At 33.6% G+C, this 60,948-nt stretch overlaps 2 protein-coding genes across 2 annotated transcripts in view; both read left to right on the top strand.

Annotated features, from left to right (window-relative positions):
• The first annotated feature begins 252 nt into the window (after nt 1-252).
• LOC128547074 (cell migration-inducing and hyaluronan-binding protein-like) lies at nt 253-50,810 on the top strand. The gene is made up of 25 exons (XM_053518797.1): nt 253-380; nt 11,173-11,316; nt 21,382-21,598; nt 24,099-24,259; nt 27,172-27,313; nt 29,108-29,293; nt 29,493-29,702; nt 32,358-32,462; nt 33,922-34,106; nt 34,264-34,467; nt 35,367-35,503; nt 36,534-36,738; nt 37,034-37,163; nt 37,389-37,452; nt 38,236-38,271; nt 39,180-39,287; nt 40,155-40,338; nt 41,233-41,451; nt 44,202-44,413; nt 45,179-45,355; nt 45,560-45,725; nt 46,199-46,258; nt 48,185-48,287; nt 48,987-49,097; nt 50,699-50,810. Exons 2-25 carry the CDS (start codon nt 11,191-11,193, stop codon nt 50,701-50,703), a joined length of 3,453 nt encoding a protein of 1,150 aa, XP_053374772.1. The 5' UTR covers nt 253-380; nt 11,173-11,190; the 3' UTR covers nt 50,704-50,810.
• Nucleotides 50,811-59,643: 8,833 nt separating this feature from the next.
• Nucleotides 59,644-60,948, top strand: part of LOC123530842 (uncharacterized) — a 1,913-nt gene continuing 608 nt past the window's right edge. The window contains exon 1 of the mRNA XM_045311619.2: nt 59,644-60,589. Within this exon, the coding sequence (XP_045167554.2) occupies nt 59,644-60,589 (946 nt within the window). The remainder of the gene's footprint in view (nt 60,590-60,948) is intronic.

The following is a 60,948-nucleotide window of genomic DNA, read 5'->3' as shown; positions in this document are numbered from 1 at the left end:
TGATATATCATTTAGTGAACAAAGATCATTGTTTGTGGTTTAGATGTGTATTATCATATCAGTCGGGCTGTGCCCATTTGATATAATTCATTCGCATCTGAACTCCTTTTTATACAACGACCAGTCACAAAATGAGATATATTGTTCCTTAAATAACATTTCACCTTACTAACATTAGCACCAGTACCTTGTACAATTTCTTTATTTTAACGCACCGTTTTTTTCTGAAAAATGAAAAGATACACGAAAATATGATACTTTTTTAAACTAGATGACAAGCCTGCTTGCGACTATAAAACTAAGACACCAGAAGCGTGAATTACATTACAGATTTTCCTACTGGTGTGTAAACATAAGGGGAGGTATAACACATAGTCGAGGTAAGAGATTACTTAACAGTTTGATAAAATAAAGAGTAAATTGGGAGGTAATCATAAGTATAAGGAAATATTTAATTAATGTAGATAGTGAGAGCTAAAGGACTTTGTTACAATAGTTTATAATTCAGTTTAGCAACGATTAAAAAAAAAAGAAAAAAGAAAAAGAGAATTATCACTGGTGAGAAGGCTATGGTTTACGCAATTCGTCATGTCTTTTCTGCCAAATTAGTATGAATAACGTTATCATGTATGTCTTTTTGTAATATTTTTACATTATGTGATTTTCCTTAATTCAATGATATGATAGTTCTAAAAGAAGAGACAATTATAACACTAACTGAAATTGTTAAAAAGTGGATATCGAGGGTTTGGTGCAAAACTATTGTAAGTGTATATAAATAAAGAACAATAGTTTTGCGCCAAGCCCTCGATATGAATTTCAAATTTTGTTAAAGTTTTCAAACATGAAAACTAAATTTCTAAAAATAAAAATTATATATATATATATATATATATATATATATAGCTGAGAATTTGCCTTTTGTATAGAAAGTAATAAGATAAATAAACACATATGTGCGTTCGAGTGATAAAAATTATTACAAAAAAAAACTAATGAGTATACATTATTTCTTCATGTACCAATGCATTATTTAGTAAAGGTAAGTGCGACATCATTTGGTAGTAAAGGAAGTTGGTATACAATTGTATCTGAAATCTTTATAAAATCATAAAAATGTCAATTTCCTACAATATATCTAGTTATCATTCAGCTATTTCAAAACAATTTCAATGATTAATGCTTTGAAACCTTTAAGCTCTGCGGTCGTAATGTCGTATATCAGAAAGCTGGGAGCCGGTTGCAAAACTCCAGTATCCTACCGGTTGTTCTTGAGCGCAGTCCTGGATAAGCTGAATGCCACATTCTGGATATTTGGCATCATTTTTAAGCACGTTTTTTTTACTGCTTGTTTATGGTTGAAGTCTTGGAATAAGCCAGTCCATTAAATGACAGATTCTCATGATAGTTCGTCTTCTATAAGCAAACGCAGTTGAACTGGTTTTTTTTATGATCGTAAGTGTAAAAGGACTCTCTCAAAGCGAAGCTGCTATTATTTTGCTTGTTTGCGCTGTATCTTTCAAAGTTATTTACCTACAGGTTTTATAAAAATAAACTGATTCCGACTGGTCTAAAATTCAATATTGTTGGGACCTGCATGAAGTTTATTTGACAATTTAGATGATAATTGTGTTTTATATATTTGAAACTTATTTTTTTCAAATATCTCAACTTTAATTTAGCAGGGAGAACTTTAAAAAAAACTCGCAATTGAGCATGTAATATCATGTAATAGTGGTAAATTGACTGACATGTACTTTGAAGACTTTGAAATATATAGGACATGAAACAAGCTTTAGTATTTTGAATGCTTAAAACACTCTATAATTGAGGATAATGTGAATTTGGGCATATTTATGATTCTGATAAACGTTCAAAGTAGTCTTTTAAATATCAAAAGTGACGATTGCGAAAGTGATGATTCAAAAAATTTTGGATGCCTTAGGAGAAGAAATTACTAAAACATCTACTGAAGTATTGCAATAATTGCTGTAATTTACTTCATTCAACACAGATACTTTCCTACAAAACTTAATGTTCAAAATCATGAAGCTCATTATTTAGATTTTGCTATGGACCGCCTCAGCTGCCTCTTCATGATACAAATTATAATATGTAACGTGGGTACATAAATGTTGTTAATCAGTTCAATGACACACAGACGCATGCGCACACATACGCACATGTATATTTGGCAGCAATAAGTGATGTTCATTTTACAATTTATTACGTCGATAATATCAGTGTGGTATGTGCAACGGCTGTAAATATATTGAAGAAATTAGAATTTAAAAACGAAATAAGAAACTGTACTTAATCACCTCTACATGTACCGAAAGGCTTCTTGTATCTACATTACAAATTAAAAAAAATTCACAAAGTGTTTAAGTAAGAACAAAATGTTCTTTTTACAAAAACAGGTATTTGTTTGTACATGCTATTATTGTAAGTTCATGTTACAATTTAATGTGTGGTAATAACTCAAAGAGACAGGTAAGGTGTTCTATACTTCCCTGGTATGAATTTCTGTTGTGTTACACTTTAATTTATAATAACATTTTAATAGCAGAAACAAAACAATACATTCAGAACGCTGCCCCGTTCTTACGTAATAAGTAATTTATAAACTAATTAACCCCCATTTAAAAACTTTGAATTTCTAATATCTGTTTGTTTAGGAAATAACAGTATAAGTTTCTACTTTTAATCTGAATAAGTTTTCCAAGAATTTATGTTTAAGTTAGACACTCGGAGTTTCAGCCTGCATGACTATCAAATCTTCCATTATTAATATAAGTGAGTTTTTGACATAATTTCAATCTGCGCATTTAAGACTTATAAACCTGAAAAAAGTTTGTAAACAACAGATTACTGTTTAGTCTACATACATTTTTTCCGGTTTTCGGTTCAGTGTACAAATTATGCGATGAAATCCAGTCAAGTAATATATCCATCAATTCTAATATATAACGTTTTATATCTGTGGTTTGGGCAAAAATATAATCTCTTAAAACATTGTAATGACGCCATTCCTTTGTACTCGCAATACTGTAATTTTAATATTGGCTTTCAATGGGACTCAGTACTGTATTGTCCACGTGAAGTCCAATATTTGTTTAACATTGGGCAGTTTATTTAATATTGAACTGCACGTGGAAAACGAATAATGTACACATTCACTTTACTCGTGTAGTCCAATATATAGCAACAGTTGGATTCCATACAAATGCATGACTGTAGCCCACTGAATGCAGTCCAATATTATAACATAGTACTGATAATAAAAAGAAAATTAATAAAAAAACAATGTTTTATATATAGATGCCTATTCAATATAGAAGTAATTGCAAAATGTTTAAAATCACATTACAGAATTTGTTGCATGCATTGACGTAGTCTTACTCCCTAAAGACACCTTCCCAGAGCAACAACTTCCTTTGAAAAATACTTTTTTACGTTTCCAGTTTTCAGATTTGTGCAAGAATTTGACCCCTCTCTGCAAAATTCTGTTTTATAAGATTATTGATGATAGTTCTGAGAGGCTGTACTGTAGTAAATTCCTGGATTTCGCGACGAGGTTCTGAGAGGCTGTACTGTAGTAAATTCCTGGATTTCGCGACGAGGGAGGGCCTACTAGGCTACCAGACATACAGGTCCAGGTCCTCTATACTGAGAACTTACAGCATTTCTTGTGTCTGAAGCCAATGTGAAGCATTTGCTCACATTTGTTCAGACTACCTATTTTGAAAAAAAAAATCTGCAAATAAGGCGCACCAGTTTTAAAAACAGTCACTCGGGGTCAGGACACCCCACCCTCCCCACTCTCCTCCGCCCCTGCCTAAGTTTAGCGAATAGAGCGTAGGTGGCGATCATCAAACTCATTTTGTAACAATGGCAGCGTATTTTAAAAATGCGGTGGGGTGCCCTGACCCCAAGTGTCTGTTGTTTTAAACACATGCACTTACATGAACCTTAGTTGCGTCGCAATATATTTGAATTTTGTACTCCATATTCTATTACTTTATATGCTTTCGGATGAAATACTGAGATTAAAAGTGAATGATATCAAATATATTTTACAGTTGGGACCTGTCACCCGTTGCGATAATAACTTAAATAAAAGTAGTTTCAGGTGCACAAATATAATTCATATTGAAACCAAGATTTTAGCTTCCGCCTCGCTATTCCCTGTGTATTAACCAGTTAAGAGAAACGAAAATAATATCATTTAGTATGGTTTGGACTTAAGAGTAGCTGTTTCAGATATTATATTGAAAGCGTATGTTCTGTAAGTCTTCTTGCACTAAATTTGAAGATTTTCGGGAATATTCATGTACAACCTAGCAAAAACTAAGTGAACTAATAATCACAACAACAGTATATTGCCGGGCAGGTGAACAAATAACCCATTTTCCCATTCAGTGCATATGTCTGCAGCAGTTAATTTTCTCCAGCTGTCCGATTCCAACTACGCTATCCGCATCCACTATACTCTTGTTAATTTTAACACCAGGAAAGTGTTTCCTTGTATACGCTTAAAGAGGCACCACAAAATAACTGTTGTTTTGTATTTTCATGATGGTAATTATACATGATTTGCATGAGATATACAAGTATTTAGTTACAAACTGCATTGACATATATTAGGCCAAGACAATGTGTTTAAAGTCTTAACATTTTATTGAATTACTGTAGCAATATGTACAAAAATCAGTGTATATAGTTAAATTTCAATCACATTTTGTTTCTACAGTGTAAGATAATTATTCATCTATATTTTTGAAACTATGCTGAAAAGAGATTGTCTGAATAAGTTTGCAGATGAGGTTGTCAAAACATATTTATTCAGGAAGGGCCTAAATTGTTCACCTGAAAACTTGTAGTATAGCTGTATATTACCTGTATAATAAGAATGATTTTCAAGTTTTTGCGGGAAATAAAGTAGGTCACTAGGTTTAGGCAGGTCTTTAGATGGATAAAACGAACAAAAGCACTCCATCCTTGCCATGAATTAAAAATAAATCCAGTATTTGTTCCGAAATGTCACAAAATTTCTTTCCTCGCTCCGCCAATCGTGAGAATTCTACTTTCGAAGCCCACTCGATGAAATATAATTGTTTATTCCGTACATGAGTTAAAGACACACCACAAAATAACTGTATTCTTTTGTATTTCAATGATGGTAATTATACATGATTGCATGGAAAAAATGAGATATACAAGTATTTAGTTATAAATTGACAGCCAAGACTAAGTGTTTAATGTCTTAACATTTTATTGAATTAATGTAGCAATATGTACAGAAATCAGTGTATTAAGGTAAATTCAGATCACATTTTGTTTATACAGTGTAAGATAGTTATTCATCTATGTTCATAAAATTATGATGAAAAGAGATTGCAGATTAAGTTGTGAAAACACATTTATTCAGGAAGTGCCTAAATTGCCCATCATATCTGTATATTACCTGTATTTTAAAAATGATTTTCATGAAGTATTTGCGGGTGATAAAAGTAGGTCACTAGGTCATGGTGGGTCTTTTAACACAACTTATAGCAACACGGGATTCTCGTGATGCTATTAGTTGTGTTAACTCATGTACGGAATAAGCAGTATTCTCGCGAGTGGCGGTGCGAGGAAAGAAGTTTTGTGACATTTTGGAAACAAATACTGGATTTATTTTAAATCATGGCAAGGATAAATTGCTTTTGTTCTTTTTTAAGCGTGTACAAGGAAACATTTTCTTGGTGTTAAAATTTACAAGAGTATAGCGGATGCGGATAATGTTTCATTGAAAGCAGAGTTGGAATCGGACAGCTGCTGCAGACATGTGCACTACATGAGAAAATGGGTTATTTGTTTACCTGCCTGGCAAAATACTGTTGTTGTGATTTATAAGTTCAATGACAGTTTTTGCTTGGTTGTACATGAATTTGCCCGAACATCTTCAAATTTAGTACAAGAAGACTTACAGAACAGACACTTTTAATGTATTATCGGATACTGGTACAGGTAAGTCGAAACCACACTACACTTGTGATATCATTTTCGTTTCTGTTAACTGGTTAACACCTAGCAAGACGGAAGCTGAAAACTAACTAAGGATAAATTGCTTTCAATATGAATTTTATTTGTGCAGCCGAAACTACTTTTATGACTGAAATACTGTTGAAAACGGCGTTAAAACCAAAACAAAAAAAAAAAGAAAGGAAAAGAAACTACTCTTATTTAAGTTATAATCGCAATGGGTGACAGTGCCTGAGACACCCTAAGGGGAAATATATTTGATGTAGTACCAACTTGAGTACTGAAAATATATTTGATATCATTCACTGTGAATTTATTAGATGTTTTTTTTTTCAACCTCAGTATTTCACTCGAAAGCATAAAATGAAATAGAATATACGAGTACAAAATTAAAAGACATTGCGACAAAACTAAGGTTCATGTAAGTACATGTGTTTAAAACTGGGGCACCTTATTTGCTTTTTTTTTCTTTTCAAATAGGCAGTCTATCTCACAGACTTAAAGGTACTGGCCTCCAGATTGTTCGACACCAAAAAGAAATATATTTTTATAGATATCTGGAAATGAATACAATATTTCTTGTGAAGGCTTTAAAACTAAATTACTGACACACTATATGTTGCGGAAACACATAAGAACTTACTGTTTTTACTACTTTTTACGATAAAAATCGAAAAGCGTTCGTAACGCTTTACTCCAGGTAAACTGTCTCTATTATGAATATATATATTTTAAAGTCATATTTCACTAATTCCGCTATAGCGCTATTGGTTACGACGACGGGAAAATGACTTTATTGCCGCGGCGGTCCGGGGTTCGAATTTTTAAAATATTTAAGAAACAAAAACTCATATTCTAATGTTCATAATATGATTAAACTTCAATTTGAAAGAAGGATTATTTTAGCCAAATCTGGAGGTCAGTGCCTTTAACAAATGTGAGCAAATGCTTCGCACCGGCTTAGACATAAGAAATGAAAGCATTTTGTTATACGTAGGGTGCTATAAACGTTTATATTTTGAAAGGAACACCTTGTTGTGTTTTTTTTCTTTTTTTTTCAATACGGATACCGCCAAGGTTTTCAACGGAAAATTTAGGGTATTGGATAAAATGTGTTAGGAGGATCTAGAAAAGTAACTGAAATTAATAAACATTTATCGTTTTGAATGGTGTATTTAGAAATTAGCCTGACATTCCATAGGAAAACCACAATCCACAGTATTTTGCTTGAAGGTACACTGAATGTTATACTCAAATAAACATAAAATCTGAACATAACTGTAGATTCTTATGGTTAATGCTAAACATTCTCTCAATACCCGCAACAAAAATATAATTTGCAGGCGTTTACATGAACATTCAGAAACGTGTAAGCATTAGTTTAGTTTTTTTCTATGTACAGATGTACGGATAAATTCGGAAAATGTGGATTGTGACCTAACAGAAAATGATTATGTATGAGGATGCAATTATTCACTCAACTTCCGTAAATTATTACTATTATTTTTGTGTGTGAAATACTGTTAAAAAGATAGTTAAACGTAAAACAAGCATTACCGAATTATTATGGTTGATTTGTTTTCAATTAGCGGTAGTACTGTAGTTAATCTTTTACTTTCAAAGTTAATGCAAGCAGTAGAGCAGTAGATAACCGTTTCGTTCAATTTAGAGATGACTAGTAGGCCCTCCCTCGTCTCGAACTCCAGGAATTTACTACAGTACAGCCTCAAAGAACTATCATCATTGGTATTATAAAACTGTTTTTTATGCAAAGAGGAATCAAATTCTTGCACAATTCTTAAAACTGTAAACGTAAACAATATTTTTCCAAGGAAATTGTTGCTCTAGGAATGTGTCGTTACGTCGACGCATGCAAAGAATTGTATGTTATTTTAAACATTTTGTGATTACGTCCATATTTATTAGGCATCTGTTCATACAACTTAGTTTTTATATCAGTTTTCTTTTATATTATCAGTACTGTGTTATTATATTGAACTGCTTTCAGTTGGTTACAGAAATAATTATTTTTTTGTATGGAATTGAACTATTGCTAAATATTGGACTACACGAGTAAATTGAATCTGTATATTAATCGTTTTCCTCGTGCAGTCCAGTATTAAATAAACAGTCCAATATTAAACAAATATTAGACTCCTCGTGGAAAATACTGTAATGCGTCCAATTGAAAGCAATCCAATATTAAAATTACAGTACTGCGAGTACAAAGGAGTGACGTCATGACAATGTTTTAATTTATGAATATTTTAAGTCAATGGTTTAAACGTACTTCTTTATTTGTTATATCATGAAAACGCGATTCGGACAGTCCAGTATTTAACTACAAGTTATCTTATATTTTGATTTAAACCAGTATAACTATATGTTATTAGCTTTGTATCGGGAAATATGCACGAGTTCTTCAGCGTAAATATTGCGCGACTTTAGGAACGCAATATTTTCCCCCTAAAGAACGAATGCATATTTCCCGATGCCAAGATAATAACCTTTTTATTACATACGCATCTACACGTATAAATATTATATAAATATCATAAATATGTTCAATAGCCTGAATAGGATTGACAATACTGAACTAAATAGAAAAAATATAGTGCAACAACACACACTGAATTACGTCACGCACCCGATATGAAATTCAGGCGTCAGTGTATGGAAAAATATTGACGTTTCCGGTGCCAGTGTAACTTAACGGGGAATAGAAACGAGTATTTAATAACATCATTTGTTGTATTTCGCAGTTCCGATGCGTAAAAATAGGTTTAAACGCTCATGAACACTTACAAAAACAGAAGAATTGATCATTTACAAAACGGCGAGATATTTGGACATGCACAACAAGCTTAACAATACAATTGTTGCCCAGTATATTATTTCGAACGGGTATGAATCCAAGAATGTATCTAAGGTTCGAGAGACTGATAATGAAGTGGACTGAAGAACAATGCGGTAAATAAACGTTAATGCGGATACTGTATCCAGTCAACGGCACATATCGATTAATTGATCAATATAGCTATTCGCCCAATAATACTGTTCATATGGACATGCATAATACCTTATACCGCTCATTATTCAAAATAATGGCAATGTATCCCAAGGTGTTTGCCGCGTAAATTGTCCTGGTATTGAATCATTAATGCAGATAAACGCTTTCTAGCACATTTTCGAGAACGGGTCTTCTATCATTTTTCATCGCAGGCCATTTGTTTGAATTTAGGATTGGCAGGCCATGCACCTTGAATACTGTCTAGGTTAGTTAAGCATTTTTTAACTCCATATCTTTCGCATTTTGTCGTGAAGTCTAATGAAGTCTAATGAAATCACTTTGTCTATTATTTTATTTCTGTATGTTCATGCTTTAACAATTTGTCTGTGTCGGTACTTTTTACACATATTCTTGCATAAAAACTACTTTTTTCATTTGATCCGCCCATGTATTAACAGGAGAAAAATCGTGTGCAAAAAAGGCAATTCACGTGATTTTAATACATGGTGTTTTTTTAAATGCTTTCCCAGGGACGAAGTACCAGAATGTAATTTAGAGACATCCGTAGATGTATTCATACGGCAGTACACATAGAACCTTCAGTGATGCACAGAGTGCAATTCCATGAAAAGCGGCATATGGTCCCCATACAAAATAATGGTTGTGCCCTAAACGAGAGAACAATGGGCAGAACTAAACAAACTGGAATTTAGTTCTGTGGTTATGGAGCCTGCATATCACAGAAACTGTCAAAAGACAAAATTAAAAAGCAGGCACCATATCGAGGGGTGATTTAACAATACCAAAAGCTTTTAAAGCCGAAATTACCAGGCTGAAAAATAAACAGTGCACAAACACAACATAAATGTCGTGCTGAACGATCTGAAGAGATCGAAATATAACAGCTCTAATTGAAGGTACGGGGAGACTTTTTACGGCCGCCACACGGCACAAACCACACTGCTCTGATAATAGAATAAAAAAGTGGAAAACCACAGGTCGCCCAACACGACATAAACGAAAATGTTGCAGGCTCTGTTTGATTGAGCTTGTTCATGGATGGTAGTGGAAGTGCAAGCTAACGTGTATGCCCTCTAGCCCCGGTTTGAACAGAACTCAACATTTACACATGTTATAAGTACCAGAATGTAATTTAGAGACATCCGCATGTATTCATACGGTCTTCAATGCTGCACAGTGTGCAATTCCATGAAAAGCGGCGTTTGGTCCCAAGACCACCAAAGAACAACAGAATGGTAATTAAAAATGTACCGGAATTGCTAAGACATTACATATGAAAAAAAAATCATTTAGTCGTCATGCAATGATTTTTGTGCAAGAAAAGCGACAATACACGTTCGTTTAATGTATTAACGTGGGAATGTTTGCGACTAAGACTGAAACAACGTGGGTCAGTCATAAACATTCCCGCGAGCTTCTGCAGACGTTAATACTTGAAACAAACGTGTATCCTCCCTACTTTCCAATAACATCTTGGCACTTCTCAAACCACATTGCGGAGTGTTTGACATAAATCTCCTTTTAGGTCGAAATAAAGCGGAATCAAAAGGGTCGTTTTATAGTCTAATAGAGCTCTTTCTTGTCCGGGTCATTATCTTTATTACCAGTATATCGATTTGGTAACTTAGTAAGTATACACAGTATTACTGTGATGTGCTGCGCACGGCATCTCTGTTGAAATACCCTCAATGTTTAGAAGTGTAAAAAAATCCCATCTTATTTCAGTTTCTTGTCCGAGTCGTAATTCAGTAACTAGAATTCCGATTTTGAAGTAACGCAAATGCATTTTCCTTATCTAAATATAAAGTTCACGTGTGGCCAAGCGAAAGAAAGGTTAGAAAGCATCACACTATTGCTCTCTGCTCGCCCGACACCGTTTTTGTTCATATGATGATGCATTTAACTGCTGTACTGTAGCTACTGTTTTTATTCAGCAGAGTCGAATGTAGATTTTGTCATAAAATTTGTATTTCCTCATGTAAGGAAGCTTTGAATGAGGTCCTAGTATCAGCATATATTCTGTTCTTTTTCTGGATAAAGTTAGTTTATATTTTATGTATTCATATGCAACACAGAAAACACATTAGAAAACACATGTGTGCAATATTCTACAGATAAAACGCAAAAGTAAAATGCATGTCCTGTATATGCTGGTCAGCATGTTGCTGTTGCTAGGCAATATTTGTGCTGAGTGTCCCCATGAACGCATTGGTCTACAGAAATGGTCAAACACTGAAACTTGGGGAAATGGCGGAAAGGTAAGCTTTACAAACTAGTCTTTCATTTTTCATTGATAAAAATATTTGTACTGACTTAATGCTCTCTCTACAACATGTTAAAACACAAATCATTGTAATAGGTCATATTTACCAAATGATTTTGCAGCTAATTGAACATTAAAGGAGAATACGGTGTTTCGCATTTATCATTTGCTTGAGTTTGTTTTGTACTTTGTCACGTTTTATTTACTTACATAGATATTACAGAATTGAACCCTAGCCGAGGAAAGTGTTACAGATTATATGTTGTGCCTTATAATCTGTCAAGGCATAAATGTTAAAACAATTTAGTAAAGTAAGAACTGACTCTTAAGTTCAGTTTTGTAGTGATATCCGTTACCATGGCAACAGCTGATGAAACTGGTCAAGTTCGATTTTTAAAAATGATTTTAAACTAAAACGGTAGAATATTTTTCAGTTAAACTTAACATACGGTATAATTACATATGTACCTAACATACACGTTAACATAACGAAGAATACTATCTAAATTACCAAACTTTGGTGCGCACTGTTGACAGGTGCATAACTATTATTTTGTATTATAATTATTTCTTCTTAACAATAGTATTATAGCTTCATTTGATGTTAATGCTAATTTTTATTAGTCCATGATGTTCTTTTTTCACATTTGATCACAGCATATTTAGAAGATATTAACCGACCATGTATTAAAATATTTATTTCAATTGTATTGAGCAGTTGTATTTGTGTATGATGATGGATGCGGCAAAATGATCACTTTCAGGCTAAGATCATTTTACCTGTGATAGTATAGAACGTAAATCGCGTGCCTATTATATCATAGCACAGTTTCAACAGAAATAAATTTTATTGGAAACACATAGCAATTCTGTTACAAAGGCATTTTACTGGAGCATTTTGAACTATACAACTGGTATACCAAAAACTGCATGTGATAAGTTAGTTTATAGTCCGGATGAGGAATAAGTTTTTATGATAAAATAAAAGTAAAGGGTTTGTCTGTTTTCATAGCTTTTCTGATATATCTTTCATACGGTAGCAGTATCATCCTCTGCATGAGGCTATATTCTTTATAGTCTACGAAGAAAAATTATATTTGAGCCGCGCCATGAGAAAACCAACATAGTGGGTTTGCGACCAGCATGGATCCAGACCAGCCTGCGCATCCGCGCAGTCTGGTCAGGATCCGTGATGTACGCTTTCAAAGCCTTTAGCAATTATAGAAACCGTTAGCGAACAGCATGGATCCTGACCAGACTGCGCGGATGCGCAGTCTGGTCTGGATCCATGCTGGTCGCAAACCCACTATGTTGGTTTTCTCATGGCGCGGCTCAAATTTTGTTAATGTACGAGTTTAGGTGTAGTTCAAGTATAAGGGTCAGTTTGCAAAAGTATGTCTAGTTGCGTATGTTGTAATGCAAGTCAGTAAATTTTATCTTTATGCGTTCATTCTAGCTATGTTATTTACAATAATTTTCAATTTTTAGGTATTTTGATATATAAAACACTTTATGTAGACAAATTAAAAAAAAAACGAAATATAAATGATCGTTTTTTCACGACAACTTATATTTTAAAAATTGAAAAGTACATATATACCAAAATCTCGTTTTAAGAAGCATACAGAAAGTATGTTTAAGACTACGAGTAATGGCGAATTTCCTGTGTTAATGAATAACTTAGGGAACCCCAAGTCCGGACAACCTCATTCCCTACTCTGTCCTTTCCCCTTACTGTAAGCACCTTGAACAGATCCTAGACTATGAAAGGCTATGAAAGGCCGGTGCTTCATGCTAAACGCCAAATACCATATATCGAATGCAAAATGCTAATTACTTAATGCTAAGTACCAATTATTTAATGCCAAATGGCTAACTTGAAACAATAACATGATCTACCGGCCATAAGAACATTGGACCCAATTTTTTATTCTTTAAATGTTTAGAAAAAAGTGTTCTAATTGAGACAAAGGTATGTAACAAAGGCCAATTACTATTTAAAGGATGCATTCATACAGTGATATATTCAGCTCTATTTTAAGAAGCACTTAGCAATAAGAATTCGGCATTTATTGTTTTGCGTTAATTTTGTCTATTAACAATTAGCATTTGACCTTTGAAATATATCTCCTTTTCCTTAACATTTTAGAGTAAACAGTTTCAGTCTCATGTTCCTTTGACTGGTAGAACATCTTATTGCTATGAATCAGACATATAAAACATCACATGTTTTCGAATAGTTAAAAGTAACATTTATTAGTTTAAAGATACAAATCATTAAGTCATTAAGTTAAATACTTTGACGATAATCATTTATCATTTAGCAATTTGACAATACCATTTGACATCTAGAATTTGGCTTTTAGCATTTGGTATTTAGCATTAAATATATGGGATATAACATTTTGTGTGTAGCATTTAGCATTAAGTGTTTGGCATTTAGAATTAAGTTATTGGCATTTAGCATTCAATATCTTTTATTTAGCATTTTGCAATTAAAAATGCGCACAGGCCTTCCAAAGACAATTACCGTTTGACAGTCACTATTTGACATTGAGCATCTAGCAACTAGCATTTTCCATTAACTATTTCTATAGAAGGTCGGTTTCACATGCTAACTGCCAAATGCTAAATGACAAATATTAAACTTTTAATGCCAATTAATTAATAGGCTGAATGCAATTTACCAAATGCTATATGACATGTACTTAATACTAAACGCCAAATGCCAAATATCAAATAGCTTACGCTTATTGCCAAATAATAAATGATAATCATCATTTTTTTCTAACTTTATGAGTAAATGACCTCTATCTCTTAAATTAATGAATGTAACTTTTAAATATTCAAAAAACATATTATCATCTACCTGTATGAATTGAACCAATTTTATGTTCTTCTTGTGATGAGAACGCTGGACCGAAATTGTTTACTGTAAACTATTTACAAAAATATTTTATGTATCGAAGGCCAATGACCTGCTGAGGATGAACTCATCCAGTGATATATATTTATCTGAATAAGCTTCTGGCAAGAAACATTTGTCTTATATTGTTTAACAATTAGCCTTTATCACTTGACCATTGACGTTTGACAGTCAAAATGGACAAAAAAACACTTGGCAAATAGCATCTTGCACTAGAGTTTTGGCAATTGGCATGGCACACGGGACTTCCATACCATACGTGTCGGTGCTAGAATTAATTCTTTATTGCTACCTAGTGCGGTCGCTCCGGTTAAATTAATATTTTCACTTTAGAATCAAAATGCTTAGAGAAACAAAACCGAATATGGACGACGAGAAATTTAGTAAACCCCAATCTTCCCTCGCTTTGTGACTTTGTCTGATGATTGAGTTGCGAAAACAGATGGCGGCCAAATATTTGTATCATCTGACATCATCTTAAATGGTTTTTATAGCAAAGGAGGCTTATGTTGATCAAGGCATTGTTCCTGCGCATTAAGTGAAGACCGAAGAACCATGCTAATTGCTAAATGCTGAATAAACAATAATTAAATTTGAACCAAAAGAGCAATTTGACAATTGTATTGTTTCGCTCTTTAATCATTTTGCAGACATTTGCTTAATAATCAAGCATTGTGCTCGCTACCACAAATGGACACCGTATATACTGAACAATTGCTGAACTAAATGTAAACACAACGCCGTCTCTCTCTATCGCACACAGATACACTTGTTTTTCACTTATATCACAGGCCGCCGTTTACGTTATGACAGTTTTAAAGATGAATGAACGATTGAAAGTGAATTATATTTACTTATTGGCAAAATAATCATTAGTTCATTATGTACAGGAACTCGGACGTTTTAATTTTTTGTTCGCATACGGCTGTAGGGACAAGAATTACAGTGCGTAAAACTTAAATAATAGGAGAAATAGATATGTAAACTGTAAATATTATTAATAATAAGACAAACGAGCTGAGGAATTTACATGTATACATAAATCACATAAATCATACACTAGTAAAAATGAACACTTAAAATTAATTTAAAATTTAAGAAACGTCAGTTATACGGTCAACATACCTTGAATAGGAAACTCACACAAGCAATGTTGCTTACTTTTATACTAATCGTTTCAGTTTCAATGTCCTAATAGTGCTGGATTAATTTTTCAAGGAAAGTTTAAGCAAGGCATATGAATGTTATCTGGTTTGAACTGCATTTATGAGCTGTCTGTTTAGTTTAATTGCCTATATGATCAGGTATATAACTAACTAGGGTGCTCTACCTACCGAATTACATTCATGTAAAACTTTAAAGAACGCAATATTATGTCAGCACCAAACTCCTTTGGCAGGGTTTTCCTTATCACAGCTTAAATGAGTAATTCACTAAATTAGGTTATCGTTAATGCCGATTTGTTTTAAAATACAAAAGGAATCTTAAGACATTTTTTAGCTTACAAGATATATTACTTACTTTACTTTTATGTCATTTAGATGATGTAAACGTTTACGATTCTGGATCATGGCATATTTTTTTCTGCTGTATTCAGCACAATATCAAAACGTTTTCTCAAAACACGCTTTGAATCGAATATTTGTAGACACACTGCGTATTTGGAGTTCAGATGTTTTTAGTGGTTACCTTCTCCTTTCTGATTGTCTAGGAGAGAACAGGTTAGGCAGATCATAAAGTCCACTGGGTTTTCATTGCTTTGGTATGTGTCTTATGACCTGTTTCGTTAGCCCATTTTTATATATCTGCCTTCTACGAAGACATCATTACATAATACTTACTTAAATATTACGTTAGTAATAGGACAGTTAAGATAAAAGTTATTCCCGCTAGGGTAGGGTCTACTTTCTGTAAAACGAATGGAAGTAGCATATATAAAATATATAGCTATACAATTCACATTTGTGTGTTTTGAAGCAAAAAAATCAAATGTATTTTATGAAACACGTGTGGGCTTTACCATGATCTTGTGTTAGTATTTATAAGACACACTCATTCAATGTTTAGGCAAACATTGAAGCGTATACATTGATTGACACGCAGAACAAAAGCTGTCATCCACCAGCTGTTATTATTTTGATAGAGTCTTTATGAATTTGATTGAAAATGGATGCTTTTTGGAATGTTTTAATTAATATATGTATTAAAATTCTTTTTGGTAATAGAGAGCAAAAGCAAAACATATGTCAAACCTAGTAACGTGTTGGTCCAATACACAGCAGGTCGTTCGTTAATCAATAGAAACGTTCTATAGAAATTTCATCGTTAACCTTCAGCCTGCTGGCGGCTAGTGATTCTGCCTTTGCGACTAGTGCAGACTAAGAGCCTGCACATCCATGCAGGTTGATCATAGTCTGCACTGTTCCCTATTCAGTCAGTAAATTTTCAGTGAATACCTCCTCGAATAGTAAATTGTATTGCCCAAATTGAATGATTGACTAGTCCATTTTAGAAATTTAGCAGGCTAATGAATCACCGTTAAGAATCACCTGATGATGGTGATGATAGTTTGATTCCCCATCTTCTGTAAAGAATTACCGGGAAAAAGAGGAAATTTAAAGAATCAACATTTACTCCACCAACATGACGTCATACATCATTAGATTTTTATATTAATGCGATTACACATAACATGTTAAACCTAATAAAACGTATCATTTTCATTCAAATATTTTGCAAGATGAACAAATATTGTTATCATGAACTGAACCAACTATAGCGGCAAGGACAACAGACAACTAACAAATGAATTGTACTATAAAAAGCTAGACTGTAACCCAGTGCAAAACTTGCTAAAAGAAATTCTGAATACTTTGAATTTGATAGATTGTAATGATGGAGAACTATTTAAAGTGCCATACAATAGATTGTAATGATGGAGAACTATTAAAAGTGCCATACTATGTAATTTAATGTTCTTTCCAAACTGTACAAAACAAATAATACAAATAACAATTAGGTTTTCTGGGCGACCCTGTTGTATCAGGTTGTAATTACTGATTCAGAAATCATGTCTCATATTTAAATGGAATGTTACAACCTCACATGGAGAGTTTACCTTCTTACATTAGCGACTCGGCAGACTTTATTACTAAACTTAGAATAGTCCCTAAAATAAAAGATAATGTGTTTCTAGTAACTCATGATATAAGTTCATTTTACAGCAGTGTAATCTTTTCTTGCAGCAGACTGGTAATACCAAGACAAGCTTTCTTTCGAATCTATTTGTGACTTGATAAATTAGGTTTTAACATAATATCGTTTTCAGTTTATGGATAAAACTTTCTGCAAATCAATGGGCTATGGGTAGAAAAATGGCTCTAAGCTATGCTTCTATTTTTTAAGGGCAATTTCAAATAAGATCTTTTACAAACTTGTCAATACAACATGTATAAACCTCTTATATGGTTTAGATCTGTGATGATATATTCTTAATTTTGGAGCACAGTTTTGATTAGCTTCAGTCTTTCATCAAAAATTCAAATAGTTATCATCCGAGGATAAAGGTTTTCAGTAGCATTTCTAAGGAAATGGTTACATTCTTGGATGTTGAATGTATAAACATGAATGTGGTAATATTGTACAAAATAATAGCCACCACCAGTATATGGAATTTTCTTCTTCTCATCCTATATCTTGTAAAAGGAGTTTTCTGCTAAGTCAAGCAAAGCTTTACAGACGTCTTACCTCGGATGATAATTCTTTGGTACAGGAGCTAGAGAACTTAGAAACATTTGTATCAAAAGAAACTATCCCATGTCAAAAATTGATGCTTTGTTTTTGGTGCTCTGTGCTTCCGAGAAATCTACTCTTACCTCTTATCTTTTGGGGAAAAAAGTCAATGTCTATGGATGCATTAATTAGCAGTAAAACAGATGAAAGTTCCAATAACATAATTCCTTTTGTATGTACTTGCAATCCGTCTTTATCTAACATTTGAGAGGTTTTGAATAAATTCATGTTTGTTGTTGCGTACAAAAGACCTACTAGTTTAAATGATATTTTGGTTCATTTTTCTGTTACAAGACCAAGTATGTATGGTCAAGTTTCTAAGTAGTAATATAGCTTGCTGCTCACATTGTTCAACTATTAATGAATCTACAATTTTCATCTTCTGCAATTTTGTAAAATTACAGAATAAGAAAGAGTATTTCATGTAGTTCCAAAAAAATTATTTATTTATTTAATTTATTTAATATGTTATTACATGTAAAAGGTGTAATTTTCAATATGTTGGACAGACCGACCAAATGTGCCCCTAAACGCATGTATAGTCATCGATGTTATATAAAATATTATCCCGAATCTTGAATTAATGTTTCTGAACATTTTGATTTAAACATTCACATAACTGATTACTTTTCATACGTGCCCAAAGAACATATAAATGGTGACTGGAAACGTCTAAATGAGACTTACTGGATACATGTTAGAAACATTTTATGGAATAAGCTCCAAATATTAGTACTGATAATTAATTTAACATTTTCTAATCTATTCTTTTTTGACATATTTTACACTTTTTTTCTGTATAATCAGTCAATTCTATACTTTCGATATACAAAATACAGTAAGAAGCATTACAAATGTTAAGACTTTTCCAGACTTTTAATATCCTGTCTGCATTTTCACTGGAAATAATGTATCTTCATAGGTCCTTTACATTTTGCATTTTCTGTATTATATTTTTAATGATTTTGAATGTTTTATTACGCCATGCTCTTGCATACGTTTTGACGTCGTTGTTATGACGTCGTGCTCTGCATGACGTCAACTTCGTTAATCATTGTAAACATTATACCCCTGATGAATGCATTGAAAGTCAAAACTAGGTGGGAATAAACTTAATAGCAGTTTGAGTTTATTCTTCCATTTTCTATTATATTACATACAAAATACAGTATGCTATCTGCTAAATGGTTAATGTCAAATTTTAGATATAAAAACTTGTCATTTGCATTATTTTTGTATAGAAATATTGCATTGTTGAAAACAAAATGTATCTGATAGTAACTGGCACTGACCTTTTGTTTTTGGTTCTATTGAAAAAAGTAGGGAAATAAGTTTATGTTCAGTACTGTTTGTCAATATAAAATGATTTTATATGAGTTGTAGCTGCAGAATGATTGCTGATTAAATTAGTAGTGCAACTTCATATACACAGGCTAACTTGTAGGACATACACTATTTATCTGGTCTGTTTAGGCACACAATGAACTTGGCTGCATTGAAACGTTTTATTTTACTGAAAGATACAAGTGAACATTTAAAGGCAGGATTTGATGAAAATTAATTATAATTAATTTCTCGTCCTGAATAATTGTAATTAATTAATTATTTGTCCCCAAAAACAAGTAAATAATTGTTATTTAATTGAGAAGATTGCTAAAATAATTGTAATTAATCAATTATCTTATAAAATAATTAGGCACAACCCTGCTAAAAATCATTTTGTATAAATAATTTGGCATTTAGCATTTGGCAATTAGCATGTGCATCGGTCTTTCATGCGATATAGCATTTGGTGAATAGCATTTGGTATTAAGTATTTGTCATCTAGCATAAAGTAATTGAATAATAAGGCATTGGTATTTTATATTTGCTATTGACAATTAGTATGGCGTACCGGCCTTTTTATGCCATGCTACTTGCCAAATGCAAAATACCAAATATCTGGTACTAAATGCCAGTTACTTGATTCAAATTGCTACACATTAAATGCTTCATGCTATATACTTCTTACTATAGGCTAAATACAGAATGCTTATTGCTAAATTATATTAAGTGTTAATCGTCAAATTAATTAATGTGTTCTTTTTCTTTACCGAATGAATGTCACATATTTTTTTATTTCATAAGACATACAATATTCTAGCAGTCTATTTTGAAACAATAACGTGTTCTATCGACCATAAGAACACTGGGCCGAAACTGGTATGACTTCATACACTGATTCGTTAAACTTATTTTCAAATTAGCACTTAGCAATTAGCATTTGCCATTTATTGTTTCGAACTTATCCGCTAACAGTAAGCATTTATGGTTTGAAAATTACTGTTTGACTGTCATTACATGACATTTAACATTTGGCAAGTATTATTTTTATCAACTATTTGTCATTTAGCATTTGACAGTTAGGATGGCCCATCGGCCTTCCAAATCCGTCTGTAGCGATACATGCCATTTCGATTTCAAAACATTAAGCATAAGGTGTTCGGCATTTGTAATTAATATTTGGTATTTAGCAATTGGCAATTAGCATGACACACCAGACTTCCATAGATACACGTAGAAACACGTAAATGAACATTAGCACCACAAAAAGGAGAAATATCTATCTTATGCATGCATTATATGCTTAACGTATCTATACAATTATGACACCTAACAAAATATATGTCACCGAAAGACATAATTTATCCTCATTTTTCCCAATTATGTATAGAACTTACACTGTTTGTACATGATATACGTTCATTTTCCGAGCAAAGAGTTAACGAGTTATTCCTTAACCTCATTGCTCATATGCATGGCAAAAGGAAGCAAAGTAAGACCCTTTATGGCATGTAACCTGCTGTGTTCATATATCAGATGAGGTTTAACTGATAAATCAAATATTTTAGAATTTAAAATGCATGCGTACGATTATCATACATCATTTTCAGCCAAACAAAATATCTGCCATATTGTAATTAATTCTAAACAATATTTTCTGATAAAAAACGGGCACCTTTTTATTTTACAGTTGAAGTACGTGCTGTAGGTTAACATTCCGGAGCTGACGACAAAAAGAAATCTAATAAAATATCTAGAATATAATTACTGCAAACAACAGGTTGAATCAAGTTTCTAACACTACTATCTTTTGAAATGCGACAAGGCTTTTGATTACCAACTTCTGTAGCTGTTTCCTTGGTTACGGCACTCCGTTGAATTTCTTCAACTCATTTAAAACCATAATTTATCGCCGTATTGTATTTTTAAATAGTTGAAAAGGTTTTGTACATCTGGTTATATACAATCCTCACGGAGGGCGCGTACACACGAAAGCTTTATATTACATGCATGTTTCAGCCAAAGGAGGGAGAGAACCTTGATATATCAACGCAAATACTACTGGACGAGTCGCCGGCATCTCTGCATAACATCACTATTAAGTCGAACGGATCTTTAATATTTAGTCCGAAATTAAAATTGGAACTACGAGCGAGAAATATTTTTGTACATGGATCCATGGAGATTGGCAGTGAAGACTGTCCATATAATGAAAGTCTTACCATCACACTTACTGGTAAATTTATCATTCATCGGCCAATAATAATATTTCATGTTATGTCAGTCGAGAGGGCGACTGAAATATGTAATGTCTCATAGTCGACTTACAAATTTGTGATAAGTCTTTGTATGTCAGCTGGTATCACTACTGCATGCACATGCCATTAAAAGGGTCATGAAATTGGCCTTAATTTTTTCAAACGTTTTTAACAGAGTTTTAACAGGTCACCATTAAAATTTACCCATTAGTTTTTACTATTTAATGGGATTTTCATGACCATAGTTTTAATGCCATACATTAAAAAGCCATGAAATATGTATGTTAAAACCCTGGTAAAATATACCTATTTAAAATGACTTTGATGGCCATGAAAAGCTGCTTAAAATAAACCATTTAAAAAAGTTAACAGACTCCTTAAAACTCTGTGAAAAGTTTTAATTGGCATGAAATTAATGTGCCATTAAAAAAATACCCCTTACTTCCCCATTAATTAGTAAGAACTAGTGAGGCCATTAATTCTTTTAATACTCTGTTAATGCCCGTTAATTATTAAAAAAATTGATTAATGGTCTCATTAAATATGCCAGATTAAATTTTAATGGGTTCGTAATATTTTAATGGTATATAAAATTAAGGGCCATGAAAATTTGCCATAAGAATTAGACATCTTAAGATAATCAACTTCATATTTATTTTTGCCGTATTGATTTAAACTACGTATTACTACACGTGTAATAATATCTATACATATGTACTATTTTGTAAAATGCTAGAAGAATATTTGTTTCTTCTTTTTTCTCTCATTATTTTGTAATGTAAACACATGTAACAGCCTCGTATATATTGTCATATTGTATCCTTATTCTGTCATATGTTCATATGAAATGAGAAAATAAATGGATTTTGTATTGTATTGTTTTGTACCGAGAAAGGTTTACAGGTACCGGTTTAATAGATCAAATGACCATGTGGGTAGTTTTAACTATTCAACATTATAATATTGACCAACATTTTGACCAAGTTTTTATTTGTACAGACATTAGGCATCAGGTGTATTCAAAAAGCAACTGTTAATGATCATGTCAGCGCACAATGGGCAATCACAACTTAGCTCTACTTCAGTACTTTGTGCTCAGGTGCATGCACTTAAACAGCTAAGAGCAAATGTTTGAGGGATTGCATCACAAGTTCCCCCCTCCCCAATCAAGCGTACCACACTCTTTGATCCATCGGAACGAAGAAGCGATTGATCTGTCCATGCCCCAAATGAATTTAAGTCAGACTGTAAATCTTTAAATCATGTGTACTGTTCACTTCTCTATAAACCTTAGTTTCTACTCAAGGATTGGAAAATTAATTTGAAAATCTAAACTGGTCTGAGCACAGTTTATAATGTAAATTCCTTACCCCACCCTTTTTCTTATATAAATGCTTATTATTTGGACAGAAAAAACAAAAAAAAACAGAAAAGTGGCATGCATTAATACATATTTACCTTTACCAAACTAATGTAGATTGATGTTATCAAATAAATTAATATGTTTTCATCCGACTTTCATTGAAATAAATCCGATTTTTTGTAGGAACACAATTTGGCAAACATTTGAAAAACAATGGCGTAACTGCATCAAGGGGAAAGAACTTTAATGCAACTAAATATAACATCATGATATATTGTAGATACTGTGTGCATAGTATGTATTTATTGTGATTAAAGTCCATTTTAGAACAATATGGGACTGGAATTATAAGCATTCAATGGGAGTGCAAGCCAAAAACCAAAAAAAGAAAATATACGAATCACATTTTACAGAATGAAGGATTTAATGGGCATCACATTGCTGTTAAGGGCCATTAAGTTTACTCTTAAATGAAATCGTACAGAACCTTAACATTTAATGGGCATTAAATCAATTTGAAGGGCCATGAATAATCCTGTTAAATTCAAAATATACAGAATTCCACTATTTTTTCAAAACCATTAACTTTTTTAGCTACCAAACTTAATTTTTAATCGCATGATTCATGGTAAAAATGGGTGTTTTAATGGTATTTTAACATGTAACCCATTAATATTGTGAAACCTGTTAAATAAAGTGATGCAAGAATTAATGGGGTTAATTAACGGTTTTTCCTATTTTAATGGGTATTTTACAGGGTTTTAAACCATGTTTAATGGTATGTGCATCCAGTAGTGTATTTCGTTTAGCTTTATGAGAGGAACAAGCTTTTTGACTCTGACTAATATTGAAGCAAAAGTGATAACCCATTTGAACTATTCTGTTAATGTATTTTATGTGTTTATTTTTCCTTTTTCTGTTACAAAACGTCCGAATAGTCAAGCGTAGTTGTCTTTACACAGCTCGTTTTCAATTTTATTGTTCATGGAAACTCCCTAGATAGAAGAGTACTTCTTCGATTTTTGTCATTAGCTAACTGTTTGAATTTACTTTTTCATAGTAGCAAAATAATATTGTGTAAAACGCTTTAAAATGGGCGATGCATTGTTCGACAGGGAATCGTCAGGAGCATGTTCACGAAACTAACCCCAAGGTAATCTTGGTTCAAGATGGTGGAACATTGGAAATACACGGCGAGCCTCGGCGTTCCTGGACCAAATTAAACAAAACAATCGTTCCGACAAAACTCACCCAGAACGTATATTTTGAGCATAAGGTATGTTATACATATCATCTATATCTTAATTTAAGGAAGTGACTATCCCTTAATACTGATGATTAAACTCATTCAGATAAAAATTTATCATGGAAAACATAGGTAACAAGTTTGAGTAGTTGATGAATTTTCTCGAGTCTTTGGTAAATTATATAATTTTTGCTTGGCATACAAAACATTAAACTTTCTTCAAAAGATTTCACAATATATGAAACATATGAAATGTGTTATTGTATAGTTGTACATTTGCTTCCTTCTTGCTATTAAAATGGGCATTGTACAAGAACTTTGAACATCACAAAGTCAGAGCAAGGATGCGTTGTTTTATATAAAGATTGAATAATATAATTATAAAACAAGCTTTGTACAAAATTGTTGTTATTATATTGATGTTTTCCTTGCATACCCTTTCAGCTTTCAACTTTATTTATTTTACTCATTTCATATAAATGACAACATGAGGTTATATAAATAGAATACAACCTATAAAACGAGGTCACATTAAAACATACTGATGACAAAGAATTTCTACATTTAGGCAAGAGAGTACTTTATCAGTTTATGTTTAACATTATTCAAATTATTAATTGACAAGACAAACAAACAGTATTTCTTATTCTAATATGTTTGTCTCTGTTAAAACACTCTTACGCTAGAATGACGTCAGGTTAACGTGCGATGACGACAAAGTTTTTTTTGCGACCAAGAAAGAGCGCTTCTATATTTTATCTAGTGTTTGAGATTAAGCGCATATTAGAATTGAAATAATTTATAGCACAGGCGTGCTTTAACACTTTTTATGCACGCCCTCGTGACATTATTACGCCCGACGTATAACCACCCATCGTGCATAAATAGTGTTAAAGCACTCATTTGCTATAAATTATTTCTTAAATATTATCTTTACTTGCATTTCATATGTATTAGCATATCAAATTTTAACACGAAATTCCGGTCTAATGTTGTTTCTAACTTGAAAGAGAAAGACTATATGAAGGAGCATCGCTTCCAGAGAGTAGGCATAGGAAATAGAGATCAATATAATTGCACCTTTACTAATCCTACCAGGTGTTCTGTATTACAAAAAGTAGATCTATTGTGACATTTTGATACAAGCAAAACTGTATTATCTGCACTATTATTTACCTACTGGTACTTCGTTTTATTATTGGCTTGTTAAAAGTTATTTTTTACCATATGTAAGTTGACAGAATCATAGGAACCATGTCTTGATGGGTAAATCAAACACAAATGAATAAATCCTTAATGATTTTGTTGTGCAAAAAAGTATGATATTGTGTCTAAAACAGTTTTCATTTTCCACTCAATTGTGTAATTGCAAGGGAAGTAAACTAACAGATCTCTACCTATAGGTACTAGTCTAAGGCAAGAGTTGTCATTCTTTGTGGATCACAACTTTCAATTAAAAATTAAAACTTCTGTTATTGATATTAACAAAACTATCATAAACTCCACATTTGTGAAATCATTTTTGGTTATTTCAAGGACTTGAAAATTATTTTCTAGACTTTATTTAATGTAATATTATCATTGAAAATTTTAGGGCCTATCTCTACAGAGAGTGCAACGCCCGAAAAACTTTGCCAGTGTACACAAAATTGCTATTAGACTCGTAGAAAATGTAATTAAATTAATGATAAACATTCAGCCAGTAAAATAGTGAACAACAATAGAAACACACCGTATCGTAATAATGTATAATTGGAAACGACAAGCAAAAACGATCTCTAGCAAAACACCAACAATCAACAGTGCGTTTATTAATAAGTAACTTACAATTTTCATTTTCTGCACATTTTAGTTATTCTAAACGTGATATTTGATGATATTTCACATCAATTCAAAATTATGCTAGGATAATTTGTTTGAAAATTCCTTCCAAAATATATTATTCAGAATCAAAACTAACTCATGAAATACACAGAGTGGTAATTTATTTTATTTTACTTTTTAGAAGGTTATTACTTAAAATTTATATATCCTGGTATTTCTTATGTTGTTTAGTGTTTAAAGCAATATTCCATGTAACTAATCGTTAGATGAAAAGAAAATGCAAAGGCTTGTTACATGTATTAAGTCTATCCTTGTTTTGCCCAATAAAAAAATGTGAACAATTAACACAAACAAGTAGATGTATTACGAAGGCGGATCAATATATATCCAGCCTAGACAATCCGGTCTGCCTTTAACTTCTTCGTGAATACTTATATTTGAAGGAGTTTCTTTCTTCAGACTATTGTGCAATTATAATATTTTACGGGGATATGATATTCACTCACCTCCATTTTTCCAAAATGTAAAAGGAAATTAAAGGTATTACTTAAATGTTGCATTCCGTCAAGGAAATAATATGTGTCAACATCCCACCTATTTAAAAGTATGTCCTAGTGCATTGTACGTCTTCCAGAGAATAACTCGTATTATAAAATCATGAATGTCCCGAGGTAAGGGGAGATAATTCAAGCTCATGCATCATTGGAAGTTGTATAAAATATACATGTATGTGAGTGCCATAAATGAATATTATTTTGGTGGCTCTTCAACACAATTCTTTGGCAATATACAGCAGGTATCTTCACAACTTTACATCAATTTGTTGGAAAGATAATTGCATCAAAAGATAGACAATTGACAATATTAGATTTTTAGGGTCGGGTGTATAAAACTGACCGTATTTCAAAGACAACTGATGAATATTTATAAATTCTGTAATAAAATGTTCCTGATAAACACTACTTTACGCACTGAAGCCATAATTACCAAAATAGTTTGTTTTTAAGTAACAGAGGTTGTTTTTTTATTGACCCGCCCTCATATATTTCAGAAGAACGTTTTATTATTACAGATTGTTTATATGATATGATAGCGTGAAAAATCAATTCCTATTTTAGTTGCAGAATAATTACAACAGCTTTGATGGCAAAGGTATTATGGCTTACACCTTCAATGTTATCGGGACACATGTGACTGTAAAGAAAGCTGGTCGTTATTTTCTCAAAACGGAAAGTCAAAATCTCACCGACCATATTAATGGTATGTTAATTGATATTAATTTGTTTTCATGTATTAGATTGTTAATTCAGAGTATATTTGCATGGAACATTTGCAATGTAATTATGATATGATTTAGGTAAATGAGCACAATCATTACTTATTACTAAATTGTACCTATTTGACTGTATGGTTGTACCAATTATATTATACGGAGCAGAAGTTTGGGGGCATATAATTATAAGGAAGTAGATAAATTACATATTAGATTCTGTAAGCAAATAACAGGCGTACGAAAACAAACACCAAACGAAGCAGTTTACGGTGAACTTGGTAGATTTCCACTGTCTGTTTTAGCTAAGGAAAGAGCTGGAATAAACCAGGGCTTACAGTGCCATTTATAAGTTGTTATATTATACCAAATAAAGATTGAAATTTCACATATTTACAAAAATAATAATATTTCCTTTGTTTCTGTTTGGTTCAACGTGCCTCCGACACAATTACAGGTCATATGGCGACTTTCAGGCTTTGGGCTTTGATGGTAGAATAACCTTAGGTGTCTCTCCGTGCTTTATTTCTTACGGGCGGACACCTGGGTAGAACCACTGACCTTTCGTAAGCTAACCGGTTGGCTTCCTCACATGAAGAATTTAACGCTACTAGTGAGTCGTCAGCCAACATCGGTGAGGGGCAAGTGATTTTTAAGTCAGCGACCTTAACCACTCGGCCACAAAGGCCCCCAAGATAATAATTTGGCTTACAAGATATAAGAACGGTTCGTAAAGTTAAGATTACGCCCGTATATATCAGAGCCATATACAATGTTATTTGCAAATATACTGTTTTCTGACGGCAAGTTAATTAACGAAGAAAATATTCATTTTAAGTAATCAAACATTTACTTTTTCTTGATAAATATACATACCTTATAAAAGTCATCATTTTACTCAATGAAATTTAAGTGCTACACCGATCTATAGTTAAAGCTCTGTAATCCCGTTAAAACATGTTATTTGTCATAGTACTTGCCAGTGGTATCTTTATTTTCTAGTGTGCTTATTTCCCCCCTTATATCAGTTGATTTACTTTTTTTTTGTATTTTATGTGGATGCATCTGTCGTTTACAAATAAACCGATGTACTGCTATTTCGATACGCTCCGCTTCTGAAATGAGGCTACTCCTGTTTGACATTTCCTTCCTCTTTTTGTTGGAACACAAAAGATTGCAACAAATACAGAACGACTTTTATAGGTTTAGTTTTTGTTTGCTCACCTGTCACATAGTGACAAGGTGAGCTTTTGTGATTACTCTTCGTCCGTCGTCCGTCCGTCCTTCAATAATTTCTTGTCTGCACGATAGTGGTTTCATTTATGATTTAAAATGATTTAAGAGATTTAAGAGAAAATTATTTTTATTGTGTTAGCTGATATGGTAAAACTGTGAAACAAATTTCCAACCGAGACAATATCATTTTATGGGATCAAAATACATAATAAAATATATAGAGTGGAAAGTTGAGGTATTGATAAATTAATCAAATCAACAACAACATCAGCAACAACAACAAGAAAACACATTGCAGCAACATTATTAATGGGAAAATATCTATGTTCAGATATGTGTGGTTGTTCTTTGATGATGTTATTTAGGGAACATTATTATTTCCTTTCGTTTGTTTTTAGGCTTCTTATTGAACGAAATGGCGGAGTAATGGGAAAAACGTATATGATGTGTTTAGATCTATGTGCTTTTTGTACATGGGTGGATAACATTAAAAAATGTGTTCGTTATACTATTCTTGTGAGTTATAATGTAAGTTTTTTCTATTGCAGCTGTAAAGGACGGTGACGTTTTAATGATGGCTGCGCAGGAAAAGGTAGTCACGAAAGATCCAACGAAACAGGATAAATCTGCGTACGAAGCGCTTGAGAAGCTTGTGTTTGGAAACGTGACTGGTAACAGCACCTTAAGAAAGCTACCCTCAGATGGATCCACTTGGGCATTCGTATATAAGAAAGGTATGATAGTTTAGCTTTATTTGAGCCTAATCTGTGAACAATCCCCTCTTCTCCGATAAAAAAAAAACAGATAAGAGCTCATCAAAAGACATTTTATTGTGTGTTTTATTATTTCAATATTGTGAATAGAATTCGGTTTTGATAAAGATTATATAAATACGGGGAAAATGTTATCTCTTCATATTCACCTGCTATCAAGGTACAAGGGACAGTTACCAAGAAGAAACTAAGCCTTTTGGAACGACGTCTTCAGCCAAATATATGGAAAGTAATGACTTGATCTTCCTAGCAGAGTCTATAGGTGATCCGTTAGCCACATTTAGACAAACAGTAAACTTCAAGATTATGAACTTGGAAGCTTTGTACCAAATGGTTGAAGTTATTGATGACGTTACGACGTGGCGCCCAGGTGAGTACAAGTATTTGTGACATGTATAAAGAAAACAGCACATTGAATATAACGAGCGTCCTAAAGTAACAAATCCCTAAAGCAGCAAAATTGCAAGAACGTTTATTTTTTCACCAGTTGTAAATATATGTCAATAAATATTATCATATCGATGCTGCCAAGTCTTTACTTTCTTTAAGATCTTTAGCAAAGCTTGTTATTATTTTTCTTGATTATTTCTTTGCTCACAAGATTTGACTAACTGTTACATAAGCAACATTTCATGCCGTTTAGCGGCCCGTTCTTTTTCATCTGGGTAATTATTATTTTGTTTCTCTGTTTTACATAACACAGCTCTGCTTAATCCGGTGCTAGAGGGCGGGAGAGGTTTTGCACATATTTACTAGGTATACTATTTAATTAAATTCGTGAACCAGTCGGTGTTATGTAGGGAAATTTTGAGGAACATTCGATTAACATGAATTATGATTGACTGATAATGACAAAATGTGTTTGTATGTTCAAGAAAAAAGGGAAATTAAAAAAAAATACAAAAAAAAAAAACAAAAACGTTTGCCATCAGAAATGTTTAAATTGACCGGTTCTCAGTCATTTTCGGATGGAAATCTTCGACAAGAATTAATGGGATAAAAATAATGGTTTTAACATTATTTTTTGCATTTAAGTTATACACTGATTAATCGAACGAACTTGCCCCAAGAACATTATAATGAGCTGGACTTAAATTTATTTATAACTTATGTCTATGTAAATTCAATTGGTTCAGGCTTACTTATTTCCTTATCAAACCAAATATGCTCTAACTTTGCTTAGTTGTGCTCTATACATCGAAAGCTTTCATAAGTGATTGGTACAATTTTATACGCACGCTAAAAAGAAACGGGACGTATTATGTTAGGACGCGTGCGTCTCTTTGTCTGTCCGTCCTTCCGTCATTATTGTCTGGAGCATGAGTTAATAACTACTAAAGGTATTTACTTTAAACTTGTGATATAGGTGGATGGCGATGAGACGATATGCAAAGCGCTTGAAAACGGTTCTGTAGGTCAATGGTCAAGGTCACAAACTGAGCTAAAAGGTCAAAATTGGCCCTCATACTTCGTGACCGAAACATAATTAAACAACTATTCAATGTATTGACTTAAAACTTGTGATGTAGGAAGAAGGTGATAAATCAATATGCGTAGTACATGAACAAGGGTGGTAGATCAAACGTCAAAGTCACAGGAAGGTCAAATCTGTCCATCGTATTTCGTGTCCAGAGAATAACTTAAGGTATTAGATCACTAATAGTTATGTTTACAAAATGGCCTTTGCTTGGTATATTCTGAAAGGTAACCGTGTTTTGCACTATTTTGCAATTTTTAAACAACTTTAACCGTGCCGGTTTTTTTTATATATATATTTAATGTAACTTATGGTATCTCCTCAAGCTCAAGTAGAAACAAATTTCAATGTGATGGCCACTATCCAAAACGTTTGCAGAGAACTCATTTTACCATTTATTTTAATAAAAGAAAATCTAATTATTGGTAAACAGTTATAAAACACAAAATAAAAATGTCAATATCATTTTTTCTATGGTGCCTCAAATAAACGGATTTAATGAGACAGAATTCATACTTCAACATTGAAAAAATAAGGTCGAATCCTGTGTTTCTGATCTGAATTTTACTTACTTCGTTAAAAAATAACCTTAGAGCAGACGTAAAACCTACCTAAATTTCTTCCACAATATATAATTTTAGAGTGAAAGCATAAAAGAAAAGAGAACTTTCACCGCATGTAACTATTTTTAAAGATGTGTAACTCCACCCATTTTGTTTAAGTAGTAAATTCATTGTCAACACCAAGAAATCGCTTATCAATTCATCTTTTTCCATTGTTGCACAAGAAATCAATAATAAGTCTTGAAAGAAGTAAAAATTTACTAGAAAAAAAGGAAAATAAGGAAAACAAATTGGTCCCAGTAGGGCTTAAACCTACGCCCCACTAAGAATTGCAGTAAAAGTAGGTTTATGGTAGGAATTGAATACTCTTCAAAAAGGAGGTTCTCTATTAGTGATCTAATACCTTTAAAAGTATTAAAGGTATTGTCTTGAAGCATGGAATATAGGAACAAGAGGTAATGAGACGATATGCAGACTGCAAAAATCTACATTACGTACCCCCACACCCATTTAATCCCCAAAAAATAATTTAGTTTCTTGCCCTTTTGTATCCTGTCACTGCAAAAATCTACATAGCATTGGCCCCAACCATCCCCAATTCCACACACACGCACGCGCGCGCGCGTACGCACATACCAAAAAGGTCGTTACGTTTTCTTTAAGGTCTACTTAAAATAAGCATTCTTTGTTAGTTATATTTATCATTGCACGGGGAACCGTCACTCGGTACTTGAAGACCGTTGTTGTAAGAACTGAGTAAAATGTATGAGAATCCTCTTGAATCATGAACAACAACCAAGCAAAATAACAACAAACTCGTTTAATTGGATCTGTTCTTGTTTAGTAATGAAATGTGCAACACCCCCGCATGCCCCTTAGCACTAGCTTAAGTGGAATTCTATTATATTATTGTACTCAACAAAGCCAAGAAAACGCGATATTAAATTAGTGGAGGAATATTTAGAATGCACAAGTTTGCTTACAGGTGACACGATAGTAATAGCATCCACTGATTATGACTGGAAACAAGCAGAGAAGCGAGAAATTGTTTTCTGTCCAGATTGTAACAGATTCCAAGTAAGAATCAATGGTAAGTTTTTAAACAAAGAATACAATCCCTGATAACATTTGAACATCAAATACTACTGTAACAGTACTTTAGCTATCCGTCTCAAATCAAGCTGCTAACATACATTCATCCTCGTTGGTAAAGGAAATAGGGTTTAAAACTTGTTCTTTTATTAACACACCTCATACTTGATCTGTACAAGTCTGTATTTTAAATGGATTTCTCTCTATCTGTTCTAGGGGCTTTTTCTCACTCTGTCCCTCTGTGTCTGTACTAGTAGATGATGAATTTCGCACTCTGTGTGGCTGCATTTGCTATATATAAAGCGCTTTTGAACGTTTTTATCATGAAAAGGGTGCTATATAAATATTGTATGATAATAAATAATTTAAATCCAACTTGTTAATCTGGAAATTACTTGGCAAAGTCAGCTATGATAAATTTAGCCACTTATTGTACCTTCCTCGCAGAAGAGCTGAACTTCACTTACTCTGCTCTAAGGTAGAGTTGACTGAATCCCGGTTTGTAATGGTTGTGTAACGTTTTTGATTCAGTGGTCGCATAGTTGGGAGTAGCTAAATCAGCGTGTTAGCCTACACTTCCATAGGAAGTTCAGCTGAAATCAAGGACTGTTACGTTATTGCAGTATTAGTTAGTGACCAAAGATACGGTTATGTATAACTTAGAGGTACAAATTGCATCATTTCGAAGTGTCAGTACACTAACTGCTTTCTTAATTAACCCTTAGCCTGCTGGCGGCAAGTGATTTTACCTTTGCGACCAGTGCAGACCAAGATCAACCTGCACATCCATGCAGTCCGATCATGGTCTGCACTGTTCGCCATTCAGACAGTAACTTTTTGGTATGCACCCCTTTAACAGTTAGTGATATTGTCCAAATTAAAAGATAGACGAGTTCATTATAGCAATTTAGCAGGCTAAGGATTATTCATATTAAGTAGACTGGCTAAAATCGTCAAGCTGCTAGAAAAAATATAATCAGGGGTGATTTACTGTCGCGGAGCGAAGAGCATATTATTATATCATCATTTGAAATCTATGTGAAATAATTAAGTCTGGCTTTTTTCGTGGCGAATTTTCACAAAAACACATTTTATAGAAACCACTAACGCTAAACATGCAACGTATAAACCATTAGTACATAATGGCAAATTTTCAAATAGGACTTGTTATCTCCTAACATTCCAAACCCTTTTGACAAAAATGAGTAAATTGAACAGTTTTCTTTACTTTTTCATTCTCAGTTTTATAATTCAAACTAACGTCCAAGGCAGGAACACATCGACGCTTTTCACATATTGAATATACCCCATATACCTGAAAGTGTAAGCAGCCCGTATATCACGGTTGTTTCGCTTGACTTGTTTAAATTATCAAAACCTACGAATATCACTAAAATCTTCAAACAAAACAAAATATGAATAAGAAGCCGATTATTCAATGTATTTTTTCCTAACAGCACCCGTGAACTTCATGCATTTTGGCAAGATATTGCACAATGCCGTAGATATGCGAGCTGAAGTTGCCTTATTGTCGCGAAAAGTAGTGATACGTGGAGAAATGGAACCAGAATGTCCTAATTTCAACAACAACTGCAACTATGAAGAAGTTCGAGGCAAAGATACATTTGGAGCTCATACAAAGGTAACACATGTATAAGTAAATACCTTTGCTGTATTGCAATGAACAAATTTCCTGAAAATCAGTTACGGAAATATCCTTTCTACATAATCTGACATATGACTAGTTTAGAGATTTAACGCATGACTTGTTAAGAAATAAACGTTCTTATCTTTTTCAGGTCCTTAAGGGTTATCAAAATGTTCATATCGAAAACATAGAAATTTACAATGCGGGACAACACACGGATCTAGGACGATATCCGTTTCACTTTCACTTGTGTTTAGGTAGAAAACCAGGGGAATCCGTGCCATACATCCGAGGTTGCAGTATACACGATGCATATGCCAGATGTGTGACTATTCACGGTTCACATGGTGTTATGGTAATATTTGACGTTTTACATTGGAATAACTAACTTCAAAGCTTTTTCTGTTGGAACTCTTCTTGTATTTTATATTGATAAAGTTGATAAGTGTTTCAAGTAATTAGCTCATTATACACACTGTTACTAATAGGCATAACTAAAATACATATTTAGTAAGTATTCGAGTACTTACATATTATATTATGAAACCCAATCTTTTTTCAGCCTTGCATACTGCCAAACTTCCCAAGAGATCACTGTATTTAAGTTACAATGTTCCCAATCAAGCATTCTGTCAAACAGTAAAGTCAAGACTTAAATACAAAATGTAGCACGTTCATCTTGAATAACACGACAAAGACTATGAACACGACATGGACCACCGTCCATGAACAGGCTCAATCAAACCGAGCCTGCAACATCTTCGTTTTTGTTGTGTTGAGCGACATGTGGAGTTTCCTCTTTTTCTATTTTTAGATAGGACTGGTATAGAATGTTTCCAAAAGGAGTTACATTTTATGCCGCGTGTACACGTGTTTATAAAATACATTTTCCACAGCAAACTGGGAAAGCGATGTGTATGATAAAACATAAACACAAACACAACCTTTAATTTGTAGAACGTCAACATACATCTATGTAAACTTCGGCTGTTCTGCCAGTGCTACAGTCCATGCAGTTGATATAATGAAGTACTACCGAGTGTATTTAGGCAGCAAATGAAAGCTTCCGAAATTAAAACCAGTTCTCACAGGTCGAAGCCGTGAATAAATGAACCCTGGTCTCATCGCGCCTTTGAGCAGAATGGAACACGTGTGTCATAAATTTGGTGGTCAACACATGCTCTTTGATTGCTAAAACGCTTATTAGGTTTAATGAAGGGAATTACACTATAGTCAATTATTACGTCATTACAGGTTATGGACAACACATGTTATTACCATATGGGCCATGGTTACTTCTTGGAGGATGGTGGCGAAATAAACAACACTTTTGACGGCAACCTAGCAATAAGTACCTTGAAGGGGACCGGCCAACTTGAGCCTAGTGATACGTATGTACCTTTCTTTGATTAATTCTTTTCCATTTATTTATGTAAAAATCTAAGATTTGATACATGCAGGTGACCCCTTAGCTTTTCTTTCTAAATTTGGTAGGAAATATGTTGTTTTTTTTTCATTTTTACAGCTCGAAGTTAGCTCTTGTGTGTTTGTTATATATTTTCATTTTTCTTGAATCTGTGAGATCCGTCAGTAAGTAATCAAACAGCACAGTCTCCCCAGTGTCGCAACACAAATCAGTGAGCGCATGGACGTGCGCACACACGCACGCTCGCACCTATTATTTCCTATATATTCTATATAAAATGGACGATCGCACAGACATGCCACATATTTCAGAGATTAAATCCTAACCCTACTTTAAGGAATTATCGTAATGCTGACATAAAATAGAAATCGTGTATCTTCTAAGAGAAAATTTCCTGTCGTATATACTTACTGTAATCATACCAAAATCACACTGCTGTATTTCTTCCCCTACTAGAATTTACTTTTTTTCTTCACAGAATAACCTTCTGTCAATTTTGTTTCACCAAAGTGTCGAAAAAACATCTTTAATACGATTTATACAGAACTATATTTAATTTGGAATGATGCAGCGATTCTAGGTAAAAAAAATAGGTTCAATAGTCCGTCTGCCATTACGCAATTAGACTAGTTGGCTACTGTGCCAGTTCCTTAAGAACTGTTTAGCCTATATGCTATTACAGGTCAGTGTCGCCAGACACTTACTCATATCGTGAAGAGGTTATTCTAACATTGACGAATGTAGCCAATATAGCTGCTTACGCTTATTTCTCAGTAACATTTTTATTTATCTACATGTTTCATAACATATTAGCACGACTTCGTTTGAGGTAATGCAATCTATCCTTCGGAAAAAAGAACATCGAAGTACTTTGTTTTGTGTTTATTTGTTTCACTGCAAACATTGTTTTAACATGGTTATGAAAATGGGACAGAAATCTAGACTTTTCTCCCTTTATCAATGCCATTTCGTAGAACTCGTAAACATTTTTACAGCCGTCCAGCCGCATTTTGGATCACCAATCCACTAACTTATGTAATAAACAATAATGCCGCCGGTGGTGAAGGAACTGGAATTTGGGTTATATGTCCACTAGAACCTTTGCCCCCATCACGAGAACTCAATATCATGAAACCGTACGAAGCGAGGAAAACAAATCTCCTACAATTTACTAATAATGTTGCACATTCAAACAAGTTTGTAAGTATACTAAGATAAACGTAGGTAAATAAACATAATCTCTAGAGCATAGCACAGTCTTAATTATGCCTTTGTCCATTTTGAAACTGTAAGTTACTGAGTTTGATAACTAATATTTCTTTTTATTTTTATAAATTCTAAGATCTGTAACACTTATACACATGCATATAAAAGGCGTATGTTTTGTTTGATAACCTTATGTTTTCATTGACTTTGAATCCTTAAGATACACAAAAACGTTGCATATTTCATTCAGATAATATACTTTATTCAATAAACTTCTTTTATATTTCAGAATGGTATTCATATCGGTGGCAGAATTGAAGAATCACGAGAAACCCATTGTTGCAATATATGGCAACCCCTTCTTGATCCGAAAGTTAACACTTCGGTTCCTATCAATGTCTATTTCAAATACTTAACAGGTATTGGCCTAATTGTCTGAGGCAAATAAAGAGGGTAACTTTTATATCGTTATGAATGTTATCAAAATTAACAAGATGTTATAAATTCGATAAATGATGATACAAGTGCCAGTTTTGTTACTGAGATAGGACTATCTCACCATTCCCTGCGACTAAACAAATCTGTAAAATTGATGGAATTATGATTATAAAATGGCTAACTGTTATTGTGTGATTATGTTTCAGGTTACAAGAACGGGAAATTCAACATTTGGATTGAAGGCAGTTTACTACAAATTTCCAAAATATCGTAAGTGTAAGGCTATAAGTTCTTAATTGGTGGTACGTTGCCCTTCCCCGTAAAAGGTCTGCCTTTAGAGCACAATCTGACCTATAAATGAGAGAAAAGATTGGGACACATATTAAGCTTACATATCATGTCTGGAAATGATTACAGTAGGTAATCCCAAACCGACCACCCATTTAATTCCTTTAGTAGACCTCAAAACTAAAAATGGTAAGATTGCCAGTTAGATTCCCGGGTAATGCGCATATCCACCGTGGTCATTTGATAGAAGAAAAATATGTTTCGAAACTTGATTAGGCATTCATTACTTAATGTATATTAGTACATCGCAATCTAATTATAAGATTTCTGTATTGGACATATCTTTATAAACTTCTGAAACATAACAAAAAAAAAATATATGAAATAAGTGAAATATACTGTACAGAAAGTCCGAGGAAACATTTGTGAGTATTTGATAAACATAATTCACGAAACCTGAATTTCACGAATCCATAGTGACTCGTGGTTTCTGTTATAACAGAAACCAGAAACCAATGTTGAACACAAATCAAACTGCCATACAAGTTCCGAAAAATATGTTATCAAATGATATATAAGTAAGTATAGTTTCAATGTTAAAAGTAGTTTTTACGAAAAGACTAAAGACCGCCCCAAAATACCAGCAGTTAATCCAAGCTCTTTACAATTCATTTTACTTTTCAGTTTATTTAGGTTTCAATACTTATAATAAAGTATTTACCTGAACGCTACAAAGGCATTCATTTGTTTTCTTACTTTCTTCAGCGTGGCAGATAGTACAAATGGAATAATGGTGTCAAAGTAAGATTTTTCCTTCATTTGTATACCCTTCATTTTAGAATAACTTTCGTGCTCAGAACCCTTAGCCTCTATAAACGGGTGAATAAATTCGTTGGCTTTGAATCATTTGTCCTTCAACGATATTGGTTCAAAAGATCGCTTGCGATACAAATTATTTATGTGAGGAAGTTACCGAACTAGCTTTCTAAAGGTCAATGATTTGCCTGATATAATGTCTTCAGAAATAGTTGGAGACTTCATCCACTATCAAAACTTGGAAAATTTGCTTTATGATCTCAAGTTTTTTTGGAGTGACACTAGAAATACAAAAAAAAAACAACAGAACTCTTGGTTGATAAATGCTGATTTCTGTGTATTAAGTCCTAAAAATAAAACGAGTAGATTTTCTCCCATTACAGGACAACTTTGTAATCAAGGTTGAAAAACTCTGAATCGGCGGACGCATATTTTATATGTAGATGTTATATACAATACTAAAAATATCACTTTTTAAGATATGCCAGCTGATGTGTGTGAAGCTTTGGGATACCCGTCGCCTAAAGCGTTATTTTAATTGCAAACCTGTTACAAGTACTGTCGTGTGTTTATGCACCCCTTAAATTTCTAAAGTGCGTGTACACACACCCAGAGTAGTTCTAATATAAAACAACACCCTAGTGATAATGTTTAATTACAGAGCCGTATCATCTCGCCCTACAGAAGCAACTAAGTTCATATGTTTGTACTTCACTTTGCATCTTTAAAATTCGCTGTAGAATTATTCTTGTCGGAGAATAAAATGTATCCAGTATGATTTTTTACAGTTGAAATATGTGCCATTTATTCACCTCTCGCTTAATCTTCTCGGGGATAACCCCTTTTGTCAAATTACAGATTTTGGCCTTTAAAAAAATTATCAATGTTTTCAGCGAAAAGCTACTAGACCATGCAGGGACACTGAGCGAGTCAGTTATCATTGGTGATAGCGAAAATATAGGAGAACCGACTCCAGGGTATAATAGAAGCGTAGTTAATCCGTAAGTTCTTACTTTGTATGAAGTATATGAAAGAAAATATTGAACTAATTACACGTTCAAATGATTCTATCCTTTAAAATGATTGGACGGCCATATTTGACATTTAGTGGATAAGACCGTTTTAACATTGATGTAAAACTTGATTTGTCTAAAATCATTTGCACAAAGCTTGGATCTTCTTTTCTTTTCTAGAAATGTATGATTTGTCTGTATACCTGGATACTACACGTAATTCTATAACTTACCTACCTCCTGTTCACCTACATAAGATGCTAGTTGTATCAGGTTAATAAGCCAGTAGGATAACAACATTGGAAAGGCTATCTTTTTCATTGTTTTTCTGATTTAGTATTACCCGATACTAGTCACAGATGATGTTATTCATTTACTATGCATTTTATTGACATACCGAATGCTTCTGGTGACCATTTTAAGAAAACACTTGAAATGTACCGAAACAGAATAATGACATTTACTTTGTATATTAAACATTTCAAATGTGTCTCAAAGAAAGCAAAAAAGTATTAATTTTATAAATTTCATTTCAATGCACAAAGATAAAACATTTAGATTTTTCCTTATACATTTTTGAAAAAAGAAAGCCTATGTTCATCAGGAAAAGCTATGTTTAGAGCGCTGCCACCTACACAATACTCCACATTGAAACACGAATTCAGGCAGGGAAGCACACGAAATTATATTGTCAATATAATTAATAAGCAAACTTGACACTGCCCCATGTAACTGGCTCGTAGAAGTTCGATATCTATCTTTAATAGCAGTACCGGGGAAATCTCTGCCTTTGATAATAAACAGAATGTACGTTGTTTTACCTTATAATATAAATTTATCATTATTTTAATCCAGGGACCTGCCCCACAGTGGAGTATCAATTTGGAGAGGACCAAATCGGTACTATAATATTTGGTTTGACGGATTCAGGACAGACAACAATTTTGACAATGCTGCTATTATGAAGAAGAGAGGGGATCGCTACTTCTTCTCAGTCACGAACTCGTTCAAAAACATATTATTCGCATATGATGACGCGGTAAGGCAATTCAATGATTACAGTTACAAATCGAGGGGAGAGAAGGAGCGGGGGAAGATTAAGAGCACGTGAAAAATAATTGGCGGCGTCTTTTGCTATCGCCTTTCAATTTTTGAAGAGTTTACTATTCCAGACGACTTTATCAAATATAATGCTATCGTGAAAATGTAAAATACTTTGGCAATGGTACATTCATATATATGTTATACACAAAGTTGAATTATTTTAACGTTTATTGTGTTTTTTTTTTACATTTTTCATGCTGTTGGTTGGTGTACTTAAGAGGTACAGACAGCAAACCTTTATACACCAGGAAAAAAATTCTAGTCTCTATGAATATTATTAGATTCGTCTATATCAAGGATGTACTGAAACGAATTGATATATATACTTCTGGGATGTATTTTTTTTCAAGAACTTCTCACGTACGCGCACAGGTGTATAAGAACATTTTATCATTATGTTGCGATACCCCCGCGAAAGGCTAGCGCACGTGGTTATAATTTAACTTTTAGTTTGAACATATTTTTCTCATACATATATGTTTGAAGTTGTATTTTCTCATAAACATATGTTTGAACATATATTTTCTCGTTCATCTCATACATCTATGTGAGAGCGCATATATATCATGGATCTCTAAAAATGTTGCAATTATACCTAAAATAGCAGTTCATTGAATAATAGTTTACCCGCCCGTTTAGCTCAGTAGGGAGAGAGCCAATCTACAGATCGCGAGGTCGCGAGTTCGATCTCCGGACGGGGCGTATGTTCTCCGTAACGATTTGATAAAAGACATTGTGTCTGAAATTATCAAAGGGAAGCATGACCCTTGAGTCAGGATCATTAACCCTAAACTTTCAATGTTCTTAATGAATATCTATATCCCCATAGGAAGGTGGAAACTACGCCATGTCAGGCATCAAGACCGATCCTGGTTGGGAGAAACAGAGAGATGGTGAGATAGGTGCGGGTTTCACCTGGTACCAGAATACAACGAATGGAGTAGAGAGATGGTACGTGGTAAAACCCGACGGTTTCTCAGCGGCAGGTGCAGATTGTCGCCTAAGACAAAACTGGAGAATGGCGATGTGCAAAACCAAATATGGAAATGTGAGTTAAAAATGACTATAATTTTCAGTTTAGCAAAATGAGAGAGAACTGTATTAAACTTCAAGGTTTAAGTTGATTTCTATTTATATTTTTTTCGATATACTTTGTACTTGTCAATGTGTCTTGATAAATACTAACAATTTGCGTAAAGCATTCATACAGATTTATCAGGAAAATATGTAGAACATTGATGTGCAAAAACCTGATATGAAACTATAATTCTGGAATAACATTCGAATGACTTCGTGGTGCTATATATATTTGAATGTTCACTCGTAAAACTGTATTCATACATAGAAAATTTATCCATACAGTAAGCCACGTTTTGGATTATAAACGAAGAATAAAAAACGTTACAGTTTAACAGATACTTTAGGTGAAAATCCATGTAAACTGTGCGTGTGAAACGAAACTTGTATTTCACCTATACCTTATAGTATTTAAAACAAATCTATCATATTACTTGTAATAGGTACGTAAAACTTTGGACAGCTACGTTAAGATTTACTTTGGCCGTTCGTTCCGCCCCTGTCTTTTCTTGTCCCGTCCTATCTACAGATATCATTTTGAAACATACAATAGGTTTCAGACTCATAGGTCAAGTTCATTACCAGGTTCTATATCTAAGACATCTGTACTGACAACATTGTGTCAAAAATGGCTATGTACCTTTTATAGTTATGAAATGTGTTGATACGTGTGACTTTAACTTCGAACAAACCTTTAAGATAATAAATTAAATAAATGTTAATGTATATATAAAAACTAAATGGTAAAAGTAGATTCCCTTTATCAAGAACATTTTATACTATTAAAGGTATTATAGTAGGGATGGAGAAAAATGCGGAGGGTAAGTAAAAATGGTAAATGTGGAGATCTGGAGATATGTTCATGTGGAAGGGTTCACTGAACCATCAGTCATGAAAAAGGCGTACGGTTCCAAGTTGTGGTAATTTTCTAGCACTAAGCAAGAAAACAACAATGAGAGATAGGTAAACTAGATTGTAGAACGAGATTTGAGGCTATTGAGCGTGCGCATCACAAAACCTGTCAAAAGACAAAATGAAAAATCAGATATTATGTCCATAGGAGGATTAAATTGCCCAAATATGACAGCTGGAGTATTTGAACCACCCAGTCCGAAACATTTACACTGAAATATTGAAAACGGTACCTATCATACAACGTTAAGGTCGCGCTGAAAGTTATGAATATATTCAATAACTTTTATTTCGGTTACGTTTAAATTGGATATTTAGAAACACTTTAAGTCCTGCTTGGCACCATGTAACCTATACTGTGTCGGTTTGCTTTAAACTCAGATTCAGCTTAACATTATGTAAACGTTATATATACCTTTGGGTTATATATACCTTTGGGTTCATATAAAAAGTCGACTTAGAATGACCCGACACTCTTTTCTTTAAATGTCTCCATGTTTATCATGTAGATTCCTACTTATTCTTCCCATTTATAATGTTTACCACAATTACATTCAATCAATAACAGGGACTTTAAATTAACCTGGTATCATAGAATGTGTCATAGATTAACTGAAATGCAAAATACATGTGAGCCGTGCCATGAGAAAATCAACATAGTGGGTTTGCGACCAGCATGGATCCAGACCAGCCTGCGCATCCGCGCAGTCTGGTCAGGCTCCATGCTGTTCGCTTTTAAAGCCTATTGGAATTGGAGAAACTGTTAGCGAACAGCATGGATCCTGACCAGACTGCGCGGATGCGCAGGCTAGTCTGGATCCATGCTGGTCGCAAAGCCACTATGTTGGTTTTCTCATGGCACGGCTCATGTAATCAGTAGTTTTTCCTAAAAAATAAAGTTATCCGCCTTTTATACTTAATGGAAAAGTAGCATGCAACCAAGCGAAACAATAGCAGATGTAGCTTGACTGGGTCTGCTTCTGAGAGGTAATGGAATCTCTTCCCATAGCATCTTCTTAACTTAGTCTATTTGACGTCATACATTCAATCCCAAATGTCAAGATAATATGTTAACACTTTGTCAAAAAAACGGAGAGTTGTTTTTTTTTTATTATAAAACAAAATATTTGATGGCATGATTTAAAAGGAGAAGGAGCAAATCATAAAGAACAAATGTTTTGTTAACCTTAATAAGAACGACTTAGATATACGAATAATTTATGCAATTATGTAATGTAGAATATAAGTGTAGTTAAAAGTACACTTGTGGAACCCGTATTTATGTACATGACATTAATAATTACAACTTCAAAGCCCCTTGCTTATGGTCCAGCGTTTTGGGAGCATTTTTTTGTAAAATAATTTCGAGGGCTTAATGCGAATCTCGTCTGTCTATTTCTATATAAACTTAGACTAGTTTCGCGTTGAGCCCTCGATTTGCAGTTTAAGACAGACTGACTTATAAGGTAAGCTAAATTATAAGATACATATAAGATAGACTTACTTGTGAAATAGGCGGATTCTTAACATATACCGCTTTGGATTCAATGTGGCTATATTTTCTGGTCCTTTTGGATTATGAAGAATATTCTATTTTACTATACTAAGTTCTACTGAGCTGATGGAAGGGTACGAGAGGGATATTGCATATTCCATTATCTCTCACGAACAGATTCAGTCAAGACGGGTCAATATTGTGTTGCTTTGTTGCGTTCTTGGCTTCCGAAGACCAACGAAAGAGAGAAATCAATGCTCTGTCTTTTGATTTAAATACGTATAAACTAATAAATTTTTCTTTTGTTTTCTTAGTGGAGAATAAGCCACCCAGGCCCTGGAGCGTTCTTCCTGCAGAAATCATTTGGTATTTTTGTTCGTGATAAATACCCTGGCGCCCAGCTTACACTTGATCTGGAGAAAAGTGCAGGACCACCAGTTGTACTAAATGGGACAGAAACGTACACGTTTCATGTAACTGGCAAGGTTCCGGAGTTTATAAAATTTTCAGCTGAGGGAATAGAAAAGTAAGTTTTTTTCCATGGTTATAAATCTAATGACGGAGACAGAACTAAAAAATCATAGGATTAGAAATTTCTGAAAATACTAGTAGAATGACAAAGTTTGTCTCCATATATGAGCTTATAGTTGAGTGTCTATTATTACCATATTTATATGTTCAAGCTCCGAAAAGTAATATTGTATTGTTACATGTTAAAAAAAGTCGGAACAAGGGTCGAAAATATTTCTCCGAATGTTCCCGATTACTCAGAACAATTAAAGGTTTATTTTAATGTTTCGTGTAAATTTCTTTCTACTTTCTTTTTGCATTTATATTATTATTGAGACTCGTAACACTTTCTAATTGCTAATATCTCGATATGAGTAGCTTTTATGTTACATACGCTAACACATGATGAATATAAGTAAAACTTGCTAAATTTGTGTTTAAAAGTAGCTTTGTGCTACATACCCGTTCTCAGTTTTACTATAATAATAAGAATACAGTATCTATCATTTATTTTATTAGAGTTTTGCATTAGCAATAAACACATTGTTTTATTATATCTACTGACGGTATACATTATGTATCTTATAGAGCTAATTCTTTACCAAGTATTCATAGTGAATAACCGTATACGTTTATAATATGAATAGATATATCAAGAAAGATTATCATTGAAAATGGTAACATTGGTAACGGACAGGATGTTAGTAGTACAATATTTCATTCACTGGCAGGTTATTTTTATGACAATAATAATCATTATGCTGGTTTAATTCTACTCAAGGGGTGAAACACTACGTATCGGCGTCTGCATACCACCTGGTGTGACATGGGATATTAAAAGCAATTTTCCATTCGCACTGAATAAAAGTCAATTCACCGAAGTAGACTCACTAGCTGAACTTGATAAGAGGGACTCAAACTTGGACGGAAAGAAGTTTTACTATAACACAACTACTGGGTAATATAACTCTTATTTGTGTCACTATAATTATGTCTACATTGTATTCAAATTTTCTATTTTTGTCACCTCAGTTTGATTTTGTTTTATCATAATAAGAGAGTAGGTTTATCAATGTTTAGATAGTTTTATATTATGATTGTAATTATCATGTATTTTATTGATCTTCTCGTGTATGTCTGTTTATTGTATACCACTTGCCAGAATGTTGTACTACAAGTACCTTGGTGTTAAAGATCGAAAACCAGACGAAAGATACGAATGTGCAGATGACAGCTGTCCTGTAATCCAAGTGGATTTCTCTGGAAACCGTACCGGAAATGCTGACTGTAGGGAAAAAGTATATGGCTCAAGGCTGAACGACCATCCGGTAGAGTTATAAAATCACCGTTAACACATATTTTTGTCATATACTTTCATGTAAACATTTTTGTTTCCTTATGGTTAAATGTTAACAAAATTGAAACATGCAGGCGAATTTCAAATAAGAATTACGACTGTCGTCAACTCAATGCAGTTGTGCAGAAAAAAATATACACGTAAAATCTAGTTTTTATATACTTAAAAAAGGTTTTCGCTGGTTGTCACTGATATCGCCAATGTCAGTAAAATATCTAACCTGAAGCGTCTTACTGAGTTGGTAATAAAAAGATATTCTTTTAACTTTTCGTTTATTTGCAGCTTTGTAATTTATCATCCTTACCTGCACTATGGGTAGACTGTTGCTTTTGTCAGTTTATGGTATGATTTGAAATGCCATAAAAGTGTTATATTGCGTTTGTGAGGGTGCGATTTCCTGCCTCTGAAGAGGAACTATGTTTCAAGTATCGTTTTCATTTACAGCCTGTACTACCCAAGATCACGGAAACCTTCAAGGCAAGCGGTGGCGCATCTCCGCCTGAAGTAGGTACTCTACACTTGTCTGTGGTTTGTCAGTTTTACGGAATTGACCTTTTATCAGCGCTATTTTGTAATATTAGATCATGGCCCGAATTATGAGTGAGGACTTACATGGAAGTAACCGGTCTAAACTCCCTATTGGTGTTTGGCGACAGACCGTTCTAAGGCGGTTCTCGCTGTGTTCGTTGACGTTGTTTATTCTTATATGAAAATGCTGTTCTTATCCATTTCCTTGGGTGTTTAACAGGAATTATAACGCGCGTTAACAGAGAACGCATTACGACCCCAGTACAGATAATTTAAAAGGAAATGACAACTAAAATATTATCAGAGCTTAGAATGAAATAGAAGGGGAAATTTTCACATAAGTGCCGTAAGTGCCGTATCAGTAGGGTTATGAGGTAAACAAATACTAATTGGTGAATTTACACACTAGACACATATCATTTTGTGTTCAATATATAGAGAAGGTACCTGCCCAAATAAATCAAAGGGGGACAACTCTGAATTGATCAATAAACTGAAGCCAACATTAAACATTGATCAAAAGTGAAAGAAAAATCAGATAGGTCCTTTTTCAAACAATTTATCGGGCAGACAAAATATGACCTACATTTGTTTAACTCCCTTTGTATTCAATATACAATACGCACGCTTTTCTCATGACTTACACTGACAGTTATTTTGTAAGTTGTAGTGAGGCCCTGACAGAAAGTTTAGTAATGCATGAAGATTATATAGAAGAATGCATACATTCCTTTGAAGAAAATTAACGACATTAAGAAACGTTATTAAGTTTTGATCTTTTAGCCAAAGTTGTTTATTTATTGTTCTCATTGGTGATACATTGGTTTACACAACATTTATATATCAAAATGTAAAATGTATATATCCAACAAAGAGAAATAACAAAACAAGTTAAATTGGTAACACAAAAATTCATTGTCGTCAAATATAATTACAATGTTTTAAGGTAGTGGTTGTAATAACTACATGTTAAGGTAGCTGACAGGTAATGACTCTATGTAATGTACTTTAAGCAACTCTCAATTTAAACATTCTCTGGAGGGAACTAGCACGATCATTTGCTTTCCTTGAAAAACGAATAAATGCTGAAAAAGCATATGGAGATTACTCTATTTGATGATTTTCGTTACAGGTCAACTACCCTAAACAAACTAAAAGGGGTTTTATTTATTGTTGAAAACAAAGTAATCAGATAATTTCAGATATCAACATGAATTTAAAACTTATACTGTTTACACAACTTGAAAAAAAAGGTTTTTGTTGGGGCCTCTCATTTACAAATATATCAACAATTATCACCTGAATTGAGTGCATTCATGAGTGGAAAATATTGATGGTAAAATGGTGTAGGGGTTTGTTTACAATATAAAATCTTTAATAACTTCTTTAAGGTACATTTTTGATGTGGTTTTGGTAAGCTTATAATAAAGAACATGTTATTCTCTTTCACTCAGAATTTTTTCAAGGGTTTTAGACTCTTGGCTAGTCTTGGAATTTGACTTTATTAAAAGACAAAAGGAAGTTCAGTATAGGCTCTTTCAAAATGTTGAAAGTAGAGTAAACTTACATTATACTCTATTGAATTTATTTAGCTGTGGGAGCTTTTGATATAGACTATAACTGGGGAAGTCCTAAAATCTTTGAAAAACAGTCAATACAAGAGTTGTCCATTTTGCTTCAGATATTTTGAGAAAGTCATTTTTTAGATATCAAATATTTTTATTTTTGACACGGAGAAGAGGAAAACCATAAATATATTTAGAAAATTGGTGCACTTAGCTATCATTTCATTCTGAAAAAAACCTATAAAGATGAATTTGAATTTTTTAGGTACCCTCTCTACAATATACGGTAATGGAATATAAATCGATAGGTGAAATATCACTTTTGTATGCAATATAGGGATATGGGGCAGGCGTTCAAAGACCATTTACTAGCCGCAAACGTGTGAACGGAAGATATACTGCTTGGTCGGAATGGTCGGTATGCACGAAAACGTGTGGCGGTAAGTTATCGTTTCACATTACACTTTTATATAAGTGATGTTATTTCAGTATGGTATGCCTTAAATACGCACAATATAGATACGATACTACACCTTGCATGTAAACAGGTAGCAGTAAGCGATTAAAGTGATATAATATACGTATTGCATGCAATTAAGTGATGTAATTTACGTATCACATGCAATAAACATACAATGTAGATATTACACTGTTCGAGCCATAAAACGACTTGGAGATTTAAAGGAACAGTCATGCAGATAAACTGCAAAACGTCAGTGCACCGATAGCAATTAATATCATTAATAAAGGATATCGCATCTGATTAACCATTTCCGTTTAGTCTGATTTTGTATGCGAATGATGAATGAAATTATAACTCAATTTCTTCAATACTAGTATTTTTATCAATTTTCAATAGCGTAAATAATTGTTGTTTTTTTTTTACTTATGATATTGACTTAGAAAGTGATTTCATAGATAAAACTTTCTGAAACATATGTATCACTTTAAACTTGTTTTATTGTAATTTGTAATTAATATTTTTTTCTAAATGTTAAATATCCAAATTACAATTAAAATGAAGGCCTGCATAAAAAATCCTCAGTGCAAACAAGCAAGTTATTTTATTTATTTCCTTTGATACTGAACACAACGCCAGTATAATTCAATATAAAGCAATAAGAGTTTTGCATTAACAGGTGGTGTCCAGTATAAGACTCGCGAATGCAGTAACCCAATGCCGGAAGGAGGTGGGGGAGGATGTCGATACCCTCACATAAAATCTAGAGACTGCCAAATCCAAACCTGTGGTAAATTATACTTTTATAGTTATAGCGAAATAAGATAATAAAGGCGTTCGTTTTTCATATTTTTCAAATATAACGAGATAACTACCTTAAGTTATTTTAGCATGGCTTCGGTTAATACTAGGATGTACGTTAAAAGGAAGTAACTGACGAGTATTACAGGAATGTCTTCGTACCAAATTTTAGAAAATTACTTACCAAAAGGGTTCTCACTCTGGATTCTCCATTCATAGATTTGTATTCTGTCTAGCGATTTTGACACCTGAAAAGTATAAATCTCTACATTGACAGACATGATAAGAACAAATATTTATAGATGGTAAAACATTCATTTATGTTGGAATGTGACTAGGTATTGCCAATAAATTGCTCTTTAAGTTGGTTGTTTCTGAAGTTTTGAAATTTATGGAACACACAGCTCAATAATTGAAAAAGTGGCTGTTACTTCATTGTTTTTTGTTTTTGTTTTGGACAAAAACAAGCGTTTGGACACTATTTTTCTAAAATAGATTATTTCCTCTATAGTAGCTACGGTCGGAACATAGTTGTTTTCTGAGGGCAAGTTCAAAATTTAAACGAATGTGAAAAACGTTCAAATCGGAAATATAAGAAATCATTTGTTGTAATTTCCTTTTTGACTTTTTTCTGAGTTTAAATATTCGAAATTGAAACTTTATCAGAAAATGCTTTGCAAGGGTTATACATGTATAAAACACAGAATAAAATCTAGATATCGGGCCTATGATACAATTCTAAATCTCCATAGGGTTTACTCTTATCATATAAGAACGGAAATCCACTGGAGTGTGAAACATGGGCAAACGTCCTTGGTTATTCCCGCTACTTAAGGTTTATCTTTAAAACATTTTGGGAGCAGCATGTAAATTAATTTCAAATTCCGGCATTGCAATTAACATACATACATTCCATTTGTATTTTCTATCGTTTCGCACAAAATCCATTTCTGTCAAACTCTTTTCTTATGTACTTTGTTTCATAATAGCATAAAAATGCGGTTCCTGTCACTTTTCGCGTGTGCTTATCAGATGTGAAAATGTATTAACGAGAGATTCTCGCGCTCACGCGTTGTTAAATCTCTTTTTTAAATATGCGCGTTCTGCGACAAAGCGTGAATGATAACGGCCCCAAAATGGATAACTGGAAATGGCATCAACGAGAAAAAACAAGGCAGACATTCCCGCGCATTTCAAGAAAAGTTAATTACTTTGAGGGACAATGTATTCATTTATTATTTTTAATCCGTTTAATGCTTGAATAGCGTTAGCACATGTGCATTTTGTGTTATACATCTTCAGAATCCCTTGGGAATCTTTGGTGACCGAGCCCGGTAGGATTCTGCAGTTGTCAAAACACGAAAAAAAAAGAAACAAATATGCGTTATCCCTACATAAAACGAATTGCTGCGACAAACTTGTGAATGATAGAATTTAAGAAATATTTTCCTAAAACGATGTCCAGTAAACACCAGTAAAATCTGCGTAAGTATGTAAGTTTAACAATAACCAGTATGAACTATTGTTTGAAAACAACGTAATGCTTTCATGTTCATGTTTAAAAGCAACATTGAATTTTTTAAATTGCAGGCTAGTAAAGGCGACGATGATTCCCTACTTCGAGTGAGACAACAAGCTGTTTAATAATGACATATTTTATGGAAATATCAAAGTAATAAATAAACATGTATTCTAGCATTGACATGTGTGTTTAGTTATTTTCGTAGATGATATAAACTTATATGAGAGGATAATCAGCAAGTGATCACAAATTTTCAAGATAAGGAGTTATCGTTACTGTTTACCTATCCTACAATCACTATTTGTAAAATAATTTTAGACACTTTAACACTAAAATGATAAGCTTACCATAAAGCAGTTTCACCTGCGTGCTGATTTCCACAAAATGTCCGCCAAGGAGAGCATGTGTGATTAGATATCCTGTTATTCTGCTCCAAATAATGCCCCATACTGTAAACTTAGTTAATGGAGTGAAAGAGGTTACTGGTTATAAGTGTACGCTGTTTACACAGTTTGTTCCAATGGAAATAACAATAGCATGTCAAATGTAATTCAATGAAATCTTGACAAAACTGTTCAATACAAGACTACATAGCATAATATTCAACAATAGGAAATTGTGCATACTGTTTGGATTTTCTTATATTATTGTTTGTCCTCTGTATAACAAAATTTCATACAATCTCGTCTTTTTCTTGCCTTCAAAGAATGTAAGACTTCATGAAAACTACATTTATAGTCCATAAAGGTAAAGGTGTGAATCAGAAGTTATTGTGAAAAAATATATGTAACACAATATTAATTTGTCATGCGTTGGATGTGGAAGGAGTTAATATTTCTACTTGATATAAACTAACACTCAGAGGAAATATCCAGATACAAAATTAGCATATTAGGACAAGTGTCTATGAGCAGCGTAGGCACAAACGACAATAAATGCCCTATCTACTATTCCACTTGGGTAGCAAATGGCAAAGAAGAAATGTAACTAATTAGTGGAATGTGAAAATAAAAGTAAAACCCACCCGATGAATCGATGATACACGTACCAGTAACGTAATTAATCCTAAATCTCAAAACAACACGTAACATATGCAACAAGTAATACAGTACCATGTTTGAAACTTGAAGGCAACACCTTTTCATAAAAAGATTAACGACTTGTAAAACGTACTCACTTTCATTTGTCATACTTATGATTTGAGCTTGTACCATATTGAATAGGGTGTTACAAAGCAAGCTTTAAGTTTTACCTAAATTCTGTTCCAAAGAAATTTTTGTACGGCATTCTACTGGTTTAAGATTCAGTTTTGATACGCAAGAGTATAAGATCCGGTAGTTTGTCATTACAACTTCTATGCAGACTGAATCAACCAACAAAATCGCAAAACTAGCATAAAGATAAAAACTGAAACAATTTAAGAAGTGACATAGCACAGACTGCTTTCAGTAAAATCACATAAATCAAAATATCAACAAGCAGTGAATAATTCAAAGAAAGCAGCTGCTCATACTGTTCCCTACATTTAATTATGGATATGCGTACATGTATACAGGTAAATAGCCATTAGTACACATTAGCATAAGCATATGGAGAGGTCTGAAGCAGACACAAACATACACACAAACGAATTCACTGGTACCAAATCTCAGTTTTAACAACTACCATATTTCACAAAGAAGTTAGTTTGTTTTTAGTGAAGGTTAAATCAAAACACAGAAGCGTAAAAACAAAAACAACCCAAAAAGAGACACATTTGGACAAATGTATTGAAAACGCAATATACTAAATACGTATTGTATTTGTCATCTGGCACATACGGTATACATAAAACCCCAAAGGTAAGGAAATTAACGTTCCGTATAATTATTTTATTATCTATGTGCCACTAAAATTCAAGATCCTCAGTGAGCAACAAGGTGTCCTATTTGCATTTACCTGGTCTTATTTTATATCTAAACAACACATTATTTCCACACTCTATGTATGATGTGGCTTGAGAATGAACTGCGGCAAGTCGCATTTTAAGGTGAAATTCTATTATAAGGTTTTTGAAGCAGTGAAGATATGAAAATACGTTACCAGAATACTATGTATATCATACAAGCCCTTATAAAAGCTAAATCGGTGTGACTCATCAGCCAAAAAGTTCGTAAACAAGCTATTGGTGTGTTACCTAACCCCAACTCCAACCAGCAAAGCTATGTAGGTGTTACTATCATAACGACAAGTCGTTAAACAAACCTATCTAGTATTACCATCCAATCATGAAGTCCAGAAGACCGTTAAGTCAGCACACAAGGTATCTAGACAATAAACTCGCAACGTAAAAGGCTGGATGTTACACACCAACTTTTAAATCCATAAACACTGCTTATTGATATTAACATTCCCTCGTCAAGTTCATAATGAAACTAGTTTCTCTAACACCGTAATATATATTTACGTGGACAAAAAAAATAGTTGGTATTGTTACATCTAAGGGTGACAATTGTTTCTTACTTAAGATACTAAAGGAAACAGAAAAAACAGCTATTATCTATAACAAAGTTTATTGCGAAAAATAGCTATTTAGATACCTTAATAAAATAAATCTTCTCTCTTAAAATAAAAGTTTAAATACAAAATCAATTAAATATTAAATGTCAAAAATAGTAATATTTTGTTGTTAAGAAATACAATATGATCTAACTTTAGCTTCTGCCATGTCCTCATACAGCTTCTTATTTAAAGCATCATGACTGTAAAGTCCAGAATAACCCAGACTTTAAAAAAGTGTAAAAAACCCTATTATATAACCTTCTAGAAATCCGTAGTCTAAAAACAAGTTATTGACATACATGATGTCTCAAAGCTATAGCAGTGACAAGTGAGTTCTCAATACAAAATAACATAATGTAATGAAGTAAAACATAAGGGGACGACATGCACATAACAGTTTAACCGTTTCACCGTCAAGTCCATAAACAAAACTACTCAGGCGTTATCTCCTACTATAAAGTAAATGATGACTAAAGCTATTTGGATGTTACCTATCAATCATCAAGTCCGAAAATAATGCTTTTTTTAGTGTTCTTATTCAACCGACAAGTCAATAAACAATGTTTATTGAGTGTTACCATTTCACCATCAAGTCCATAAACAATGTTATTTTAATGTAACCATTTCACAGTCAAGTCCATAAACAAAACTAATTATGTGTTACCATTGATTCGTCAATCCATAAGCAATAATATTTTTTAAATTCAATCAGTAGAAGGTAAGGGTATATTTCTCGGAAGCACAGAACCCCACAAACAAAGCAAAACAGGCACGTATGTTTGAAATAGGCCCACAACAAAAAGAAACTTTAATGGAAAAATATAATAGACGGGTTTATTCAGAAATCTAACAAGTACATATTTTTTTAATTTTTCAAGTCAATAAACAATGCTTATTAAGTCTTACGATTCTATAGTAAAGTTCATGAAAAATGCTTTTGTTAGTGTTACTACTCCATCGTTAAGGTTTCGATGGAGGCCTTGAGAAACAAAAATCAAACAACACCAAATCATAGAAAGAAAGAGTTGTTTGACATGAAAATTGAACAGCATGTAAAACATGTATATTACTTTAAGAAACAAGTGTCAGTATACTGATATAAACATTGAATTCCGGAAAAGGGCTGCCTAAAGGGGCTCCACTTCCGGACAGTTAAACGCCTTTAAAAACTCACCATTTTCAAAGAACTGTTACACATGTTTGTTTTGATGCATTTGCAATAGCGTGCGAGTGGTGAAATTTCACGTAACAAGGTGGAACATAGTTTTCAGCAATTGTTTATCTTTTTTTCTTTACAAATGGCATTCATTTTCAAAGGGAGACAACTTTTTCTCAAAGTTTACTTAAAATAATCGGAAAAAGTTGTTTCCCTTTGAAAATGAATGTCATTTGTACTTAAAATAATCGGGAACAGTTGTCTCCCTTTGAAAATGAATGCCATTTGTAAAGAAATAAAGATAAACAATTGCTGAAAACTATGTTCCACCTTGTTATGCGAAATTTCACCACTCGCACGCTATTGCAAATGCATCAAAACGAACATGTGTAACTGTTCTTTGAAAATGGTGAGTTTTTAAAGGCGTTTAACTGTCCGGAAGTGGAGCCCCTTTAGGCAGCCCTTTTCCGGAATTCAATGTTTATATCAGTATACTGACACTTGTTTCGTAAAGTAATATACATGTTTTACATGCTGTTCAATTTTCATGTCAAACAACTCTTTCTTTCTATGATTTGGTGTTGTTTGATTTTTGTTTCTCAAGGCCTCCATCGAAACCTTAAGTACTAAACAATGCCTTTTTACTGTTATCATTCACACGGCAAGTACATAAATATTCAACAAATAATCAAGGCCTTCGAGCAGTTTGTCTTCTGATTTATTACGGTTCAGACTGGTTAAATACTGAAGCATCTCAGCAATGAACCATGGTAAATTAGATGATAAACCACAAGATTGTTTTCATTCTTACATGCTCATTAAAATAATTAAAAAGTTATTATGCTAGAATTTTTTTACCCGAGAAGTGATGAATCGTACGTCATACGGTAAATTGACGTGATAATAGACGTCAAAATGTTCTCATACCGGTTCGCGCGTCAATCGTTGTTTATCTCAGAGTATTTAGAGCTCGGTCGTCTTCTTTGTCCAATTGAAAATCATGTCGAGCCATGTTAGAATGATGTTTAAATGTTACCATTCAACCGTGAAGATCATAAAAAATGCTATGAGAGCGTTGCCATTCAACCATCAAGTCTTTCATCAATGCTATATGAATAATGTACTATTCCACTGTCAAATCTTTAAGCAATGCTATGTGAATGCACCAGTCCACCGTCAAGTCAATAAACAATGTTATGTGAATATTTCTATTCCACCGTCACATCCATCATCAATATGACGTGAATGTTACCATTCCACCGTCAAGCCCTGTATCATTAAGCATGGTAATCCACGTGTGATTCTTATACTCAACGCTTTCAGAGACTACGTTTACTAATTCTAACGCGATAAAATTTCTGTAGCTTTCGCAGTATACGATAATGCGCAACCTGACGCAATTTATAAACAAACAAAAATAAGAAGTATCTTTAAAGAAAAATATAAAGTGTTATATGTTGACGATTACGTTGGCTTATATATTTAGAGGTTATTGTTGTTGTTTTCTTCACCTCCTCCGTATGAGAACAGTCTATGAGTACGCAGCAATGAATACTGACTAAACACTACATTACTGTAAACATCTTTACCCCTATATACAGTCATATATAGTCATGGGCCCGACCAAATAAGACCGGTCGTACTTCAGAATATTAGCCAAGTGACCTCCCCTATCCTTTCAAAACTCTTCCAAAACTCCATGCAGTCCAGTTCTCTGCCAGATATATGGAAAATGGCGGATGTCGCTCCCATCTTTAAGAAAGGTTCTAGGTCAGACCCAGCCATCTATCGCCCAATATCTCTTACCTGTATCTTGTGTAAAACCCTTGAACACATTGTATCCTCTAGCATAACAAAACACTTCACAAAGAACAATATGTTCTATGAATTGCAGCATGGTTTCCGAGAAAAGAGGTCTTGTCAAACTCAGTTACTAATGTTAGTAGAAGATATCCTTCAATTCTTGAAGCTGAAAAGTCAAGTTGACCTCATACTCCTTGACTTTTCAAAGGCGTTCGATTGGTTAACAATGAAAACCTACTCTACAAGCTGCATTTCTGTGGTGTAAGGGGTCAAACTCTTAAATGGATTAAAGCCTTCCTTGATAATAGGTCACAGTCAGTGGTAGTTAACGGGTCCACATCAGGCACCATACCAGTCGCCTCAGGTATTCCCCAGGGGTCGGTCCTCGGGCCTCTCTTATTTCTTATCTATATCAACGATCTACCTGACTTTGTTAAACACTCTAAAGTTCGACTATTTGCCGATGACACGGCTATCTACCTTTCTCTGACTGTCTCTTCCCATTCAAGCCTACTACAACAAGACTTACAGCAACTGGAACTCTGGGAAACAAAATGCGACATAAAATTCAATCCGTCTAAATGCCAAGTATTACAGATCACTAAGCGTAAAACACCTATACCAACACAGTACCTTTTACACAAAACCATCTTACAAACAATACCATCTGCAAAATACCTTGGCATAACTATATCACACAACCTTACATGGAATGACCATATTGAAAACATCATCATAAAAGCAAATCAAACATTGGGTTTCCTAAGACGTAACATCAAAGTGCACTCAAAGGGTTAAAATTACAAGCATACAAAACACTTGTACGGCCCCAGCTGGAGTACAGTTCCACTGTGTAGTCTCCCCATTCTGGTACTCTGATTGATCACCTTCAGTCTGTGCAGCGCAGGGCTGCACGCTGGGCCAAGCGTGATTACGGCCGTGCATCAAGTGTAGACAATATGCTGACTTCCCTAAAATGGCGACGCCTTGCACTCCGTCGCATTGACCAGGGCCTGGTTATGTTTTATAACATCTTGCATAACCAGGTCGCCATCCCACTACCGGACTACCTAACACCCAACACCAGATCTTCCAGAACCAGAACCACGCATTCCCAGGCATTCGTTCAAGTATCACCCTCATCCAACTATCATAAATTTTCATTCTTCCCTCGTACAGTATATTATTGGAATGCCTTGCCTTCAGATGTTGTCAACTCGTCTGGGCCAGTGTTCAGTCAGGCTGTAGCCAGACTGAGCACATCTCACCTTAAATACTTTTAATATTTTAACCATTCTCCTTTTTACCACTACTTTTTTTTACTCGTTTAACATTCTTGCTAGTTGACGCGCAAAGTCTAGGTCCCCAGCAGGGGTTTGACTATATGGAAGATAAATAGATAGATAGATATAGATAACCGGTATTTTGGAAGGACAAACAGTCCTTGTTGTGCAATCAGCCACCCCGCAAGAAAAAACATTGTTCTGATATTGCTAAATGTCAGGCTTTAAGAAACCTAAATTGAGATAATAGAGCAAGGATACTCTAAAATAAGGTCACTTTGGTTCAAAAGCCAGTTTTTGCCATATTGTTAGGTGACATTTGTAAAAAGTTTGACTACCGTTATACATATCAAACATTAAACACACAAATACTTAACAAAAAGATCAAAGTATAAAACTAAAAATATAAGACACGGATAATGGATGTTTGTTTCTGACGTACGAACTGTGTCATAACTTTTGTGTTGATTTCGGAGAGGAATAAGCATCGACATGCCTGCATTAAGATGACGGAAAGTTGTACCTTAAAGGAGTTGCAGAGTGAGTAACAAACTTAATACGCAATAGCAACGACATATTATTAATATGATAAACAACATACAACAGTCCATAACTAATGCTTATATAGAAGTAGTGGTATAAAGCTTACTTATATACAAATATATAAACAACATACAACAGTCTTTAACAAATGCATATATAGAAGTAGTGGTATAAAGCTTACTTATATACATATATATAAACAACATACAACAATCCTTAACAAATGCTTATATAAAAGAAGTGGTATAAAGCTTACTTATATACATAAACAACATACAACAATCCTTAACAAATGCTTATATAGAAGTAGTGGTATAAGCTTACTTATATACATATATATAAACAACATACAACAATCCTTAACAAATGCTTATATAAAAGAAGTGGTATAAAGCTTACTTATACAAACAAATGAAAGTTAAACAATAACGTGAGTTTAAAAATTAACTTTATATGCATGTACCAAGCATTATCCGGAATTTCGCTTGGAATGAAAGACCTATACCCCCTTTCATATGTAGCAAATAACAATGTCTACAATATAATACATCGATTTTTGAAAATGAATTTATTACACATGAAAAAGGTAACCAGAGGCAGATATTTTAAGGATTAGAATGTTATAACACCTTAAAGCTTTATTACTTTATTTCTAAAAAGTCAGATAGTGAAGGACTCCTATAAACTATCATATAAATTAAAATCCATCTTCGCTGAAACACGATGGCAATCTTTTCGGCTCTAATACGCAAACCATCTTCGCTTAACTTCCATGGCAATCTTTTCGGCGATTATGCGCATGCTCAAAAACTGCATCACAAAACCAGGGGCAAAATAATATGATAAAAGAGAAAAACCCATAGATACCTTACATATGTTATTACCCTTTACATGTGTTATAACTTTCAAGAAGAGCTACACAGCTGCAAAACAGGTGCACGGCACGTGGCCATGACTTAAACTACTACCCCCCTCCTCCTCTACACCCCCCATAAAAAACCCTTGTGCACATCAAATGTATTATAAAATCTATTAAACATCATCCGAACTATTGACAAAAGTCAATTATATGGACCAGCAAAAATTTTATACTCTTAAAACAGACAAGGTATTTGACTCTACATTTATTGTCTATGGAAAAAATACAGTCATCTCGAGTTTCATCACATAAAACCTTCAATTCTTCACCGATCTTAACAATCTTGGTGTCAATTCTTAGAGAAATAAATGCTCTTTAAGGAGAAACAACTGCCAAATCCTCTATTTACACGTCGTCAGAAATATTCAACCTCAAACTGTCAAAAATAACACTAGGCAGAGATCTGATTGCAGTTTTGCTAAAACTATCACGTGTATAACACAGTCAAATCGTAATTAATGCACAACTTTCGGCAACAGTTATTTCAAGTCCATCAAATAAAATCACGCTCCACACTTATAGTCTCTATAAATCTATTAAACACAATAAAACGAATCTGTTTTCTTCGCGATATGTTTTCAATCGTCCTGCAGCGGCCATGCTAATCCAATGCTCATGCTTCGGGAGTTTTTGTAAGACGACGTCTCATTGGTCAGCGGCGGAGGTGTGTCTGGGCCCGGCTTCTCGTGTACAGTTATGCTGGAAACAGAGAACCATAGTGTGTACATGTCTCGCGCCATATGTCAACAAAAGCAAGTGCGCATTAAGATGGAGCTTAACACGGCACAGTCTCTACTGTTACTTGGAGCAGCAGGTACGGGTAAAACGTATCTATTGAAACAAATTGTCCAAGCACTGAAAAGTGAAGGCAAATCTGTGGCACTTACTGCCACAACTAGAATTGCCTGTTGTTTATATGACGATGCATCAACAATTCATAGGTGGTCAGGCATTAGTGACGGTCGGCACGATGTATCGGAAATAAGAAAGGTGATAGAAAATAATGTTCAGTTCGTTGAAGTGAGAAAAAGAATAACCCAGACTGATGTTTTAGTGACTGATGAATGCTCAATGTTGAGCAAAAGACTGTTTGAATATCTTGATGAAGTGTGCAAATTGAAGGACCAAAAGCATTCCTTTGGTGGTATTCAGTTGGTACTATCCGGTGACTTTACTCAACTGCCACCAGTTCCCAACCAGTTATATGGAGAAGAAGGTGAATTTTGTTTTGAGAGTAAACTGTTTGAAAATATCTTGCCACACAGGGTCACACTGACTGAAGTAAGACGCCAATCAGAAAAAGATCTAATAAAAGCCATACATGAGGTTGCGAATGGAAATGTGACTAAAGAAACTGAAACTTTTATTCATGGATTAAGCCGACCTTTGCCTTGTGATACTGAATCTATTACATTATTTGCTAGAAATGAGCAAGTTGATGAATACAACCGGAATAGAATTATTGAATTTCCTGGACAGTTTGAATTCCAGTCTTCAGATGAAGGTGATCAGAAGCATCTTAACAAAATATTAGCTCCTAAAACACTTCGGCTTAAAAAGGGTGCACTAGTTATATTGCTTCATAACCTGTCGGATAAACTGGTTAATGGTCTGTGTGGTCACGTATATGATATCTGCGAAACAGGACCAGTAGTAGAATTTAAATTTCCTACTTTGAGCATTAAAGTACAACTTGAAAAGTTGAGATTTTCAGGTATGTATCTTGGATAGACATTGACCAAAGATGTATTAAAATTTTAGATTGATTTGAATAAACTTCCCTTAGATTAAACCTTAATATTTTAGCCTTGGTGACCAGTGTAGGCCCATTCTAGCCATGTACATGCTGGAACAAGAGGCCAAAAAACAGCTCCTTATTTTCTTGAATTATTTAAGTTCGAATATTACATGATTCACGAATATACCTAGTGCTTATAGTATGCTTGCTTGCTTTCTGTACTACTAAACATAATATTTATTGATTTTATTACTTAAAATTAACAACTTTATAAGAGCTTTTAACATCATCTGTATGTAATAATCTTTGCAATAACCTTGTCAAATCTGATATTA

This window comes from Mercenaria mercenaria, chromosome 11, assembly GCF_021730395.1.
Source record: "Mercenaria mercenaria strain notata chromosome 11, MADL_Memer_1, whole genome shotgun sequence".
In the NCBI taxonomy this organism is placed as follows: domain Eukaryota; kingdom Metazoa; phylum Mollusca; class Bivalvia; order Venerida; family Veneridae; genus Mercenaria; species Mercenaria mercenaria.
This window is presented reverse-complemented; position numbering and strand designations above follow the sequence as displayed.

What these genes read in the sequence shown, in the direction of transcription:
- LOC128547074 (XM_053518797.1), top strand. Translation starts at nt 11,191, where the DNA reads ATGCATGTCCTGTATATGCTGGTCAGCATGTTGCTGTTGCTAGGCAAT. An exon ending in AATGGAATAATGGTGTCAAA is followed by an intron (nt 38,272 to 39,179) that starts GTAAGATTTTTC and finishes CAATGTTTTCAG; the next exon opens with CGAAAAGCTACTAGACCATG. An exon ending in TATTCGCATATGATGACGCG is followed by an intron (nt 40,339 to 41,232) that starts GTAAGGCAATTC and finishes ATATCCCCATAG; the next exon opens with GAAGGTGGAAACTACGCCAT.